The sequence below is a fragment of the Parus major genome, chromosome 3 (assembly GCF_001522545.3).
Source record: "Parus major isolate Abel chromosome 3, Parus_major1.1, whole genome shotgun sequence".
Taxonomy (NCBI): Eukaryota; Metazoa; Chordata; class Aves; order Passeriformes; family Paridae; genus Parus; species Parus major.
Genome location: NC_031770.1, coordinates 57689696 through 57760952, shown reverse-complemented (window position 1 = coordinate 57760952; position 71257 = coordinate 57689696). Strand labels below are relative to the sequence as shown.

Genomic DNA, 71257 nt, shown 5'->3' with positions numbered 1-71257 from the left:
CTCGGCTTTCTCTCTCCCTCTCTCTCTCCCTCTCTCACACAATCTCACTCCCTCCCTCAGACACAGGCAAAGCGGGGTTGGGGGGCGGGAGGGCGGGGATCCTCTCTGGACTGGTATTGTGCCTTAGGTCCTGGGCGGGGAGGGAAGGGGAGGAAAATACTGGCACCCCTTCTCTCCTACGTCGCCTTGAAATAGATTTGAGGAGCTGCCCTTCTTCCCCCCTCCCCCCTTTCCTGCTGATCGTTTGGCATCATCCAGACCATGTCCACTGGGTCCCTCAGTGATGTGGAAGATCTGCAGGAGGTGGAGATGCTGGAGTGCGATGGCCTGAAAATGGATACTAACAAAGAGTTTGGGGCGTCCACCGAGAGCAACGAGGAGGGATCCAATGGCGAGAATGGCTCCCCTCAGAAGGGGAGAGGGGCCTCGGGCAAGAGGAAAAAAGCTCCCCCCAAGAAGAGCCCTTTAAATGGAGTGAGCCAGGAGGGAAAGCAGGTACAGAGAAATGCTGCCAACGCCAGGGAGAGGGCAAGGATGAGGGTCCTTAGCAAAGCCTTCTCCAGGCTTAAGACCACCCTACCCTGGGTGCCCCCAGACACCAAACTTTCCAAACTGGACACCTTGAGGTTGGCCTCCAGCTACATTGCTCACCTGAGGCAGATCCTGGCCAATGACAAGTACGAGAACGGCTACATCCACCCAGTCAACTTGGTAAGTCGCAGTCTGCTGGGGACAGGCGCTCCGTGCCTGTGCATGGGGAGAGGGGGGTGAGGAGCTGGAGTGGGGCATGTGCGGGGACAAAACTTTGCTATGCTTCTCACAGAGAACCTGGTGCCAGTGGGGTGGAAAGCGGTACAGTACAAGGGGATAGGCTCCCAGCTACCCTGCTGCCCTGTGCCCTGAGCACCAAGCCTTCTAGGCCCCCTCTGCTGTTCCTGGCAATCCCTTCCAGGAGACAGGCAGCCACGCTGGCCACAAATAAGCAGGGGCAGGCTTTACACTTTACTGCCCCAGAAACCACATCGGGTTGGTGGCAGCTTTCTGGGCAGGTATAGGAATTTGGGTAGAAGAGGGTGTGTTTGAGGAAGGACCCAGGATTTATTCTTATCCTGTGTCTCTACCCTAATGTTTCCTGACACAATACTGTCCCCAGCTACTAGCTTTTCAAAGACAGGACTTGTGCTCAGCAGCTCAGGTTTGCTGAGTCCAGGACGTTTCTCCTATCCCTGTAAACTGGCACAGGAGAAATAAATACCAGTGCAGACTCCCCATAGGTGTCTGCCCCAGGCACACTCCACAATGCCTCTCCCTGGGCTGTGTGATGTCCCTCCTGCTGCTCCCACCACATAAAATTTTACTGAGCAGCCCTGAATCTCCCGACCGTACCCGGCCGCCAGAAATATCCAGTTTCCAACTCTAAAAATATGTACAAATGATGTAAACCGGGGATAAGAAAGATCTGCCTGGCTCTTTTTAGACATACAGCCTTTACACTGCCCACACGTGCAGACCCTGACTCATAAATGGATCACAGAGGGGAGCTGGGGATGTTTCATTGAGGTCAGGCTCTGCCTTTTGAGCTCTGGACTCTGGGGGCAAGTACTCTACCCACTGTGTCAGCTGCTAAGGGCCTGGGAGCTAATTTTTGATTAAAAACAAAATCCTCAGAGCACCAACATAGGAAAAAAATAAGTAAACCAAACCAGCACCCAAAATAGATATAACCTCCCTCCTCTTCTGCACAGAGGCACACCAAAACATTCTCCCCGAGCTGCGGGAGGCCAGGGAGAGCGGCCGGGGGCTGCGGGGGCTCCGAGCAGCTCCTGCGCCCGGGGTAGCGCGGCGAGGCGTAAGGCGGCTCCCGCTGGCCGGAGTCCCCACGCCGGCCACAACCAGACGCGGGGGGAGGCGCGGCTACGGCGGGGTGACCGCGGCGATTATGCCGGGGGGATGCGAATTGTGCCGGAGCCAGGCGGCTCCTTTCTCGCTCCCTTCTGCCGCGGATCAGACGGGCTTCGCCGCCCCGAGGACGCCCGATGGGGACCGCCGGGGCTGTGAGGCGAAGCGGCATCAGCCGCCGGCGAAAGGCAAAAGGGTCCTTGCCGAAACCAGCGGCAAATGCCCAGGCCTGAGCCCCTCTGGGAGCTGCCCGAAGTAGACTCAGGTGGGGAATGCCGGGCTCGGTCCCCCCAGACGCTCCCGAGCCGGAGCCGCTGGCGATATGAGCGTTGCAAATGTGCATTTCTCCGTGTGTAACCCCCTTCCCACTCGTGTCTTTTCCTGGCTACAGACTTGGCCTTTTATGGTAGCCGGCAAACCCGAGAGTGACCTGAAAGAAGTGGTGAACACAAACCGCTTGTGCGGCCCGACGGCATCCTGAGCCCCGCGGCCGGGCCAGCAGCGTCCTTCCCGGCGCGGCCGTGGAGCGGGCGGCGGGGCGGGCAGGGACCCGCCGCGGCCCCGCCGCTGCCCCGGGCCCCGGGCAGAGCCACGGGGAGAGCCGCTCTGCCGGCGCAGAGGAGAACAAATGTGCCCTAGTAAAGACTCCATCCACCCCGAGAGATCCTGACTCTATTTAACTTTATTAAATGCGTGTACAGTCGAGTGTCCTGCAACCACAGCCTTGCTGGTTCAAGAGCTACTAGAGAAAAGACAGAGATCAAACCAAACCTACCCCGCGTGTATCTTTTGTCTGAGACCTGTGAAATATGTAGATGCCTAGAAAAACTGACTTTGACAGTCATCTCTATGAAGTAATTCACCATAAAGATATATAGATATATTTTCTTCAAGCAGATTCTGCTCTATTTCTGTGAATAAACCTTCCTTTCTACTGAGCACGGAGCCGTGTTAAGTGTTCGTTTGAGACTCTCGGGCTCGGCGGGGGAAGGACTGAGCCTCCGCCGGCTCCGCCGCCCCACGAAGCGGCCGTGCTGCGGGGATCCCGCCTCTCCGCCCCGGGCCACAGGAGGTCTGCTTTCCCGGAGCTAAAGACCTGGAGCAAACCCCTGGGGGAGGGGGTGGCTGGGTCCGCAGCTCGCCGCGGGAGCCCGGCCCGGCTCCGCAGCCCGGCGCCCGGGCGCTGCGGGAGCCGCCCCCGCCGCTCCGCTCCGCGGGGACAGGAGCAGTGATCTATTGATGAAGTACAGTCGGTCCTCAGCGCCGGGAATTTTTAACTTAAACATCTCCTCTCTATCGATCAGCGAGCCCGTGGGAGATGAGGCTGAGATAAACAGGAGTGCGGGGCGCTCCCCCTGCACCGGCAGCGGCCGCCGGCAGCTGATGCGCCAGATCCCACCGCGCTGTTTAATGTTTCAGGGTTATGACCGCACTGTTTACAAGATGTCTTCGGTTATTTATACTGTTATTATTAGCAGAGGGGCTTTAAATTTCCGCCTCACTTGCTCTTTCAATACCGTCCCTCGGTTCCGTTTGATACCTGGGTACTTTCTTGCCGAAAGCAGGAGAGGGGCAGCAGGGGCTGCAGGGCCGTCCTCCGGACCAAGCCCTCCGTCCCCGTTAGTTACTGGGACCGGCGGCAGGGCCCGGGGCGCGGTCAGAGGCAGCGCGGGGGCTACCGACCCTCCCGGGGGCTCCCTCCCCCGGGTATCCCCCACAGGCCGGTGTTGAACTGCTCCGGGCATCCGTGCAGCCTGGATTGTGTTAATTCTCATCCCTCACTTTCCCCCGAGATAACTGGACGAGGTGGCGCGTCCTCCAGGTGACCCAAATTCACCGGTCGGGTTCATGCGTGGGCTAGGTTAGGTTTAATTAAAGCAGCTCGCTGTGAACTGAGAGCTGTGCAAACATCTCGGCCCTCATTATGAAAAGGGCCAGGACCTGCTGTATCATCCTAATGGTTGTGGAGGGGAGAGCTGTTTAATTTCACTTTTGCTCAGCTTTATCTCCATGCCACACAATTAAGAGCAGACCTCTGTGTCTGGCCTAACCATGTGCAATTTCACTGTTGTGGACAGGACTGCACCAGGTGAGACACGCACTTACACACAGGGGCTTGACTGACTTTGCAGCCACACACAGACCCTGAGCAGCCACAGCTTTTGCTGAAGAGACGAGCGGCTCTGGTAACCACAGCTGAACAGGCTGATTTGCTCATTTCTTTGGCACGGGAAATTCAGTGGGAATTGCTGGTCCGTAAAGGGAGACAGAATAGAGGCCCCCGGCCATAAGCTGAGTGCAGGTGACTGATACAGCAAACGCACATTTTAATCTCTAAATTTACTCACTGAATTGAAGCTAGCCATTGGATTTAACCACTCAAAATCTCAACTTAAATCCATACTAAATAACATCTGGTCAAGACAGCAAGATGCTGATTTCCTTCTAGAAAGCAGAAATTGATACACATCTGAGATATGCATAAATTTGAGTTAAATTCTGTTAGAATACTCTAACACATGCTTCTTTGCCACCCGGTCTTGCAATTCTTGCTAACTGCACTCAGCATCTTCCCACCTAATTAACTATATGCAGTGTTCATTCACCACCTGAAATACAACACTGAAGAAAGGGAAGGGAGGAATACAATGGTACCTTGTGAAATGTGAGGAACACAACTATAACCATGTGCTAAAAGCTGCTGGAACAGTTGAAGATGCTTGCTGTGTACACACGGGCAGTAGACACCATTGCTTCTTGTACTGCTGTTTGCTTTATCTAGCAGTCTATGTTGCAAGTCTCTTGGGGACTAAACTGTTCCTCAAGCATCCTGCACCTTCCTCAGTCCTTGCCTCTGAGCAACAGTTCAGCAACAAAGAAACAAAGAGCAACAAGAAATAAACAAAAGCAACCAGCAGTACACAGAAAGGTAAATAATGACTTCACGCTGATTGTAAAACTATTAGTGGTTTTATCTCAATTTTGAAGACAATGAACATATTTTCCAGAGGCATTTATGTGGCTGGGAACTCCTGGTCCACTGACCTCTTGTGTTAAGGGCACAGACCAGACAGTAATGGCACAGTGCTGGCAGCTGGCTTCAACAGCCCAAGTTTCTTAGATGAATTAAGAGTTCTATTACGCACTTCAGGAGAACAATGAATGAAATTATTCTACCCTGCTGCTGAGTGCAATTTTACCGCAAAATATTTGCAAATAGAAAATGTATGTTTAGTCTGACTGAAGCAATTTATACTTTTGAAAGGAACTCGCATATGTGCTAAGGAAAAGAGCGAACAGGTTTAAATATTGATGTCAATGACTAAAGAAAATATTTTGTTTGCTTTTTTGCTTTTCTGTACAAAGTGATGCATTTTAATATTTACCAAAATATACTTATACCCCCTTTTCATGTGGAAAAAAAGTTGACTTGGTTTATCTTTCTGTATCTACATGGATGTAGATGCAGCTGTGTGAGTGTCTGTATACATTCCCTCCTAGTAATGTTTGAACTCATTGCCTGATTTCAGCTAGATTTGACAGAGGTCTCAAAGATAAGTAAGTTACTATAATTTTTAATATTTTTGTGTGCGTGTGTGAAAACAGGCAGCTGAGTAAAGAAAAAGTCTATAAATTTTGCAACTGAAGGGTTTCAACATCAGTTCAGCCTTTATTGGATACGAGAGCATATAGAGCAGTGTGTCAGCTGTAGATGAAGCTCCAAATGCTGCTTCAGTCACAGGATACAAGTTCATAGAAAACTTGCTTATGGACCTACATGTTTTAAGATAAGAACTCTATAAAAGTAGTTTAGTTCCATTTGATTTTCATACTAGTATTTTTGTTTGTTTGTTTGTTTCTTTGTAAAGAAACTAGTTTCAACCCAGCTACTTCATGACAACTTTCCAATTCAGCTAGAGACTAGCAAATCCTTTATTTGCAGCGCTGACTCAGTGCTCAGGCTCCTGGGTTTGCTGCTGACATTGTGCTCCTTCACAGAAGTTTTCACAGTCTGTAAGGTCTTACACAAAATACCTTTTAGGCTTATCTTATCCTCTCACTGGGATGGAAATCTGCCAGCCTGGAGCATCGGCATAGCAAGAAACCCACTTTGCAGACACCTGCAAAATGCTGTGCTGTTCCGGGCACTGACTGGGGCAGCGAGGCAACAGTGTTGGTCGTGCCCTCAAACTTCAAGGTGCATAAGGAGAACATGTGCAAGATAGCTTATTCTTTCAAGTGCCTCTGAGGTCAAAATTCCCAGCTCACCTCAGAAAATAAAAGACACAGAAAATCTGTGGGGTTTATTCTGTAGGGAAGCTGTTTTGAATCCTGGACATAATGATAAGATCACAAGCACAGTTTTGCTTGATGTATTTGTATTTGTAACTCCTCAGTTGTGTCTGCCTGAAAAAAAAACTTGCTTCCTTTAAACAAATCACATATATTTTTCAGTTTCAGTGAAACTGAAATTTTTATCAGCAAACAACCAAGCATCCTGTAATTGCCATGTATATACACACCTGGAAAATCCTCCATACAGAATTTTTCCCAACAGTCAGATTCAAATTACTTGTGTTCATTGCTGGCCCATGTAGCATTGACTATTCCCATATTAAGGCTGTGCTATCAAATGCAGGCCCACAGATTCCTTCATGCTCTTCACCCCAGAATAGTTCATGGCTGGGAAGTGGCACAACCAGTAGTAATGGCACTTTTTTGTCACTAGTGCTGCAAAACTAGTGACGTGTCTTGGCTTGAGGAATTTCTGCAATTCTGAGATGACACAGGTCTGACCTAAAAGTTATGCCCCAGGAAGGATGGGGTAAAGGCATGTGTTACCTTTGAGAGGACTGTTGCCAGCAGACTGCAAAACCAGCAAAGTTCTGCAAGTAACTGGTTTCACTTCAGACACTGGTGTCTCTGAGTATAAAACTGACTTCGAGTAGGCCCAGGCATGCAAGTCATCCCATTTCCCAAATTCGGCAGGGACATACCCTAGGGTCACAACAGTCCAGAGATGACGCATTTTCTTGCCTTAGGGTTTTGCCCTTAAACTGAAACTTGTAAACAGATGAAACACGTTTTCAAGCCAATGCGCATGCGTGCACTCAGTTACGCCATCCTGAAAACCTCCTTGCAAGGAAAAAAAGATCATAACAAAAGCAAGAAAATAAAAAACAGTATAAATCCTTCCTTCACTTCAAATTTTAAGAGGTCCTTCTCCATGAGCAAATTAAAAACCCCAATCTTTATTTAGACCTCAGGCTGTTGTGTAAACTATTAGACCATATCCAACTGTAAATATGGATTATCTACAGTCTTGAGTTTTCTCTTGGTTGTTTACAAGTTGTTTCAGAAACAAGGCTCAGAAACACTAGGGAAAGAAAGCAAGGGTTTAGCTACACAACCAGGAGACAAGAAGAAAGGGAGAAAAAGTTATAGAATAATTCCTCTTCCTCTGATTACCACAGCTCAGTCCTTGTGGCAGGATGGGTTCAGGAAGGGAGGAACTATCAGCAGCTCCATCACAGACGGGTGGAGCCAGACCACCGAGGAGATGGAAACCACGAGGTTGAGAGCTGCAGCTGCCTTTTCCTGGGAGGAACATCTGTGAAAGCCTGCACGGCAGCAGCAGGGGAGGAGGAGTGGGCACAAGCAAAGACCGTTCCCAGGGATGTGCTCACACATATATATAACTGTCCCTGGATGGTTTCCCAGGCTGCTGCAGCAGCACTTCCCTCCCCTGTCAGGGAAGAGGCAAAGACCATCATGAGGGACATGCAGTCGAAGTGTCAGCACACTGACTCTCAGTGCTCTTGCTGCAGCATCCTGTTTCCTGTGATGCTTTTTGATGGCTGAGGTGACCAGAATGGGAACAGCTCTTCCTCGTTGATAACATGTTTTCTTCTTTTCTTTTACACTCTTGGCATCTAAGATTCAATACAGAAAGTACACAGAAGACAGGAGTCATCTTGCAGCATTTGGCTGTCCCCTCATGACCAAATGTTTTTCTACGGGAGGCCGCTATCATTATACAGATGGGAAGAAAAAGAGATGACAAATGACTGGCTGAAGGTTCACACGTAAGTTTGGAATAGGCACCAGCTTTTCTGGTGCACAACCATGTGGGTTGCTCTCCTAGGCATGCTGAAATCACCAGGGATGTTTACTCTTTGAACTCAGTACAAAGACAGGAATCAGGAATCAGTAAGGTCTGGGGAGTGATCCTCTCAGCTACACTTACTAGAACAGACAAACCAGGCTATGGACCATGCTCTGCCTCCAACAGTCAGTGCTGTGGCTGGGGACACATCCACACAGATATGAATTTCAGTCTATTCACCAAAGGTTAAGAGCAGCCCCCTATACTACTCCAAAACCATGCTTAGATACTTTCTGGGAAAAAGTCAGACAGGCCAAAGGCATAGCAAGGATCCTGCTAAAACCAAAGCACAAAGAAAGATAAGCCTCAGCCCTGTTTTATCTATCAGTGTCACTGCAGCCTTAGCAGCTACAGCAGTTGAGATACTTGATGCCATTTTCTCACTTCAGTCTCATGCTCTTCTCACTTTTTTCTAGAACAAACTGCTTTCTTCTTTTATGGGCCAAAAATTCTTAGTTCCTCTTTGCTATTTGTATCTCATAACTAATATATATGAAGACTAAAGGTCACTAGGAGCAAGAGGCTAAGCTCAAGAGCAAACATAACATGAAATATAAGCAATATTATACCCCAAATTATGACCTGAATGAAAACCTCTGTTCATTTGTTACCTAATTCTGCAATACCTTTTCTACCCGAGTTGTGAGTTGCCTGACACCAACATTTGACGTATGCCCTCACAGTAGCCCTTTCTCACCATTGCCAATTAGCACCAAGTTAACCTCATCTCAAGATCTGGAATTGAGATATTCCTTAAATCCATGGGAAGAATTCAAACATCAATATCGTTCAACATCATTCTGCTGGCATAGGAAGCAAGCTGGACGGGGGGAGCAGAGGCCAGCACCCTCAGTTTGGCTACAGGTTCAGCACTGCAGGGAAGCTGCTGAGGAATCAATGTTACTATCTTCCCACAAATTTTTCTTCCTCATTTCCCTCACACTCAGTCTTCTAATTCTACTTTCACCATGCTTCTCTTACTGCCAAAAGAAGTAAGCATGCATAATCTGTAAATGCTTTCAGTCATAGAGGCTGAAACTACAGATATGTATAGAATTATTGTGAAGTTTACTGAACAGAAGTCTCATTCTGATAGTTTGACTTTTTATGTTGAGATACTTCACTGCCATTTTCTTAATATGCTTATTTTATATTAAATAGTATACCTAGCAATATATATTATGCAATATACAGATATACACACTATGCAATATATATATACTATATAAAAATGTGACATAAATATTTACATACTATGTAGTAACTGTATTTATCTTTTCTATAAACAAACATATAAAATAATACATATTATAAAATTAAACAAGGTTTAAATATTGTGGAGATGGTATAAGTGCCACTTACAGCAGGGAGGAAATTGTTCAACAGCGGCGGCATGAGTTATCATATCGTACATCATCAGAGAGGTGTGAGAAAGCACAGCTGAGTTTACTGTTTCACCTGATAAACTAAGCCCTGGAGCAAAGGATTCCCTCCCTGACTGACTTCTTGCTCATTCCCTCATGGCTGCCAGCCTGGGAGATGTTTCATAATTAACCTGCAGTATCATGTTTGCAGCTGATGACCATTTCACACTTGGTCATTTCCATGGAACATCCATGACACTGGTTGCTACTGCATACTTCTTCAAACATGAATACTTTAATGCAATCTTCCACTCAGACACCACAGTATTTACAACACAGCTGCGTAAAACTCTCCAGCTAGCCTTCACTGTGGGCTGCCTCAGGAGGCCATCAAGATTTATTCTTTCCCTGCTACACTTTCCCATAGTCTACCTTGCACAGGATCTTATCTGATTGAAATTTAATCCTGTAAAAATAGAAATATCCTGATAACCAAGCATTTGCTTCAGTCTGATGAGTGATTTCCTTTTACAGAAACCTGCAGCTACAACTCAATAACATAATGAAATTGCATCTTCATTCAGTCTCACTGCTGTAATTACTGAACAAAAAAACATGTGCAGTGTCCTAAAGTTCAGTTACCTTGTTTTTACTGCACACTTACCGGTAGTCCCAAGCAGCCCACAGTTCCATGCTACAGAATGTCCAAGCACAGAAAACACCCTCCCCACATCTCCATCTCCTTTTTACTTCCCAAACAAGAGATTGCAAAATAAAGACATAGGAGAATGAAATAATGTAGTAAGGAAGTGACAGTGTCAGAAACGGCCTCTGTGCCTTCTCTGTCTGATGTCATACAGCATCTGGTAATTTAGAACCTCACGAAGATCCAGATCCCTGGCATCTCAGTCATACTAGTGGAGGAAGCCATGGAGACAAGTTAGAGTTGCATGGAAGAATGGAGACTGAGAAGTGGAGAAGGGAAAGAAAGGACAACCAGTTTTGTAAAATATATAGGTATGGAATAAAATTGCAGCACAACTGAAAAACTTACAAGTCAAATCAGGTAGGTGCCAAATCACCTTATTTGCATTCCACATTAATGTGATCATAGCTACTTGCTTACATTTGCACATTTTCCAAATATATATCTAAAGAGGAGATCTTCAGAACACGTCGTAGTCTAAACAGGAAGAGCTTAGGCTGACAAAGCAGTCAAAACTTTTAAATGATAAGGGTTCATCTCTTCATCAGCAAGAATAATTTTCTTAACATCCAGGAACGACTGCACTATTCTGAGGAGTACATGCTAGAAAAAGTTATACCCTGAAAACAGCAAGCAAGTGGAGACAGTGAGTGTGTGCCTGCAGACATTTTGTCTTGAATTTCTGTAGACCTTTAGTGTTACGCTGAAATAAGTATCAGCTTAGTCAAAATTGAAGAAAAATCAGGGTTTATAAAGATTTTCTTCATAACTCGCCGATGTGATCAGCTATTCAAAAAAAAAATAAATCAGCATCTGTTGTGACCTGAAAAAGCTCTCAGAGCGAAGACATCACAGCACTCTACCCCACTTTGGCTGTGTAATTGTAATGCCTCAGAGCCTGAAACCCATAAACAACAAAACCAGCCTCAAGGCACTCTGTAAAAATGCTGGAGACACCGTGCAGAGTTACTGAACTATGGTAAATTCAGAATCCTGCTATCCAAAACCTTGTCTTGCTTGCCTCTGCTCACCCGAAGGCGGTGGCTCGCCGTGGGTCCGTGTCTGCAGGAAGCCACAGGGTGGCAGCGCTGCCCCATGCCGCTGTGCAGCCAGCCTGGGAACAGGAACGAGAAACCACGTACTCGCAGCTGATTTGAAGTGAGAACTTGAAATACTTATTTTTGACAAGCGAACCTAGCCATGCATTTCAAGGATTGAAGTGAATCTGGCAGAAGAAAACACGCCAACTCTGAAGAATTTAAAATTTAAATTTCATACTGTTTCTTCTATCCTAATTAAAGCTATTTTGCTACCCCGTCACAAAAGCAAAGTACATAATTACAGAACCTCGGTTTCAGAAAATTGTCGATTCAATGAATATTCTGCAGTACACCCATATAAATATACATTTATATAATTTTCTTATAAAGACCAATATTCTTTATAAATCTGAAGTCGACATCTGTTTCATTCGTCAGTCTGGGTGGTGAGTCTTTATAATGGATCACATTGCAGGCACATTCCTGGGCTCCAATGTGAAGCACAATAGCTTTTCCAAGAGAAAATATAAGTGTAGATGAAAAGTAGTTCATCACAGGCTCTACTCCCTACAGACAGCACAGGTAGGACAGTGTCAGATTTAGAGGATCGTCCTGGACAGTGACAACCAGCGCTACCCAGGCACCTCCACTGTATCCACGTCCCATTCTGTCTGCCCACTAAGTGTGCACCGTGTGCTCACTTTGCAAGGATGGAACAACCTGCACATTGAAAGAGTGCAAAGCAACAGTCTTACTTTAGTCGTTTTAACTTTAGAATCACAAAAAAATGTACCAAGAGCCTCGCAGAACTCATGGGACTTGGGCGTATTTGAGGCTTCTCAGTCACCTGCTCGTATCTTTGTTTCACTTGGGGTAAGCAGTCTGCTCATATACCAAATTCCCACAGATTATTGGTGCGGAATATCTCTTCAGTACCAAATAAAGTCACTTCAAATTAATATCTATATATATTATTATTATTATTAAGACAAGAGGCAGTGACCAGAGCCCTGCTGCAGTGCAGCATGCATGTGTGGAGCGGCAATACTGGTGGAGGGCTGTTGCGAGTCCTAATGCCTGCTGTCTCCGGGCAGACCACCGCTGACCACTCGCTTCAGTCAGAGAGTGCGTGTGGAGCGGGCAGGCCACAGAGCAAGGGGTGCAGCAAGCTGAAGAGGTGCCAAGGCCGGCGCCCCACAGAAAGGCCTGGTGGTTGCCACCGGCGTCGCGTCTGAGCTGAAAACTGCAGCAGCTCCCCGGCGGCTTCGCAGGCAAAGGCGCTGCCTTGGACGTGGCAGCCTGAAGCCTGTTACTAGTTTTACAAGCTTTAGATCACAAGACAGACATGGCAGAAACTGATGCACAGAAGTTCCAGCTGAACATGATGAAGAACTTCTTCACTGTGTGGGTGACAGAGCACTGGAACAGGTTGTCCAGAGAGGATGTGGAGTGTCCTTCACTAGAGACACTCGGGAATGATCAGGACACAATCCTGTGCCATGTGCTGTGGGACGACCCTGCCTGAGCAGGAAGGTCGGACCAGATCAGCCACTGCGGGAATCACTTGTCCTGCTTTGTGATTCCGTGCGGAGCCGCGTTCCGCGGGCCCGTCCCGGGCTGTTCCGCAGGGCCGGGGCGGGCGGACGACAGCGGAAGCGCTGCAAGCGCGGCCCCCTCCCTCTCTCCTCCCTCCCTCCTCGCTCCCTCCCTCCGCCGCCGTGACTTCCGGCGGCCGCTCTAGCCGCGCCGCGTCTATGCCCGCGGCGCTGGGGGATGTTTATTGTCGCTGGGAATCGGCCCAGCACCCGGAACGCCGCCGGGCGACCGGCACCCACCGACCGGCACCGCGCTGCGCCCTGTCCCGCCCTGTCTCGACCGCCGCCCGGCCGCCCGCCCGCACGGTAACGGCCGCCGCCCGCCTACGGGCCGCGCTCCTCCTCCTCCTCCTCCCTCCCCCCCTCGCCGCCGTCTCGGGTCCGCGGGCCCGGCCCGGCAGGAGCCGCCGCCGCCGTTGAACCCCCGCCTCCCGCCCCCCTCCTCCGCCACCCCTGCCCGGCCGAGGTGAGAGAGGCGGCGCGGGGCCTACCCCGCCTCGCCGCGGCCCTGCCGGTGCCTCCCGCCGATCGCGCCCGGGGCGGGAGGGTGTGCGTGGCCGGGGCCGCCGGGGCAGGGAGGGGGAGGAAGAGGCAGGGCATCCTGCGGGGGAACGGCCCGTTCCCCGACAAGCCCGGCCGGCCCGCGCCCGGCCCCGAGGGCTTTGTGGCTGCCCCGTGCCCTGCGGCGGCCGATGTCCGCACAAGCCGGCGCTGCCGAGCGGCGGAGCTCGGCGTGGCCAGGCCGCCTCGCTGCCTGCGCTTTGTTTGTGCCGTGCTGGCCGCAGAAGTTTCGGGCTGGGGTTGAGGGGGGAGAAGAAATAGTTGTTGACCGGAGCGTTGTGGCACTGTTGCGTGTAGGGCTTTGAGTGAGATTCCCAGCAGCGGGAATAGGAAGGGTACTCGTGTTTCCTCACCTGGGGCGCGCAAATGGTAAAAATGTTTGACTGAGAGGGGGTGAGAGGCTTATCCGTTGCCTTAAAATACTTCGTTTCAGCTAAACATTTTTACTTTTCCTATGACGTTTCATCATTTTGGAATGGCCACTGAATTTGTTGGCCTTTTGTTTGCTTATGATGATTTTCCATGTATTATAGCGATCAAAAGGATTCTTCTTAATGCCTGGCATTCAGGTATTCCTAGATGTTCTAAGAGAAAGATGGCACAAACTTGAGTTCAAGTGCATCTTGCTTTGAATATGAATGGGCCTTTTGATGAGAGAAAGATTTGAGGAAAATGGCGTGTTATGAATTATTTAAAATATGCCTTCTTGTCTTGCTCTATACACTGTTTGGTTTTATTCCTGCAAATGGATTTGTGTTGGACGACCCCAAGGAGATGCAGTAGGCTTATCCAAGAGCAGGACTGAAGTCCTACTTGCTTATGATATAGCTGATAGTATCACTCTGTGGATGGATCCAATTGAACAAATCCGTGCTTTGATACTGGCTTTGCACATATTTAAAAATTTTCTCCTCCAAAATATAAATAGTCATGACTCTGCAGATCCTGAAAGGTGAGAATAGTAGCTTCAAGATGGCCTTTTGCTTTAGGCACAATTTAACTTGCCATTGCAACAGAAAGTAAAAGCATGCCCCACTAGCTCAGTGGCTGGAACTAAGGAAGTTGTTTGGAGCAGAGGATGTTTAGCACCAATGGTAGTAGCTATGTTGCTCTTGGTTTTTGGGGAGTCATTCACCAGCCACTGTGACCATACTTTGTCTAGGGATTCAAGCAGATTTCAGAGGTCTCTCACCTCCAGGGTTTCATATGGACCCCTTTCCTGAGGGGCTAAACACAAGTACATCTAGAATGGAAGGATGTAATCATCTCTCCCCGTTCCTGACAGGCTTTATTTGTTCTCCATTCTTGTATGGAAACGTCCTGTAGAGTTTCATGTTAATTTCTTCAAAGATTCCTTTCAGGCATTAGTTTGACAAATGTCTACTGACACAATAGTGACCAATATCCCTTCAGCTGGGCTGTTGGAATTGTTTGTGGAGTTGGTCAGTTTGTGAACTGCTTTGGAGAAAGGTTAAAAATAACCAGTAGAAGTTGCTTATACTTAGACTGCTGGTGAAAAAGGTGTTTATTAAACTGTTCTGACATTAACATAACCATTGTTAGATATCCCCCATCTACCTTTATAGCTCCGAGTTTATTGAATCAGAGGTAGTCAAGAGCTTAAAATAATACTTTGTTTATATATCCCGTCCCAAGTGCCTTTCTTTTTCTTTGATGATGGTGCTGTGGTTGGTTTGGAACTTTCTGAAGACAGAGTGCTGGCTTTTTTAAGGTTGTAAGATTTCCGTGCAGGGTGTTTTGTCTTAATGTGTGTTTATAGAGTATCTAAAATAGCATGTCTATGATTCTAACAGTGGATGTAGAAGTAATCCTTTAAGAACTCTGGTGTTCATTCCTCCCTCCAAAATATTTCTTATTCTGTGGAGTTTCTCTAGTTTCAGTAAGATACATTACAGTCTCAAATATCCTTGCATTAGCTTTTGTTGTTTTTATTTTTGTGTTAATTATCATGCTTAATCTAGCTACTTTTTTTTTTTTCTTCTTTTTTTTTTCCTTCTTAGGGTAATATTCCAGATGTATCCCTGAAATCTATGTTGAAAAGAAAAAACAATCTTCTAAAATTTCCCTTTTAAAACAAAATAATGCAAACTTCTGCAGAGATGTATTTAAACTTGTTTCCTCTGTCGGGATAAATTGTGTTATCAATGGTGCAAAACAACTTGAAATCAAAGTTAGCTAGTTTCTTCTGTCGGATAAAGTCAAATGAAGTACATAATTTAAAATAAATGCTGTACATGTAGACAAATTATTTTCAGTTTTAACCTATTATTAATTAACATTAACTGGCAAAATATCATTTTAGAAATGAGATTTAGACTGCCAAAATTCTACAGTTCAGATGAGAGAAACTTCAAAAGGCAAAATTAATCAACAAAACCTAAGCTGAGCTCAATAAAATCAACTTAAGCATTTGCAAATCTAGAACTGGAAAAAAACAGATGTTCAGTTTCTACTCAGGCTCTCTGTTCTGCAAGTGTAACTGCATAAGTATGGAATATAAATAAGCTTATATGTAAGGAACGGTATTTTCCCCATTTTGCAGAAAAGATACGGAAATGCAGAAATTCAGGTTTTGGGAAATAACAATCAGTGCTATGGTAGCGCGTATGAATAGAAGAGAATACAAGAGACAGCTGGGAAAGAGGAGGATCAGAATGTTCCAGCTGGTCATGCTTGCTGGAGATATGTGTAAATAAGAGCAACATCTTTCTTTCTTGGACATTGTTAGACCTTTTTTTGTAAACATGTTCCTTTTTTTATGTAGCCCATGTATTTTTATTCTTTAAGAAAGTTTAAGTTGGTTTTGTTCTCATGGTTCCTCTGAATCTGAAGTTATTTAAGGCTTCTGAAAAAAAGGTAACAGGACATCTTCTCTTGTAAGTAAGGTGTGACACATTAAAATGAATGCTTAAATCAAAGGCTGTGATGTGCTAACACTTGCTTACTGCTTGGATCACAAGTATCCAAGCTTAGAAACATTTTGATTTACTCATTCTTTCCAAACCATGCCTTGGAAGAGTTTTACGTTGTATTTGTGTGCTTCATAGGAATGTGTGTCTTCAAAATTGTTGTGGTAATATATACAATTTCAAATTAAAAAGCCCCTCCATTAGTATCTGTTGTCTTGAGCTTTCAGAACATGGCTAATTAAAATGGGGGCACACCACTGTAATAGGTGTAATTTTTCTCCTCTTAATATCTATGCAAGTAGATTGTACTTCTAACCAAGATACATTGTAATTGCTGAAAACATTGTTACTGACAGCTCCACAGCCGCCTTTTTGCCTTAATAATAGATCTTTTCTTTTTAAATTGTAATTTTCCTCTCTTTTCAACCACTGTTTCCTTTGTTCTGAATGAGCACATGACTTTTCTCCTTGGATCTTTTTAAGATAAGCCATGTTTTATGGGGACATTATCATACAATACTATGGTTTGCCTAGATGTTAGCAACCTTTCAATGGTGTTATGCACGACACTGATGTTCTTTCAGAATGTAGAGGCTGAGTGTGCCAGCAGATGCTTGCTGATAATTAGGAGACCTGGGTTCCAGTAAATGAACTCAGCAAGAGCCAGGAGTTGAGGCCAGGGTGGAAAACAAATGCCTCTCTGAAGATGCCATGGGTTCCAGCTCCATGCTGGCCCTGCCTGCATGCCATTCAAAATCTGCACATGTGCTATCTTTGGATCTGGTGCCATAAATTACTTGCCCAATCTGTAGTAGTCCATCAAAACCAGATGGAATAAGTAATTTCTAACTTTGAGGATTCATGTAATTCTTGGTTCAATAAAAAAGATTAAAAGAGGGATCTGGGAGTACTAATTAGTTACTGTTTGTTCTCTTCTTTGCCTGCATTCCCTCCACCCCCACATGTAACCTTTGGTTTTTCTGTTTTCCTCTTGCTGTTTCTTCATCTCTTTTCTGTATTATCATTCATCTTGCCTTTTCTTGTATTGGACAAGCCAACAATTACAGAATAATTCTTTCAGCAGGGAACAAGCTGCAGAGTGTAAGCAGTAACCACCACAGCAGCTGACCCAGTATGCTGTGCACATCTGCCATGTAGTTTGTTACTTCTGTGTTGTCAGAGAGTGATAGTTAAAGGTACCTTGAGTTCTTGATTACAGATTATAACACGATGTTTAGGAAGGCACAGTCAGATGAAAGTACTGACAATAACATTAATGTTGTATATTGAAGATTTCTAATATAGAATTTAAGGCAAAAACATTTAAAGTTATATAAATACATCATAGTCTGTTAGGTTTGTTATTGTTCTTAATGCACAGTGTCCTGCTTCTCCCATGGCAATGACCATGTGGAGCATTTCACATATGTGACAATTTTTCTTTGATTAGGTTCTTTGCTTTTCTTTTTGTTTATTTTGGATGAAACACTGCTAAAATGCTTATATAAGTCCGTTTCACTGTATACCAATGATTTTGCTCTTGTCCCTTCACATTTCTTCACCTGAGATCTGTTTGAGATGCCTGCTGTCTTGGCTTTGTATGGTTACAGAAGGGATGTTGGGCTGAGATGAGTGGTAGCCCAGCTGCCAATGTTAGGATTCTCTTTCCTAGCTGAGGTGTGTGTGAGGAATGTCATCTTTGGTGTGCGTGGGCAGCCTGGGTGCTTCCTGGTGCCCTAGGTTTGCAGTGCGTGCACTGGGCAGCCATGCAGTGCCTTCACAGTTACCTGTGCTTTTCCTCAGAAACATTCTGTCTCACTCTGCCCCTACAGTGCCTTCCTGTGGGCCAGCCCAGGCTGGTGCTGCCACCAGGACACCTTGCATAGTTTGCTGTAAGCTGTTGTTGGGAGAGATAGGCCAAGAGTGCTGGACGAAGATGGGAAAGTTGTGGTAACAGGCTGTCTACAGACTGCAGTTTGTGTAACCAGTGTTAGTTCAAAGTTATTCATAGGCTCATCCATTCCAATGCAAATTTCAAACTATTCAGAATTATCAACTTCAGCAGCCACAAAAGTATATTTTCCTGAGGTGTCTAATGACATCCTCAAACGACCTGAGGAAAGATTATCCACTGGAGCTATGGAAGAAGTTTCAGTAATCTTTACAGTGTCTTAATATACTTAGTAAGAATTGTAACATATTTAACTGGCAATTTAAAATACTCTTATATATGTGTATATGTACTTCATTTCTGTTAAGTCTGGCAACATAGCTTAGAACAAATTACCTATTTTCTAGCACAAAGGATGCAGACCTCCCACTCCATGCACATTGTTAAACGAGTCAGAGTGTAGGGACTTCTGCTTCCTGTCTCTTTTAAGGGGCAAATATATACAATGGCATTGATAGGCAATTTTCTATTGGTATGTTTAATTTTATCATTTTTGCTTCTCAGGATGTGATCTTCGTGGTGAGCTGGTGGGAAAACTGAGTTGTAAATCACCCCAATGGATGCGGACAGTGATGTTGCACTGGACATTTTAATCACAAATGTAGTGTGTGTTTTTAGAACAAGATGCCATTTAAACTTGAGGAAGATTGCATTAGAGGGAGCAAATGTGATATACAAGCGTGATGTTGGGGTAAGAGATTCAGCATATCTCAATTATCTGTTCTTAGAAATGTTCCTTAAGTTAAACATTCTTCTGCCTAATACTTGTGTATGGTGGATAGAGAAAAGCAGAATTTTCTTTCTCTATTTCTCTTGCTGTAGTTATTTAGTCACTAATACACTACTTGTACAGTAATGGGTGTGATGAAATGCTGTCTCAGGAGACAGCTCTTGGTGAGGTGAATATTGTGTACAAGGTATGAGGCATTTTACACCTCAGGGTCTGTTTTGCCTCCCAAAATTTGATGGCTGTGTCAAGAAAATATATCTTGATAAGGAGTCAGCAATATCAAAACACTGTAATAAGAAAATAATCTGCATGATGCTTATAGTTTCCAGCTTTTTATTCACTGAAAAATGTCTTCATTTAATCTATTTAGTGTACATTGAAACAGTGGCTATTTCATGCTTATTCTGCTCTTCTCAGGAGCTAGGGTTTTTTAATTACTGAAAGAGATGAAGGAGCAGTTCAAGCCTACCAAAACTAAAGGGAGTTTTAGTGTAACCTTAGTTGATTTGGGTAACTGTTTTTGGGTTTTTTTCTAGTATGAAATTGAATTACTGCTAATTTCCAATTTTTCTACTTTTCTTTTTTAGAAGGTTTTAATGAAGCTTAGGAAACCTAGGATTACGGCCACAATTTGGTCCTCAGGAAAAGTTATTTGCACAGGAGCCACAAGGTGAGTTCCTGAAGATTCTTTCTCTAGCTCTAAATCCTTTTGTATTTTTAAACACAACATTGTAAATGACGAAGAGGTGGTACTTGCTGCTGCTTAGATTGGCTCACACTGGATCACATGTAGACCCTTGTCAAGCTACGTATTTGGGCAGTTTTCCATGTGAAGTGCTGGCCTTAGACAGTGTTGAAATCTTAAACATCAGTTTAGCCTTCTTGGGAGAGCAGCAGGGAAAGCTGCCTTATTAAGAAAATCCTAAAGAGATTTGAGGAGCCTTTAAGAATTCTATGTGTTTAGCTAGAAGCTGAGACTTGGGAAGGGATGACCTTTCCTGAGGATATCTCTTTATTTTTTTCACAAAACCCCACCTGAATTTAATCAAGTTTTACAGTGTTGAGGGACTGGAAAGAAGCAAAAGCAGACTCAGTTCAGATACTGACACTCACTAAATTCTTAAGAGCTAAATTCCTTTAAGATATGTTTGCATTTCAAAGTAAGGTAAAATAGTAAATTTGCATACTTTCTGTGTATGATCTCTGTTCCAAAATTAAAGAGGATTGTTCAGGATGTTAACTCCAGACTACCCATAACCTTATTTATCTGTTAAGGGTACTTAAAATCATGTATTATTATAACATGCCTCTCACTTCAGCTGGGACCAAGTGCCAAGATAGTCTTTAAACAGGGTATGAAACATTGGAATGTCTATCTAGTTAAAATACTTACAGTAGGATGAAGTGAAGGCTGTCCATGAGATCATGGTTGATGTGCTACATTATATAATGGTTCATTTTGTCGTCTGAGTAGCTGTTGTGGTGTGTGTGCATAACTATACACTCTATTTCTGTTAATGTTAGATCTTTTTCTTTCTCCTTTATAGTGAAGAAGAAGCTAAATTTGGTGCCAGACGACTAGCTCGTAGTCTACAGAAACTAGGTTTTCAGGTAATTCTGATGAAAAAGGACTTGCATGACTCAAGCAATGCTGGTAGTTAATTTTTTAGAAAGAAACAAAGAAGAGGGAGCATAATGACTTAGCAGTTAATGTGTTTTCACTCAGATGCCCTTTTTGTGTCAGAATACATTTTCCAGATGCTGGTTAAAGAGAAGCTGTTTTGTTTTGTGGATTTGAGTTTTGTTTGGCAGCTCAGAGCAGTGCTTCTTCACTGGATAATGAACAACAAAATTTGTTTAATATGTGAACCACCCACAGATGTGTCTTAGATAGAATTTACAATATCTCAAAAGATTTATTTGGAAAATTCTGAAACTTTACTGTAATTTGAACGTAATTTTCACTCAGCACTGATGGAATAGCAGATATATTTCCATCTTAATAAGGGCAAGTTTGAGCCTTTTAAATTAAAGAGGAAGGAAAAAAAGTGCTCCTGCACTGTCATGTTGCACAGCTGGAAATAAGCCAAATAAAATACTTGGGACAGGAAACATCCTCTTTTATCTGGGTTTGGGTTAACATTACCAGTCAGGAACACCACTTGCATTTCACAGTAAGGGTTGAAAAACAGCAACATGAACCACTTAAGTGCTCTAAAACTTCCTGATAGTCTGTTCTGCTGTTTTCACACAGGTTCAGTTTAGGGACGGACAATTAAATAGACACAGTAGCTGTCATTTTCAGGGAGAAACTACTTTTGATTATAGCACATAAAGGCAGTGCTTGCAGTCTGGTAATGCTGCATCAGACCCCAGCAAAATGTGACACTCATACTGTCACAAATGTGTACTTTGGACCCAGCTCTCTAAAGCTGGAATGGACTATTAAGTCAGTGAGTTTCACAGTACTTCCAGGGTGGACACACCAAGTTTTGTCATAAAGTGAGCAGTTTATATTTGAAGATTAAGTTGATTTAAGGCTAAGTTGCTTCTTTCTAATATCTTTCTAAAAAGTACAGATTGAAGAAGAATGACCATTTAAAGTTTAGGCAATCTCAGAAAATGAGCAAAAGTTTCCCAGTGACACTGCCAACACTGACCTCTCAGCAGTGCAGTTTCATTATATAGCAGTTGTCTTTTGGCTATTTTGTTGTCATCTAAAGTGTCTGTAGTAAAGAATAACTGAAAGTTATTCAAGTCATTTGAGTTGGGTTTTAGAAAATTGCAGGGTAGAAAACCAGTTTGCTCTACTGGCCACTGGACACTTAAAGCAAAACAGTTGTCAGCTTTTTTCTTATTCTTAGCTTTAATGGAGATGGTGTATAGCAACAAGGCATTAAAGAAGTTCACAACAATATTTAAGCTTTGTCTCTGCTTACTTTGATGCTCCATGAGCTGTTAGTTTCTTTTGAGCGGGGAGGTGTTTAGTACAGCAGTTTGAGTTGTTTCTGTGTCTCATCCTTAAACAGTACTGTAACCATACTGCTGTAGTGACCATGATACAGCTGTGAGGTATCTAGTTCAGCAGTTACTCTACCACAGAAGGATATAAATGTAAATGTAAATGATCTGAGTCCATTAACTGCTCTTTAGATGCCTATTAGAAAGGCATCAATCTCAAGGTTCTAATTTTGACTCATCAAAATATTCTAAGTAGTATCCTTGTCTTTTTATTTTTTTGCAACCCATGCATCTGACTTGCTGTAAAGTAAATTTCTAATGTCTTTTTTTCCCTTTCTTTTGAAAAGGTAATTTTCACAGATTTTAAAGTTGTGAATGTTTTAGCAGTGTGCAACATGCCCTTTGAGATCAGATTGCCAGAATTTACAAAGAATAACAGACCTCATGCGAGGTACGTAAGATTTTTAAGAATTTTCATCCTTTCTTAAGCTTTTATTTTTCAGTTCTAGATCTCTCTTTTTTACTTTTCATTTTGTTTTCTAGTTATGAACCAGAACTTCATCCTGCCGTGTGTTACAGAATAAAATCTCTCAGAGCTACCTTACAGATTTTTTCCACAGGCAGTATCACAGTTACAGGTATTTTAATGTCAAAAAATAAATATTTAACTTGTTGGGAATATTTAACTTTAGAGCCAGTAGGTTTGGGAAAGCAAGATGTTTAAGAGTCAAAAGATAATGTTGAAAATATTTTGTTTCCCCTGCTAGCACCTAGTTTGTTTTTGAGTGAAAGTGCCAGAAGAGTTGTAGGGCAAGTGTTATTATTGATAGGTTCAAAAAATTAGTTAGACTGAATGTACACAGTCTGTTTTTTTAATGAAACCAAAAGTAAGATAGCACTTAAGAGTGTGAGTAATTATTGTTTCTTTAAATACTTGAATTTTCTTCTTTCTTCGGTTTGTAGAGGTGTTAATTACACTGCATTTAGCATTAACATCCCTTTCATAAATACATATTTCCAAACTGCAGATTTATGGAAACTCAAAGGTATAGCATAGCATTTTGTCATAAGCTGACAAAATATGTCCAGTTCTTCGGACTTGTGCTCTCTTCTGTTGAAGCTCAGCTAGGAGAACCACCACCGAATTATTGGCATCAGTGATTTTTCCCATGTAATCAGAGACACGATTGTCCTGGGTCTTAGAGAGGCCATGCCATTTTTATCTCTCTTCATCATTTTCATTTTTCATTCTCTTTTTTGTTTGCTTGTGAGATGTCCACCACTGGTGTCCAGGTACAAGAAGTCAGGTTTTTGCTACAGAGCCAAAAAAATCATTGTTTATCACTTTAGCAAGAATTATTCTTGCAGTTGTTAGGGTTCAGCTACTGGTTCAGAGGCTGGGTAAGGATTTATTTTTTTTTCAACATCTTAATTCCTTAACAAATTACTGTGTTTATGCAGAACATTTCCCACAAGATATTGGAAGCAGTGTTTTCTAGAGAACCAAACTTCCACCAGATTCAGTAATCTAAAAATGAAGGGCTAAAAAGTACTTCAAGGTTACAGTGTATGTTCAGAAGAGTGCAACTGGTCTAAGCAAAACTAGAAACTAAATTTGAAATAAAGAAGCCTTAGTATCACTGCAGTAATAAAAAGCCCTCAGCATGTCTTGTCAGCCTCCTAATGAGATTTAGCTTCTCTGTAAGATTCTTATTAAATCGTTGCTTACAAAATCACTTTCATATTTTCAGAATTTTCCTTTCAAATAGGAAGGAAAATATGTTAAACATAGAAGTTTTGCATCCTTCTAGTTTAGTTGTTGCAGTGAGTTTGAAAAATTAACTCAGGCCTCTATTGATCTTGTAGGCTTCTGCTTTGCCTTTCTTTTAGAGGAAAAAAATTGTCCAGAGTTTCACACTTCTTATTCTAAAAATGTTTTAAATTGCTTTTCAGCCTTGGTGCACTTCTTCTCAAGTGGGTTCAGATGAGGTTTCTTTTAAAGATTCCTGTTTTCTGTAGTACTAGTACTTGTAATACCTCTGACTCAGAGAATTTTATTTGAGATACATAATTAGAAATGTTACAAAAAAGCCAGGAAGGTGGGTTCTTTTCATGGGACAAGCATAAAAAGATTTTGTTAACTTTTGTAAAAGATAATAAAAATCACTAGTATGTAATAGAAAGAAGTATTGTTTCTTTGACTCCAAAATGAGAAATGAGGGGGTTGTTTAGGGGGGTTGTGTTATTTTGTTTCATTTTTTCCTTCTCTTATATGCCATAGAATGATAATCCAGTTTTTACATCTCTTCAGCCTTAGAGAGAGTAGATTTTTTTTTCTGGAACTATTTGCCTACTGTATTCTCATTTTTGAAGGCTTCTCCTTTCCTGAGAACTTTCTTTTCTAATAGCAGCCAAATTTAAAGAGGGTGCAGTATCTACCCAGAAGACAAGTATCTTTCACCAGGCTTGTTTTGGCTGAGTGCTTCACTCGACCAGTTTGAAAATACAGGAAGAATCCTATTCTTGTCCTTTTGCATTCTTACTGAGCACATAAAACAGTAATTACTTAAGTAACTTATGATTGAGTTTTGTTTTTGGGAGTCATTTCGAACATTTCTCTATACTTGGAAGAAACTTTTGAAGTCTAAAGTGGGGTTACAAAAACCCTGAGCTCCTACTCATTAAAGTATGCGAAAAATTTCTGTTATCCTTTTTCTGCATCACCAAGCTTCAATCCAGAATTAAGACCTTCTGGCATGTTACTGCTCACTTCTTTGCAATCTTAATTTTTCATTGCATAAAGTGGTCTGGTACCACCAGAAAGCATTGCTAGGACACTTATCCTTTTCTTTGCCTGGGTACTCGTAGATCATGTTAGATAACCTTCATATGCATCATCCTGAGATGATAAAACCATTCCCTGGCTTGCCAGTTTTGTCCTAAGATCAATGATGAAGCTATTTGCAAAACCAGGGATAGAGAGTAATAGTCTATAATTTTCAAACCTAAAATAACCTTGCTTGAAATGTTAACTTCAGTTAAATCCAGCATTATTTAACAGTAGCTTTCGTTGGTAGGTTTTTAAAATGAGCTAAAAGTGGCTAGGCTTGAAGAAATACAAATTCCTAGAAGATGGACATAAGTAAAGTAACTTATTTTACCTCTGCCACTCAGCCTCTTCCTTGGACTGTTTAAGCCAGTAAATTGAAAAACAGCCATGTTGTTATGAAATTAAATGACACTATTATTTAATTGTAATCTATCCATTGACAAATGTAGGACATCTTGAAGATTTACTCACAAGAAAATACTTTCACGTGAAGGGAAAAACTTTGTTAAGTTAGGAGAAATGGGGGAGAACTTGTCTGTGGTATGAAGTTGTGATTGCTAATAATATTAGGGTTTTTTTTAAAGATTCTGCTGTTTTAATTTCTGATTCCCTGATTTTTCTCTTCCTACTGCCTTTTTTTTTTTTTTTAATTGTGTCTCAGGGCCAAACGTAAAGGCTGTTGCCAGTGCTGTTGAACAGATTTATCCATTCGTGTTTGAAAGCAGGAAATAAATTTTGTAATTCACCACTTGATGGTTAGGTTCCCTAACCGAGCACCTTCAAAGACTGCTGCACATTGGACTAAAAGCAAAAAGGAAAACTGGACCAACCATAGCAGAGGAATACAGACTCTTTTACTTGCTCGTGGCTACAGTATAGACTCCAGTTCTTTTGGATTTTACTCTTAACAGTGCTGTATTGTAAAAACGGAAGTTTACAAGATATGAAATTGCTGCTTTTAAAAAGACATTCTATTTATTTTTGCAGTAATTTCTGTGTATTCATAAGCAAAGCTGTCACGATGTGCACTACTTTTAAGACCTTTTTTTTTTTTTTTTTAGCTTGAGCTTGTGTTTTATTTGTGAATAGTCTTTTACATTTTTGTATGCTGAATATTGGGCACCAAAGAAGCTGTAAAAGTTACCTTTTTCACCTGATGAATGTGCACAAATAAAAGTTTGGAAAATATTTCTCTTCATACCTGTTCTGTTATATTCCTTCCCTTTTTATATTACAATTTAAATTGTATAGTTGCAAATTAATTTGAAACAATGTAAGAATAGTCTTTTGCTGATACCTTCTGTTTCTGTTTGTAGTATGTGTAAAACTTTGTGCGTGGGTTAGATTGAAATCTATAGTAGTTACGTATGTTTATCTGAGGATGAAATTTGGTTTGTTCCCAGTTCTCTTAACTACATGCCAGACTTCAAGTATTTTCTTGTTGTTACATGAAGAGAAGACATTTCTAAATATAAATGTCTACAGCAAGTGTTTTCCTGTAGATGAATTGTAGAATACGCTGAGTTGGAAGGGACCCATCAGGATCACCGAGTCCAACTCCTGGCCCTGCACAGGACACCCCAGGAGTCACACCATGTGCCTGAGAGCATTGCCCAAACACTTCTTGAACTCTGTCAGGCTTGGTGCTGTCACCACTGCCCTGGGGAGCCTGTTCCAGTGCCCAGCCACCCTCTGAGTGAGAAGCTTCTTCCTGATACCTGTACTAAACCTCCTCTGGCTCAGCTTCATGCTGTTTCCTCAAGTCCTCTCACTGGTCACAAGAGTGAAGAGATCGGTACCTGCCCTTCTGCTTCCCCTCCTGAGGATGTTGAAGACCACAATGGGGTCTGTCCTCAGTCTCCTCCAAGCTGAACAAACCAAGTGACCTCAGCCCCTCCTCATAAGGCTTCCCCTCCAGACCCTTCACCATCCTTGTGGCTCTCCCTTGGACGCTTTCTGATAGCTCAATTACATTATCAATTTATGAAGCTACTGTAGAAAAAACAACTGCCTTGTCCACCTACTCAATGCAAACGAAAAAAAATTAAATGTGAACTTCAGGAAAATTGTGCTTCAACTGGAGAAGATGATGTGGTCACTCTAATCCAGCCCCAGCCTATTTCTGAATGATTAACACAGACCTTTTCTACACTCTTCTTACTGTATACTGTTTTGATGACAGGAGCTGCCAACAAGCAATGAAGCTTGATTCTGGCATGTATTATTATTGGTATTAATCTTGGACTTGGAAGCCAGTAGATGTTTCTCTCAATAAGTGCACATTTGAAGCAGAAGAGAGGTGAATGCTTAAAAGTAACTGCAAATGCTACTTTTAAAAAGATACAATAAATATGTATAAATGTATGTATGTCTTTTTTCCCTATCTCACTGAAGAGAAATGTAACACTGCTTTTGCATGCTGCAGGTAATATTCAGTCCTAGGGGATGCTAAAAATAGTAAACTGAGCTGTTACTGTACCAGAAGTCACGGAAATCTTTGAAAGTAGGGTGGAAGAACACCTGGAGGAAGCAAATGCCTGGCATGACAGATTTCATCTGCGGGGTGGGGTGGTATAGAACTTGGGGCTGTCCATAGTGACTTCATGCAGGAAGTACGTAAAGGAAGGAGTAGTATGGGAAATGCTTCACCAAATCCCTCAGAACAAAAGAAAAAAAAAATCTTTTCCGTAAGTCCTAAGTGATATATTCGTAAAAGCCTCTTGGAACTCTGTAGGTGTCAGAGAATGGTTTGGGATCATCTAGTTTCACCCCCACCCCCGGCATGGGCAAAGACACCTTCCACTAGACCAGGTTTCTCAGAGCCCCATCCAGCCTGGCCTTGAACACATCCAAGGATGGGGCATCCACAACTCCGGGCAACCTGTTCCAGTGCCTCATCATCCTCACAGTAAAGTATTTCTTCCTTATACCTAATCTAAACTTACCCTCTTTTAGTTTAAAGCTGCTCTTCCTTGTCCTGTCTACATGCCCTTGTAAAAAGTCCCTCTCCACCTTATAGCTTACCGTCAGGTAGTGGCAACTCACAATTACATCTTCTCTTCTCCAGATGAGCAATTCCAATTCTCTCAGCCTTTCCTTGTAGGACAAGTGTTCCATTCCTCTAATCATCTTGGTGGCCTCCTCTGGACTCACTCCAGCAGGTCCATGTCCTTTCTGTGCTGGGACCCCAGAGCTGGAGGCAGTACTCCAGTGGGGTCTCTGTCCTGTCTCTGCACCAGGACAAAGCAGAGGTGCAGAATCCCCTCCCTCACCCTGCTGCCCACACTGCTTTGGATGCAGCCCAGGATAAAATTGGCTCTCTGGGATCCAAGTGCACATTGCTGGGCCATGTCCATCTCTCATCCACCAGAACCTCCAAGTCCTTCTGGGCACGGCTGGTCTTGGTGTGTGCATTCCCAGCCTGTGTTGATACCAGGGGTTCCCTGGATCCAGGTGCAGGACCCTGCACTTGGCCTTGTTAAATCACATGAGATTTGCATGGGCCCACTTCTTGAGCTTATGAAAGGGGGCTTATAACCATGAAATTATGAAGCTGAGTTCAACAGTCAGGGAGATATAAATATATATATATATAGCATGTTATATGTAGAAAAGCTTGCCATACCTAAGTTTTAGAGTTTGTACCAAATAATGTGGACCTTGGCACTCCAGACATAAATAAGGAGGATCTTGTGCATAGTCAAAGAGGAATGAACAAACCACCATTAGGGAACACTAGTTATTTTTATTACCATTTAGAGAAAGCAGAAGGTATTTGAACAATGAACAAAATTGTAATGGGTTTTGAGGGACAAAGTGTAGTCCCAAACTGATGAATGAGGATTTGGCCATTACAACTACAATAGCTGTCATAGATTAGGTTCGCCTCTTCAAATCAAATTACAAAACTCTTGAGTGCTACCAGTGAATATCTGGAGCTTTTATGAAGCATAAGTATCTCCTAAATTTATCTGTGGAGAAAGAGGAACATTATGCTTTGTTAGCACTGTCATGTAGTGTGAAATCTGTCTCTTAGAACAGAAATGAAAGCTAATAATGAGCTGCAATGTATTAAAATGGGCACTGGTTCTTTTGAAGTGCTGCCTAGATCCATGCTAGCAGTTTGAAGCCTTTATAACAATCCATAACAGAGCCAAAAAGCACACTACCCAATTTGAAGGGTAGTATTGAAAAGAATAATAGCAAATAAAAGATCCCTTGAAATGTGTGCCCACCTGTCCTTCTAGCTCTAAGGGAGCCTCAAACTGTGAAAAGTACATTTTAAAACCTCTTCATGATGAAGGGCATCTGGTGGTGTATGCTTATTCTCAGGGATATCACTCCTTTTCCTACTGCTCTAAATAGGTAGGCCCCCACCTCAGTTTGGAATAGGCCTTGCTGCTGATGCTTTCTCCTGTGTGCACACAGCTCCCCTTTTCCATTGTCACCAGTCACACTTTGTTCCTTTGCTGTGTTGTGCTGCTGCCACCCAGGCTCTCACTACCAGCTCCTGCATCCTCAATAGGCGATCCAGGCCAGACAGTGTGTCCCTGCGTGGTGGCTCTCACCGCCAGCATGGGGAGCATTGCTTTGGATAAACTTACCTGTCAATCAAGCATCTCTTCCTCAGTGACCATGTTCCCTAGAGCACTGTTCATCATGTCCCTGCTTCTCCATGTGGATCCCATGGAAAACTCCCCAGAGTGCTCAGCTGTAGCACTGGCAGTGCCATAAAAAGTTCATTTCACATTCTTTAGAGAGAAGGGTTGGTTCTATTTATACACCCTACTAAGGGCAGTAGATTGATAACTCTGACTCATTGCTGGCTTGTGGGTTGTCACAGCTACTGGAACTTTTCCTGCAGTTTCTATCACCATTTTATCATTCTCTGACTTGAAGTTAGTGTTACCAGAGAGATTTGTGCTTACATTTTCAGAATTGTATCCTGCTTTTTTCAGGATATGGAACGGATTTGCCAAGTTATGAATTCCAACCCAGTCTTTCCCAGCTTAGTGTTGCCTGCATGTTTAATAAGCATATTCTGTTCTTTAATCCAGTCCATTGATGAAGATACTGAATAATTTTAGATCAGGGACAAATTTCTTTGTGGAGTGCTTCAGAGATCCAGGGATGTGATTTGTAAAATGTATCCCTTTTTTCCCTTGTATTTTCATAGCTGATGAGCTGGTGAGTGCCAGCTCGGTGTCATCAAGATGTGCAGGCTTTGTTATAAGAGACTGTACAATTATTGCTACATTTATAAGCTATATAAGGCTAAGTCTGTAGGACTACAGTTGAGACTGTAGATATAATGATTTTAAAAATCCTTGACCACAGCATCATCACTTTTAGGAGTTATCTGAAGGTCTGTCAGTGTCTCATCAGTAAACATTTATTGAAACTATCCCTTCTTCAGGAATATGGCATTTTTATTTATTTGTTTCCACACTAAATAGGTGTGCATAGGAAAAGTTTAGAAGAGTTTGCAATGATCCCAAAACCTGTAAACTGGGGAGACAATTTCTTTGGTATGTTCTAACTTATTTTTGTAAGAACATTCAGAAAATTTATTGCAGCAGAGGTTTGTTTGGGAAGCTGCAATGCTGAGGAAGATTTTGCAGAAGCCCCTTACACTGAATGCAATGTAATAGAAATTAAAAGCCAATACGACCTTGGATTGTATATGCAAACACCTGCTATCTAGGGGCAGCTATCAGAAAACAGTACCAGCCAGAGCAAATGGGGACACAAGAGGAAATGCAAATAGTCCACTACCTGGTAAAGTCCAGGATCAAGAAATGGGTTAATTTCCTGCAATATAGTCTTAAAATACAGTAATACTAAACATTACTGGATCTAATCCCAGGTACTTGTTAGTATAAGAATGATGCTGACAGCATATTTGTAAGGCTAGCCAGAGCCACCTTAATATCTCTCATTTTGAAGCTGACCCAGTAGAATGCATGATACTGATAGCTGTCCTCCAGCATAAACATGAAGCAGGTGAAGAGATTTTCATAGAAAATATGTGCTATAAAATTAAGGCTCTCATCCTGAGGTAGCTAAATTTTCAGTGACTTCAGGCGAATAATGGCCTTAGCTTCAATGGTTTGTTTTCAGATTTTCAGCATGAGCTCCCTGTCTTGGGTAGATGTGCTTATATAAATTTGTGGTGTCAGTATCTAGAAGCGTGACCATGTGAAAATCTGTTTAGAACTGATCTGCTTTGCTCAGAACTGAAACTTCATCTGTGTCAGTAAGTCACTTTTCCTTCAGTGCAGAGCACAGTCAGGTGGTTTTAATGCTATGAGACAGCAAATAAAGTGGGATCATGTGCTTAGTTCAAACTAGTATCTGCACTCCAGCTGACTCTGTCAGTCTTGCTGCCACAATGAAATGCTGGAAGAAATGCCACTTTGTGGCTACAGAGACAGTCAACATGCTTTTAAAGCATGCTTTGGGTTTTTCTCTTTAAACAAAGAACCATTTATCTATCTGCTAATAAATATTTATCTACTGATCACTCTAACAACGTCTGTTAACCCGCTAAGAAAAAGAAGGCCAATGTTCTTTTATGGGAGCCATATGGATAACCCTTTGTAGAGGCTTGTTCAGTATTTCAGGATACACTTGCTAAGCAAAAACCAAGAATTGGACAGAATTTGTGATCTGCAGTGATTACAGTTCTTGAACTCCCTGTGTGCTGCCATGTACCACGCAATTCTCACTTTCTGAGTCCAAAAGTCAAAGTCTAGTGTGCCCTGTGTTGAGAAATAAAATTATTTTGGCATCAACTCTTGTGCCTTCAGTTTCCAACTTTCCTGGAAATGAGAGGCCAAAGAAATCCTCTCTCCTGTTCGGTAAGGCTGTCATCAGTTTAGAATAATTGATTATGCAAATCATAGAATCAATAAGGTTGGAAATGCGCTCCAATATCATCGAGTCCAGTCTTTGACTAAACATCACCATGCCAACTAAACCATAGCACTAAGTGCCAGTGTCCAGTTGTTTCTTGAACATCCCAGAGACAATGACTCCGCCACCTCCCCGGGCAGCCCATTCCGATGCTTGACTGCCCTTTCAGTGAAAAACTTCTTCCAGACCAGCCTGAACCTCCCCTGGTGCAACTTGAGGCCATTTCTTCTCATCCTGTCACTGACTGCATGGGAGAAGAGGTCTACCCCCACCTGGCTACAATATCTTTTCAGGTGGTTGTAAAGAGTGATGCATTTAATGTCCCACATTAAACAATTTGACAGTGATTTCTGAGCAATATTTCCTAGGTCACTGAATCCTGGCCCTACTGAGAAAATGTATGTAAAATTCCTCTTACAAGTTGATTGTGCTCTGTGTTATAAATAATTAAGTTCAGCTGAAGATCCTTTTTCAAATCCAGTTAAGTGGAATCCTAAATTAATTTATAAAAATTTTACATCCAGTAGTTCTGCACTGTCATCCTTTGCATTCCACAGTTGTCCATTTGTTGTTCCATAGCATTGTTTTCCCTAACTTACTGACAGGGAGTTGTTGACCCTTTTCATCCCCATTTTTGCTAGCCTAAACAAACCTGTCTTTGGTAGCCTCCTCCTGTGAGACTTTCTTCTTCCTGGCACCCTCATTCTTCTTTGCACTTCTTCCAGACTGAACTCTCGCTGAATACAAATAGGAGAATTGTGTGCAATATTCCAATTTCCATTCACCTCCTGTATGCAAGAGGTGAGTAACCTCAGGGGATCAGAGTGAGGGATGCTGGTTTGAAACAGACAGAGCCCGGATTTCCAGTTAGTTATAAACTATAACGACCTTTAATGTTGGCTGTAAACTGCCACTGAAAGAAGTTCTACCAAGAAACATAAGAATATCTTGTGTATAATGACAATACCGCGTGTCCCGTAAGAGTGTGAGCATCGCAGAGCATTTAATTTTTCTTCTTTTAATCAGTCTTTTGGTGAAGGTTGCTTTGCTTGCCCCGCGTCTAGTAGAGCTGCTCTTTCTCTCTCTTGGCAAGTTCCACCGGCACCAGTTTCTCTCTTCGCTGGCTCACCCCGCACAAAGGCGTCCTCACGTATTTCCTGCAGAAGCACAAAACCCCCGCACACGCTGGGCACTCCGCTCTCCCTGCGGCACACCCCTGCCACAGCGGGGTCCGGCACCACGGCACAGCGCACCCCGGAGAGCCGCCCCGGGATGCCCTGGGATAGCCCGGGATGCCCTGGGATAGCCCGGGGTGGCCCGGGATGCCCTGGGATAGCCCGGGATGCCCTGGGATAGCCCGGGATGCCCTGGGATAGCCCGGGATGGCCCGGGATGCTCCGGCGGCTGCCGGCGCTTCCCCGCCTGCCCGCTCGGGGGCGGCCCCGCCGCACGCTCTGCCCGGAGCGTCCGCGCACCGCCGGCCCCGGCTCTGGCAGGGATGGATGCTTTCCTCTAAGCCAGAGGGCCAGCGGCAGCACAGTGGCTAGTCTGTAAACTAATTAGTCCATAAACGAGCTCCTTCAAGCCCGGCTGAGTTGCAAATATTCTCCTGTAATCTAAAAAGTACAAATACAGGATGGTGCTAAGATGTTCACACATGAATTATTTTTACTGCCAAAATAATATATCTAGACTGGTAGGTTAATTCAGGCTGAAAAAGGCCTCTAAAATCGTCAAGCCCAGCTGTTAACCTAACACTGTTATTTTCACCATTAAACCATGTCCCAAAATACCAAATCTAGATAATTTTTTAACATCTCCAGGGGTAATGATTCCACCACTTCCCAGGGAAGCCTCTTCCAACACCTTATCACCCTTTGAGTAAAGAAATTTCTCCTATTATCCAATCTAAACCTCCCCTGATGCAATTTGAGACCATTTCTTCTTGTTCTGTCACTTGTTGCTTGGGGGAAGAGACTGACTCTCACCTTTCTACAGCACTCAGTAAAGATACAAGAAAAGCCAATCTACAACAGCTATCAAAATTCACATGGAGCCTTGAAGTGACACGCAGGGCAGGCCAATTTGAAATACAGGATCTCTCCTTTCCACCTTCTGTATGCAACCCAAAACACACAAACCTAAATGCAAGATCTGAGTCATCCTCTCATCCAGGAATGCCAGACAGCAAAAGTGCTGGGGAGCCAGGCTTGGCTGCACGTTCCTCAAAGGGGTGCTCAAAAACCACCTCACCTTTAGGGCCAGTCCTTCAGCACCAACAAAATGTTTGGTTGGCTACTGAGGTCAACATGTGCAAGCTCAAGCCTTGAGAGAATTGGAGTTTTCCCACATAGTTTCCTTTTTTTTTTTTTTTTCCCAATATGTGGTGTTGAAAGGCTTTGTCTCTCTGACGCTTGGGGGATGCAGTCACACACTTGGTACTTACTGTTTAGCTAGTTCCATGGATATTTGCTCCAAAGAGCATCCTTTTGTCTCTGGTATAAACATGATAACAAAAGCCAGTGATGCCAGGCTCATTATTGTGTAGATGAAGCACACCCAGGACAAGCCAATGAGCTCTACAAAGGAAGAAAATATGACTTTAATTTTCAAATATACCAATTTTTCTTCCTGTTGCTGCATTTTATAGGATGCAGCCCCTAATGCACATGAGAAGTTAGAAAGAAGCTAGGCTGTTATTCTTAGCTCACATCAAAAAAGAAGAGTGGCTTTGCTTTTTCTATTACTTCTTATGAAATAAAATGAAGGAGTTCATATTGGCCTACTTAGCTTGAACCTATTGGTTGATTTGCAATCACTCTGAATGAAAACAGTGAGTAGCCATTGTTACTGGTTTGTGGGAAGGCAGTGGGGATCACAAGTGCCTTGAATTTTTGCCTGTGTCTGGTTTTGGTGCACATTCTTTCTTGGAGCAAATCCAAGCATTTTTCACACTATTACAGTTGTCTCCAGCTAATCCTCCCCACCTGTCAGTGCCCAGCATTTCCACTGAGAGTCATGGGTGCTGTGCCAGAAAATGGTCCAAGAGTGAGCTCCGAATGGGGCTATCCAAGAACTAATGGTTTTGTGAGCCTACAGCCCAGAGGCAGGTAGATCCAAGGGATGCATCTGCAGCCCCTGGAAAGTAAAGCGTGTACAAACCCAACAGTCTGCTGCAGCCCCCTTAGCCCTTTTCCCTGCTAAGATAAACCTGGACAGCTGAGACATTTGTCATTTGTGTCATGAGCTGAAAATTGCAGCTGAAGCTGCTAATCCAGCTCTGAATCAGCACCTGAGTAGAGATGCTGCTGGCCACCGTGTCCTCCACGTGTATTCATTTGACAATAGAATCCCAATCCTGCCTTTCTGCCATAGACAAGGAATGCATATTTTCTTGTACTTACATTTTCATAAATCCGGATTAGACCCAGCTAAGCCAAGGGAGTTACTGTGGCTTCACAGTCTTTGAAACTGAGACCGGGATAACAGCGAGACGTACATTAACAAGTAACACTGCACGACAAGAGGGGACCTCCCAGTGAAACAGCTGACACCGAGCACTTGAGGTCTGCCCTAGGTGGTTTTGGGGACATTTCTTTAAGAATAGCTCAAGTCCGGTCCAAGGACTGAGCAAGTGTTGGCAGCCAGACTGCCTACAATATGCATTTTCTGTTTTGGTCTTGTCCAAAAGCTTGTGCAGCTCTGTGATGGGCAGTGAGACCAAGGGTCTTCTTTAAAAGGAAAGTTTCCTTTTAAAGAAGACCCTTGATCCAATTAAAGTGAGAGTGTGAACACACTGAACTTCATATTCATGTCACATATTACATATATATGTCATATGTTTCCTAGTTTTAATCAAGATAGTACTCAGGATGGTTTTTTCTTTCTCTCGTTTTTCTTTTTATTTTTCTTTTTTTTTGAAAGAAAACACAAATATGAGGCCCATTTTAGTAACAGATCAACAGATCACACTCATTTTTGTACGAGATCACACGCATTTTCAAATCTGTCTTTAACAACATCTATTGGGGTCAAAACTATCTTGACTTTTTGTGAGTTGATTGTCTGCCTCTGGTGGAGAGTAAGTGGACTTAAGGGAAACCTGGAATTTCTGCTCTCTTATATATTTTGATTGTCAGCACATATTTTCCTCACAATAAGACCAAAAACTAAAATTTGCAAAGCCTCATGTAATATAAAATTAGAAAAATAAATTTGCTAATCAATAAATTTCAGCATCAGCATTTAACCTTCCCCTTTGATTATCATCATATTAGAAGTCACATACAGTAGTCTACTTTCTCACATTCAAACGTGAAAGACTTTTACCTCACAAAGACACTTTTTTCTAAAGAAAATTTTCTGAAAGCCAAGACATTCCTGTGAAAAAGAATTAATTAAATGGGATTGTGCTTAAAAATGTCTGATCAGAAAAGCTGTGGTGTGATCTAGAACAGAACTTGCATTGATTTCAGAAGATGCAGGATTTAATCCTAAACATTATGTATTTTCAGCCTACCAATGGTGTTTTTAAGACCTGAGTCTCACAGCCTGTGGAGTTGATGTGCAAGGTGGTCTGACAGCCAGCACTGTGAGGCTGAACTTACTGGCACCAACAAACATGTGGTGGGTGAAGTTACACCAACACCTAAACAGAGATCTTTTCTCCTGGGCTTTCACAGCTGCAATTGTAGCAATGCTTTTGTATAAGAGAGACTTGTTTTGCCCACTATGAGAATATCAGCTTGGAAGGACATGGAGAAATCTTACCAGTTACAGTCAAAAATGTCAAGGAGATGAGGAGATTTATACCCCAGTTCATGCTAGACGTCAAAGCCATGGCCCGTCCTCTGATCCCACCGGGGAAAATTTCACTCAGGACCAACCAGGACACTGAAATACAAAGAAAAAAAAAATATTTCTTTGGAAGGAAGGCTCTCCTTGATGTAAATCTAGGCACTCCATGGATTCAGGTGACGCCACCTGAAAGAATAAGTTGATTTTCAGGGGGTTAGGTTTGTGAGGGCCCACACTCTGCAGGCAGCATGTGCAGCAATCAGCATCACCTCAGGTCACCATCCCGTCATCCCTGCCCAGTGGGTGCCTGAGCCAGTGACAGGTGGCACTGGACTGGGGAGGTGAGCTCTGACTGGACATCTGGGTATGAAAGGCAGTTCTGACTAAATAACTCTCCGGTGACATAACACTAATGGAAGTGGGGCAGCAAACCAAAGCAATCTTCAGCCTCAGAAGGGCACTGTGTGTTTATGCCACCTTATAAATCAACCTGCCACACTGAAGTATGCTTGCTATTCCAGCTCTCTGCTCCACATAAATGAGATTGGTGAGGTATAAATGAAGAGAGAGGGGCTGATTTTTGACTCCTTCATATCACGCCACACCACACCACACGTGATCTAAATGCTGGTGCTGCTAGCTCACAAAAACAAATTCAGACATGAAGAGCTGGCCGTGTAATCACCTTGATAGCAAAAGCAAAAAAAAAAAGAAAAAGACAAATTTTTGTACTGTTTCTGATTACCAGAAAACAAATGAACAAAAACCCATACACAAACAAACCCAAAGCCCAGCCAAAAACCTGCTCCACCCTCTCCTTTTGCTGACAAGCAAGATGCATTAGCAAGAGGTTGCTGTCTGGAGAGGTTGTGGGTTAGCAGATAACCACAAGAGCACAAGAGCAGCGAGGTACTCATGGATAAGCTGTGTCTTCAGACCCTTGGACATGGCCATTATAAATTGCTCATCTGTGCTGAGCATTCTGCAGAATGACAAATGGGAGTTTACCCAGAACACATGCACTGGGCAGTTTAAAAGATACATTTTCAAAATAGGCTCCTGTATGTCCAAGTGCGTTTCACACTATACTATTCCTTTGGATGCTTGTGGAATTCCTGTGACAGCACTGGTAAAACTAGGAAGAAAAAGGTTCTTCAGGAGAAAATTATAAAGGACTATCTGAAATGGAAAAAAAACCCCTGAATTTAGAGTCAACAGATCCAATCTTAGCAAATTCTAGATTTCTTTGTACCATAGATTTATATTAAATTTTTTTCAGGGGACTTGGCCCAGATTTTTATATTTTTTAAAGAAAAAAAAAACAAAACAAAAGCTTCACTCCTACCATGGGAGTCACCCAGAAGAGTGATAATTTTATTACACAAGATCAAGACCACACTTCCTAATGGCCTAAGCCTGTTGGGTTTAGTCAAGTGGCCATAACACAGCCACCACATCAAACAGCATCCATGAGAGACTTTTGTTCCTTTTTTTTTTCTTTTTGTAAAGACTTGGATCACATCAAGCTTTAACACACTTGCTGCTGACAAGACAAATGTTGCTGTGAAGAAGCACCACTGGCGTGTTCTGTGGTGTGCCCACAGACGAGGAGGGAGCGAAGAAGAAGCGAACTGACTTCTCAAGCAGGTGTTTGTCCCTGCCAAGCCAGCTAGCCCTGCACCTGAGCAAATTCATGGGCATGTCATGATTGCATTTTGCACCCCCTCAGCACCAACTAATTGAAAGTTAGTCACAAAACTTCAGGAGCTGAAAAGCAAAGCAGCAAGGAAGCAAGAGGTGTGAGGTGTACATTCACAGCACCATGGCCTGCCAGCCAGCACAAAAGCTCGGCTGAAAAAATTGTTACACATCAAAAACTGGCAAAAGAGATATTTACCGTCACATAAGAATTAAAATAAAGGTAGAAAGAATCCAAACCCACTTTCTGCTGGGCATAAACCAACCTCCAGGAACAAAGCAGTGTTCTGGGCACTGGAGGATGGATGGCTCATGTTGCAGCTAAAATGTGTGGCACTGTGGCAACTTCAATACCATGCAATTTTCCTAGGACAATCTGGCCCTTTCAGCCTAACTGATAATTTGTCTGGAGGTTTGAATTGTGTTGTTTCTGCATCACCTGTAATAGTGGTTAGCTGCTTTTATTGCAACCACTTATTTAGTTTAGACAGATGCCACCAAAACACCAGGACTGTTCTTCGTGTCTGCTAATGATAGCTACACCCGCTGGCATGGCCCTGACCTCTGCTTAGCTGGCAAGGAGTGGATAGGCTCATTCCCCCAGGGGGAAAGAGCAGTTGTAGAAATCTGACACTACAGTCTGTTTACTCCTTTCCCCAAGCTGAAGCAGCAATAACCATCGATTCTTTGCTTTTAGCACCTCTCTGGGATTGTGTTTTCTATTTGTGCCTTTGCCAAAAAGCAGCAGCTGCTGTAGGTATGGCAGGGATGTGACTTGCTCTGGGGAAGCCAGCAGCTAGGTTCAGGCTCCCATTCATAATGACTGCCACTACCTTCTGTGCTGTGCACACAGCACTGCAGAAATTTAACCTTCACGCTCCCAAAGTCACTGCCAAGCCACCCGTGTGCTCTGCCTTCACCAGCCTAAGCAGTGGCATTCTACAGGGGAAATCAGCCTGTCCTTGAAAAGAGGATCCAAGTACCACCCTTCACCCCGCCACTGCTCCATCTGCTGTGTAACACAGCAGTATTTCCAAAGGATGCTGCCATACTGACCACACTGCACACACTCTGTAGGTTTCGGTGTCTGCTCCAGCCACCCCTGGCTGGTGTTAGTGGAATGGGTGGGAAAAGAGCTGGTGATCCCCAGGTCAGATGTAGGCAAGAGATGAGACTAAGGGCTGGAGAGCATGGTTCTCTGTACTGGATTCAACAGCTGCGGGATTTGTTGCTGCAGGCAGTAACTCACCTTTGCTGACCCGCACTGTGTTGTGTGTTGACAGCAGTTAAGAAAAATTGTGCAGTTTAATGGTTCTTTATAATGGTACAATATAGAGAAAAGAGCACACTCTGCAAATGCAGACAGAAATACTGCATTGGATCAGAAAGCTTAACTGTTTCATTACATATCACAGAAACTAGATGGCCTGATATTCCTTGCCCAAGTGGAAAGGGCAGAGGATTCAGATATAATAAACAGCCCCATGACCGGATGGTGACATCCACCTCTAAACAAAGTCACAGGGGCTGTACAAGCAGGAAAGAGAATAGTAATTGAAGACTTCAGCTAGTCCCATTAAGACTGAATAAATCTCATAATTGAGCACAGCACTGGGAGTACATTTTACAAACCAGATATGATGGTTCCTTTTAGCACTTTGTTGGATATTTAATGAGAGAAAAAAAGGCAAATTGTGTTTCAGTGCTGAGCCTGGGTATTTCAAGATGCAACCATGATCAAGATGCTCTGTTACACTGGTTCTAACATTCAAAATTCAATATTCTTGTAGAAAGGGAAAAGTCAAGAGCCTAGCAGATTTTGTTTTGAAAAGAGAACAATATTAACACACACATACTTTCTATAAAGACCAGGGTAAGGGCTTCAGTGGTGCTCCGGAGAATGTTTAAACTACATGGCTGAAGGCTTAAAATATACATAAAACCAAATAAATGAGAAATAGCTCAGCACAGATAAACTACTGAATGAAGAAAACTGTTAGAAATAGGAAAGTGCCTTTAGAAAAGGTGTAAATTGTGCCCAGGCAAAGAAAATACAGTATGATTGCTGAAATACTACTTGCAATATGATCATCAGGCAGCCAAGTGTTTTGAGTGTGCTGGCCAAGAGGATGAGAGGCCAGGGACAGAGACAGCGACATCCCAGAATTAAAGGAATTCCACTGGGATGCAGGAAGGGATCATCCCACCAGAGTGTACCAAGCTCCCAGCTGGAGCTAAGATAAAGCTGACTAATATCATCTGAAAAGAGGGATATGTACAGTGTCTTGAAGAAGAGTCCTAAGGAAAACCCTGCATTTTGAAAGAGTTAAGGAACACAGGGTTAGAAATGAATGAGCCACTGTGCTTTTCAGCTTCAAAAAGCTTTGGTGAGGTGCTGTGGGATAGAAGAGCAAAGGATTTAGTCACATTCTAAAAGATACAAACCAAGAGAATCCAAGTGACATTACCAGGTACAGCAGTTAGGTGAGGCAGAAGGATACGCTTTTTCACACAATGTGTATTTATTTCAGCCATGGAACTCACTTTCACAAGATAGTTCCAACATGAAAAATATTAGTCCATTAAATCATTAAATGCTGGGTGTCAAAGCATTATTTATCCAGATGTGTGGAAAAAGATCCATCCAGAACTATTGTTCACAATAGTAAAAATAATTGGTCAATATTTTTCTCAAAGTTTTCTAAACTACAGATAGGCAGAAGGACAACTGTGCATGCTGCATGGACCTCCTCTTCTTCTCTCTTCTCTCTTCTGTCCTGTCTCTCAGCACTTGTTATGTAACCTGGAGGTTATATAGTTGGAGGCAGAGTAGCACACTGATTAAGTGGACTTTTTGTCTGAGCCAACATGGCTAAACGAATATAAATGAACTTTATACCTGGGCTGTAAGCAAAGAGATGTCTCAAACTTCATGTGACATCTTCCTTACTTCCTTACTTTACTGCTACCCAGTAAATAAATTTTAAAAAGTGAAATTAACATACATCAGAAAAGCAGAAAAATCTGAGAATAACTGAAAAATACTGTGAGATTAAGGGTGCTCAACATTCAAGTGAGGTACATGAATGAAAAACATCCTTGTTTTGACCTTTTCCTGCCAGGAGGTAGAAGCAAATTGGAAGCTGCTCAGCAGCTCTTATTAATGAAATATTAGATTCCCTTGGTATTCATTTGTTGCTTAGCATTTTTTTCCATGTACCTGTATTGTGTGAGATCAAATTATTTATGGTGAGATTCAGAAAATTGCCATTGCAATACTTGAAAGAATTCAAGTTTCTGAGGTATAAACTCTGGAAAGTGATTAATTTGGCTTACAGCTTAGGAGGGAAGTAGGCAGAAGTATTTTAGATTTTGAAAAAGAGGACTGGGTTGTTAACAAAACAAGGTCCAAGGGAAGTTAAGGGAGGGATTGAAGTAACACAGACAGACCATCTAAGAGTGTGCAACAAACAATGAGTGCCGGGGAAGGATGCAAACAAGTCCCTGCAAAGCTGCCATGAGCAGCAGGACTTGGCTAAGGACTGGCTTTGCCAAGACCAAATTGTTATTCCAGGCTTATGAAACTCAACAGGTTTTTAAGTTTCCTGGCTTCTGGCTTTGCTGGGTATTACCAGAAATATCCAAGTGGCCAACCACTTCCCACTAAAGGCCAGGTTCAGCAGTGTCTGGTCCTGATTTCAAAGGGCACATTGTGCCATCAAAGGGGATGGAACAAGCCTTCCGAGTGTGCATGGTGGTGAGGTGTGTGCCTGTCACAGAACTGGCACAGAGCTGGGCTTGGGGGACACATGTGCTGCTGTCACACACCAGCACCATCCCAGCACGGCTCCCAGCACCCACACAATGTAACTCCGGCAAAGGCTTTCACAGTAGATCCAGTGAAAGTCATCTGTGGGGCTGGCAAAAGTGAGGGATGCTTAATCTGGAACAAGGAGAAGGTAAGAGAGAGCTGGTCCTTTTCCAAAGCAGATTAAGAAGATAGGACACAGGAAAAGTTAACTTAAACTCTGTCCACAGTTTTGTGCGAGAGGACAAAGTAGACAATTGTGACTGGCATTAAAAATCTATGACTTTGCTTAATAAGAGACATCTTTCTCTCTGGCTCTCCCTCTTAATATGAAACTGAAGTGGCTGCTCAAAATTAATAACTGGCAAATATAAAGCAAATGAGCAGCTTTATTGCTTTGGAGAGCATGTAAGCTGCCAGCAGAGAGCCAGTCTGACAGGGTCAAGTCTTACACTGTGTGTGCACATTAAAATGAATGGAATTGCTGTATTGCTGAGAGATGGGGGAGTCAGGAGAAGCCTCAGCTAATCTCATGTCTCTGCCTGCATCCTGATCTCTGCAGATGAAGGCAATAAATATGCACTTTAATTCTATGGCTGTTGAGGTGCTTCTCTCCAAGCAGCAGACTACTGGCTTCATGATGCCTGATGCCGCTGATGATCCAAGGAGCTGTGACATGGTGTGCCAAATCTGAATTCTTTTTCTTTTCTTCTGAAAATTCTGTTTCTAATGGTTAACCCTTTAGGCTGACTCCTTGCAGTAATATTATTAGGATAAGTGGGATTTAATCCTTTTTCTCTGAGGCTGTATCACAGCACATAAAAAGTGTTGTCCACTGTTTGCACTATTTGCATCACTATCTAATAGACAGGCTGAGCACTCCCATGTGGCTTTTTAAGGAATCTTGAAGTGGACCATTGAAATCACTCATGTCTCCTCCAGTTTATGACAGAGCAACAGGAGGGGTCTGGGGAAAGATACTGGTTCCAAAACATTACCTCCATCATCTGTGCTCTGGGCCACTTGAGAAGGAGGGCAGTGAGATGCAATTCACATCAATTTTCCTAGTGATCCTTTCTCCCTTAGCCTTCTCACCACTGTAGGCCTGCACTTTAATGCTTTTTTTTTGCTACTATTCAAATTTTCATCTCCATGAACTCAAAAGAAATGCTATGGCTCATATGGGCTTTCTTTTTAAATGAAAGCCGTTCAATATATTCTTAAATTTGTTGTCAGTGGTCCTCAATTACTGTTCATTTTCATCTGGAAAGAATAGTCACAAATGAGTGTTCTTACAGGAGGTGATTCCCATCTGAAGGATTACTGGGCAAGTAGTGGTACATACATAAGGATATAGAAATGGTAGAATTATCTCAGTTAATGTGATTTGTAGACCATCTTGCCCAATAAAAGTGCTCAGCAGAAAATCTATCAGTAGAATCCTCCTGTTTCAGCTGGCAGAGAGTCCATTTTCTTCTGAGTAGCTGGTACAGTGCTGTGTTTTGGAATTAGAATGAGAACAATATTGATAACACATTGATGTTTTAGTTGCTGGTAAGTAGTGCTTACCCTAAATCAAGGACTTTTCAGTTTCCCATGCCCAGTTTTCCATTCCCAGTGAGCAGGTGCACAAGAAAGTGGGAGGGAGCATGGCCAGGACCATTGAAAGGATCTGGCCAAAGGGATATTCCATACTATAGAGCATCATGCCCAGATTATATACTGGGAAGAGCTGGCTGGGAACCAGCTCTGCTCAGGAAAAGTCTGGCCATCAGTCAGTGGGAGGAGAGCAATTGAGTTGCACATCACTTGTTTCTCTTGGTTTTTATTCCTCTCTCTCTCTCTTCCCTTTTCATCACGGTTATTGGTATTGTAATCATTATTATAATTAGAATTATTATTTTTGTTTATATCAATTATTAAACTGCTCTTATTTCAACCCATGAGGTTTAACTTTTTTTTTTCCAATTCTCCTCCTTAGTGGGCAAGGGGCAGGGTAATGAGTGAGCAAGCAGCTGTGAGGTACTTAGTTGCCAGCTGGGGTTAAAAAAGAATGTATCACAGCCCTACTGTTGGCAGATATGTAATAGTCTGTACCTCCCTTCAGGTACCCTAAGAAAAGTTGTTTTGAACCAATGTGTGAGATGACAATTCTGTTTGCAACTGGATATTACAGCCACCATTTCTCTCGTCCTTTGTTATGTAGACACTCAAATTCTCCCATCAAGGCAGAACAACGTGCAGAGCAGCAGAAAAGAAAAAAAAAAAAAAAAAAAGAGAGAGAAAAAGGAAAAAATTAAACAAACTTTCAAGGGAGAATGTGCTTATTATAATAAAACACATACTTCCATCCAAAAAAGGGCCCTTTAATCAAAACCTGCAATATGTATTCATGTTTGTAGGTGTTTATTTGTTCAGAATATTGAATCCAGGATAATCCTCTGAGGCATTTGCAGAGGAATGACTGCAGAAGCCAGAAGCCCTAATTCATGAGGAAGTTCTATGTGAATTAGTTCAGCTTATCACATATTTCACTTCCAGAAAGTATGCAGAGGAGAAATTACCCAGTTGGGTGGGATAAGTGAACCTGTTTTTCCAGTACCCAAGGCTACTGGTAGTCCTTGAGGGGTTGCACAGCAGGAAAAAAACCTGTTGTGAACAGCAATTGGGGGCAACTTAGGCCTTTGAATTGGGGGCAACTTAGGCCTTTGCTCTTGAAGAACAGAGATTTATTTGTGTGCATGCCTTACTAAACTCCCAGTGGAAAGGATAAGCAACATTTTACAACAGTGACTTATTTAGTGAGAGGCCTGTGGTGATCCAGGTTTTTTTAAGTTCCTCACTGGAAACTGCTGCTCATGCTTTGCTTTGGCTGCTGCTGCAGGAAGGCAGTGAGGAGGAATGTGTGAAGGCTCTGGGTTTAACCACCAGAAAGTGTCTTTTAGTTCTGTATCTTCCATAAGAGTTTTCTGCACTTAGGGTTGATTTCCAAAGAAGCTGGGTTCCCTCCTGCATGCCCTTTCCCTTTGTGGAAATCTTCCTGGCTTTCTTCACAGAGCTCAGAGTGGCACAGGAATTTGGATGCCATGGGAGAAACAGTCTCCTGGCTGCATGCACTGACTTACCTCGCTCCCTGTGCTTTGGCTGACAGTCTCACCTTCCTCAGCAGTGCCAGTAAATTATGTGATTGATTACACATTTCTAGCTTTTCAGCACAACTATTTTCTCACACTGTATAATGCATGTTTTAGTTTCATGAACTTTACAAGGGAAATAAAATCCTGACTTTGCACTTGAAGTCCTACTGACAGTTTTAGTTTCTGCACAAAGCTGGCCCAAGATCAGCTTGCCTCTAAAAAATTCTTCTCTGTCCCTCTTTCCTGAAGGAAACTGGATTTTATGAAGCTTGATAGATGACCTGCAAAGTTTTTCACATATTTCAGTATCACAATGGTCTTGTCTCCTAGAACATGGCTAAGGAAACTAATATGAGTTAAACTTTTAAACTGTGCATAATTTTAAGCACAGGCTCAATTTCTCTTAAGCAGCACCTTTGTGTCAATAGGTTTACTAACACAGAGCTATTGGTAAAGAGATATTTACAACAGGCAGAGCACCAAGCTCAGGACACTGACTCAGATTCCTCAAAGTGGAGCATATTTTGCCAAACCACAGGAAGTCACCTACCTTTTCAACAGGAGATTGAACCACTGACACTGCAGAGACATAGGAAGAGTGGCTGGGACATGGTGTGGTCTCTCCCTCTTTTCACAGCAGCCAGGGCTCTGTCTCTCAGAAGCCAAAGCCTTTGGCCTGATCCACCAAGACTTTCCCTCATTAACATATTAGAGTTACAAACAGGAACATAAATGTCAGTAAAGATCATGTCTCTGATTTCAGGTGCACTTCAATATAGAGATTAAATTCAGTCTTGGGGTTGAAATATAGTAACATAATAAAAAAATTAAGAAGCTCCCACTGATATTCCCATGCCTCATTATTTTGCAATTATTATTGCAAAAGCAATTTTTCCTTCTTATGACCTTTTTGACATTTACAAAAGCCCCCCAATTTTTGTAGGTTTCATCACGTGAGATAAGACAAACCTATTTATCTGGTATCTTAGAAAGTACCTTCTGCAATTTGAAATCCTATAATTAACATCCAGCTATCCAAAATTATCTTAAATTGGCTTGCACTTCACTACTACCAATCAGCCTTTTTGAAAAGGCAAACCTGTTCCTAGGACAGCTGATGTGCTAACAAGAGGCCTCAGATAAACTTTATCTGGGGCAAGGAAGTAGGGAGAAGTGGGCAATTTACAACCCTTGCTTTATTTCTCATTTTGGTATGCCTTGTCTTTCTACTGCAGCTTGGTAGTAGAGACACAGTGTGAAATAAAGGCCATGTGAGGCAGCATTTGAATAGCACAGGAATGATGAACTAGATAAGCACGTGGAGTGTCATATTCAAACCACATGGATGCATGCATTAAAAGATGATTCAGTACAAATAAACAGTGCTAGGAATCTGGTCATAAAACAAAGAACCTAAGATAATTTTTTTTTATTATGTGAAATAGGACTTTCTGTACCGTTTCTCAGTGAAACATGCGTATTCCCCTAAGTTTATTATCTTGATTAAATTCCAACACAGCATTTAAGCACTTGGTTGGGTTTTAAATACTTGATTTAGTCCCCACCACTATCCCATTTTCCAGAGTAAACTGCAAAAAAAATATAAAATTGATTCTTCTCATTTCTGAGAATTTTAAGGTCAGGCCACAGCTTCTGTGAAAAATGTAGAAACTCAAAAATAAAACATTGTAAACAAATGTCATGCAAGGCAATGTTGAGCTAGAATATCTGTTGACATCAGATTCCTGTGCACTATAAATTAATACAACAACCACATGCTTTTGAAAGCCTGAAATGCTGCTTTAATGTAGGAAATATTGAGGTGATTTCTAGGTATCTGACTTTTTTACCAGTGTTTTCCAAGACAGTGCAAAACCATTAAGCTGACAATATTTCAAAACACAGGAACAGCCAACTAAATCCGTGGAAAGTTCAGAATTTCTGCACTGACAGTTCTCATTCCCACAAGATTTTCCAGTTTCAGGTCAAGCATTTGGTGGCCAAGATTAAGCCCAAGAGCATTAAGGAGCAGAGAAAAAGCATCCTGTGCAATCTGTATTGTCAGGATGGCAAGAGATATGACCTCTGTGATCGAGTCCCTGGGCTGGGCAGTGTCATGTGTCAAACCAGCAGTTCTGGGTTTTGTTACAGATGCATTTTGTTAACTGTGCTAATGAATCAAGCTTTAACTAGGTAGCCAATTAATCTAACAAACACAGGACCAAAGTCAAAGGGACTAAATTTGCCTCCAGTATAGTTCTCTGGGATTTAGGGCAGTGGGTCTTGACTCGATTAATCCAATGAAACACATAGAGAGAGACCACCAGAAACCACACAAGATTGTATAAAAAAGACAGTGATGGACTGAGGATGGATTTACTTCCTTCCTCACCTCTATGGATTTCACTTTTCTTGTCAACCTTTGAGCTTTCTTCCAAACTCCTTTATCTTTCTTGCATGATCCTGCTTCCTTCTTCCCCACTTTCCCCATCACGGGTTTAAAGCTGCATTTAAATGACTCCAACAGCTCAGAATAAGATGTAGAGAAAAGAAGTGGGTTTTTTACATGGGAATAGACTAGACTAGACTAGACTAGAATAGTTCAGTACAAAGAGACATACAATGATCATCTAGTCCAACTGCATGACTACTTCAGGGCTTACCAAAAGTTAAAGCATACTATGTGTGGAATGCTGTCTACTTTAGTTTCCAGGTCATCCCAAAGTTCCTTTAATAGCCAGTAAGGGAGGGAGCATTGTGCCAATGGAAAGGTCACAGATTTCACTGGTTTCACACAATATTCTGAGTTGGAAGGGACCCACAAGGATCATCAAGTCCAGCTTTCAAGTGAGTGGCCTGTACAGGGGTTGAACCTGCAACCTTGGTTTTATTCATGCCCTGAGTTAGAGAGCAGTGGTCTGAAAGCCCCCCATTGGTGGAGAAAGTATTACCCTTTGTTGATAATCTGAGGAATCTGGCTCCTGGGAATCTGGATTCCCAAACACATTGAAACATCTGTTCCATTTTAGGTACAAATTATCTCAGTTTAAAAATATCCATTCAAGCAGATATAAATTTAACTCAGATATACTCAATATGGCAAATCTGCCTAGGTTTAAACTAGAAATGGACACCTATCATCCTAAACTATGCTTTCATCAGTAAAAATTTGCTCTTAAGGAATGCCCTAAAGACTAGGGGCTTGTCTTTACCAACTTCTCTGTGTGGATTTTGCTCCTCCCAGAGCTGATGACCCACACAGAGAGCTCCCACAGCAGCAAGATGTGCATCACAGGAGGGCTTGCTGGAGACCACAGTCCCTGCACATTCCTGGGGGAACCCAGCCTGGGGGGGTACAAATACACAATCCTGGGTTTTTCATGTGTGAGGAATTTAACCAGTGGGAAACTAATAAAACACAAAGGCAGGCTTGGTGGCCTGCCACCCTTCCCTGCATTAGGATAAAGATGGAGTGACTGTAGTGACCACAAGCCCCTGGTTTGTTCACCTGTGTCTATCCTCTCTTGTGCCTGCTCCAACAGCTTTGAGTCTGCCTGCTGTGCCTCTGCATCCACACAAAGAGAGGAGGGAGGTGTTAGGGACCCCCAAGCGCAGGAGGAGCTTTAGTCAGAGGTTGCTGTGAGAGAGTGGCTGAGAGTCCATCACAGAGCCTTCCTGGGGGGGAAGCACTGTCCCCAGAACTGCAGTGTCCCCATTTGTGGGTCCTGTGCTCACCTCCCCTCGTACTTGGTCTTCAGATCTGCTTTGCATCCACTGAGGGTCTGGACCTCACAGCCCTGGACACTGCTGTGCTGCTCCCAGCAGCCAGCTGGTCTCGTTTTGTGGGTATGGTGCTCACTTCAGGAGCTAAAACAAAAGAGTGAGGAGTACATAATTTTTTCCAGTTTTCCAACCAGAAATATTGACCCGATGGCTGAGGCTAGCAGATGGCCACAGAGGCCATATATCCCAGCCTGAGAGGGCTTCCCATGGATATTTCACTCTTTTACAGGTTTTTAGCAATACCAAAGTACTGCCAACCCTACAAGCCCCCACTCATGGGAGCTATGCCTCAATGGGACTGCAAGAGCAATGTGGAAAATAAGGGTTTGCAGTAAGCTCTAAGACAAGAGCTTCCTCCAAGAAGGTTCTTCCAAGACCTGGTTATACACTTAATATGTTGACCATAAGTACGTTAAAAATATATTTTGAGGTTTATATCTGCATGGATAGGTAAATGTGGTATTTCTTTGTGCCAAACCCTGAAACCCAGGAAACACTTCTCCAGCTGCAGACACTGACTTGCCTTGGTTGTGTTGTGGCCACAGCAATCTGTGTGCAAAGAAGGCTCTAAGTCCTTGGGCCTGAGGGATACAGCTCTGAGGTGTCACCTGAAAGAGGAGTTTCTCTCCAAGAAAAGAGCTCTAGAGTTTATCCCTTGGCTTTGAAGAGCCATACAAAGCTGGCAGCTGCTCTAGGACATGAAGTAATAGAACATCTTTGTCACAGGTTGGCAGAGACATAAGTACCTTTGGACTTCCTACAGCTAAGTTTTGAGGTTTTGAGGATGATTCATGTCATGAAATTGCTCCTCAGTCCCACTTGTAGGTGTTTTTGTGGATTTCCATCTGCATGCTCAGCATGAAATGCCATGAAGCCAGCAGAGCTGATGTGATTTGCTCCAGCAGATTATCCCAAAGTTCATTGGCCAACTGCCTAGATGCTTTTGCAGTTACACAGAAATGTGTTTAAAGGACAGAGGAAGAACTCTTGTGCAAGGTACCAAAGCCATACATGCAGTCCAAATGCATATATTTGACATCCCTCTATCATTAAAGGTGGTCCTCATTCCACACCAAAAAAATCCCTGAGACATGCACGGATTCCCTTGAACTTCACTCCCACAATATGTGTAAAGAGGTACTTCCCAAGTCCTGTTTTGCTCACTTGCCTTTAATTTGCAAGAACAAATTCAGACTGGGAAAACAGATGGTTTGGTCCAGACTCAGTCTGCATTGCTTGCTTCTCAGCCTAGGGCTTGTTGGAGCCACTCTGACTTCTTTTTGATAAAGAGCATTGCCTCTAGACCCATTGCATCTCTGCATACCTGTGTGTGGTGGTACTGTGTTCCTTCCAGCTACTTACTGATGAGATCATCTCACTCAGGGGATATACAGGAAATACAGGGGAAGTTGTCCCTATTCAGTATTTGATCATAAATGGTGCAAAAGGAGATGGTCAAGGCAGATCTTTACCAAAGCACATCTTTGGTAATGGGTGCAATCTGACATCTGAATTTTGCTGATTGTGTCTGTGAGGAGAGCAGCAGAGCTCTGGGCACCCACTCCATTTCAGAGAGGCTACTGCTGCCCTACAGTTGCTAAAAAAGAGAACTCTCTTGCACATGCTCCATCCAAACACAGGAATCCTGTACTTCCTGCCTTGTTTTGGAAAAGAAGTCTGATATCCCAGGAGCATAGCTTTCCTTGTTCTGGCATCCCAACATGTTGTATCACACACAGTGGTGAATGAAGGAAGTGACACCTCTTTATGAGAAAAGACCTCTAGTTTTTGCCCCTCAAGTGGTTTGAACAGAGCAATTGGCAAATTAGATGCTCTGAAACTATTTCACTCAATCCTGTGTCATTTAGTAAGTGGTCATGCATGGTCATAGCCCTGACAAGATTATTTCTGTGTGCTCTTTGTGTTAAATTAATTTCCAGGGTCACACTGAGTGAGCACATTTTAGCTTGGGTGATGAACTGGTGATCTTGCTCCACACCTCACTTGTCTCATCAGCCTGTGCTTGCTGATCCCTGTGAAAGGCAGCAGTGCTTCTGCCAGGCTCAGACTTCTCCTGTCCCTCCTGTCCACATACAGCAGGTTCCAATGCTTCTCTTCACAAACACGTGCTGCAAACAATGAGGAGCCCCTCTCACACTTCACATGGCAGCCAGGAGTGGTTTCTTTAGTGCTCTGCAGGCATCGTTCCCTCTTCAGAATGGCTGATTCTTGTTTGTCCTTCCTGACACACAGACAAAGGGTAACCCAAGACAAACATGGGTGTCAAGCAAGCCCCCTTAGCTAATGACTGAACACCTCTGCAAACACCCCAAGAGAAATGGCATGTGATGTTCTGTGGTGTGATGCAACACTGATTTGTTGCATCTACAAAACGTCCTCATAATTGTGTGAAATTGAGTGTGAACAAGCAGTTGAATTGCAGCTCATCAAACATAATTAGACTGAAACAAAGCAGCAGAAATACCCCTTTTATCTTGTGTAAGGGTTGATGATATAAATACAGAGCACCCTAGAATCAAAAAATTGACTAAGCAGATGCTTGCTAGTCTGTGAATTCTTTTGTAATGGAAAAATTACTTTTATCTCTCGCTGTCTATTTTTGAATGCTCATCAAAGTGCTGCCTGGGTGCTTTGATAAAAGACAATAAATATATTTAGCATATGCTTGGTTCATTAAAAATATCAATCTATTTTATGTAATTTGGCAACAAAAGATAAATCATGGAAAAATACGTTTATAAATGTCTGCTACACTAATCTGGATTGTAACTATCTTTTTGACCAGACTAAAAAGAAAAAAAAAATTAAAAAAAAATTAAAAAAAAATTAAAAAGTACAACGTAGTTCAAAAGAAGAAGATAGAGCTCAGATTGTGTGATCTGTCCTGTGAAGAGTGTCTCATCTCCTAATGGTCCTACATAAAGCCTCTTTTATCCCCATAGTGCAGAGCATGGACTCAAAATGAAGTGGGTGAATTTGTTCCAGAAATGGCCCTGTGGTATGGAAGGAAAAGAGCAAGATCTTCTCTGCTTTTTGTCCAAAAGATGTTGATTTGATCTACAAGCAGAGGTGTCCTCACCAGCACCTTCACCTTAGCCAGCCTTTGCATGGAGGCAGGCATTGCAGGTTCGTGAGAGCTTCCCACTGAAAATACAGTGAGTGGTGCAGGGGTTACAGTGCTTTTGTCCCCAGGCATTGCCTGGACAGTGCAGCCTCAATGCCTCCTTCCCACTGATGACTAGACAATGGAGAACAGTCTGGTCCACACCACAGACCAGATTTAGAGAAGAGTAACATAAACACGCTAAAACTATTTACTTTACATAAGCAGAGGGGCTATTTTTTTTCTTTACACTAAGGAAGGTTCACTGAGGGTAAGAAATCAAGGCTTTGAAAATACATTCAGGGATTAGGGCTCCAAACAGGAGATGTTGTAGGCTGTATATGAAACACAAATTATAACCTTGCATCCCAATCCAGACTATTTAAGCATGATACATCCTTTGCAGATTCCAAAAATCTCTTGACTCTTTAACTCCTGCATTTTCTATACGCTGTAAATTTTAACAGAACAGTGTACTTTCAAAGGCAGGAAAATGCCTTAGCTGCAATTTGAAACACCTGTATCTCTGCTAGGCCTGGCCTTCACTTGCCAGGCAAATGCATCTTTCAGTATAAATTGCCTCACAGTGGCTTTATACATGATTTCTCCATGATGGAGCTGAGAAGGTGCCTCTTCTTTCCCATTTTCTGTTTGAAATCACTTGAGCTCTCACGTCAGGAAAGAGGTCAGAAAACAAGCACTGGCCTCAGAGACTTCTCAGATCAGCCTGGAAAACACATCAGTTTTTGTAACCCCCAAGAAAATAGACATTGTTCTCATTAATTGTATATTAGGCCAACTCAAATGACTAAGAACCCATTTACAGCCAGGTCACCAGGAAAGCATATTTCAGCAGGAGGCCAAGACTGAACATGTGACCCCACTCTAAGGGTCATTAAATATATGTTTGAAACACCCAAATAAAAGTTCAAGTAACGTTTTCTTTTCACAGTTTCATCCCTGGTTTTGAACCTATGTCATAGGGAGCAGAATCCAGTCCCAAGACAATCTTCAAGGGAAGGAATAATGCTGTAATAACACAGTCAAGTTTGCAGCCCTGGCAATGAATGCTTATCTCACACTGCTCTCCCAGTGAGTAATGTTTAAAATAAATAAATACTGCAGGGGAGTCATTGTTAGTGCAATTGTTGGGTTGTATCCTTGTGGCAAGCTTTTTATCATAATAGTACAGGAGAGTACGGTTTGTTTGCAAGGCAAGTCTGAGCCAGAGTGCAAAAGCACATACAGCCTGTTAATAAATAATGGACTGGGCATGTGGGTTTTGCAGAGTGACTTAAAAAGTCTACCCCTTCAAAGTACAACATTATGCAAGTGCTATTGAAACAAAACAAAAGCGAATGGAGAGATTTAATTTCTAGTCCCTTGGAATGCCAGATCTGCTCTCCTCAGGAGAGAGTGGGACCCACACAAGTGTGATGGCAGATGCAGCAGTACAGCGTCAGCTGTACAGTGTCACACCTTTGTGTCCTCCCACTTGTGTGTTCAGCCCAAGCAGTGTCAATGGTACTACAGCTTGCTCATGAATTGTGATACCTTGAAGGTGTTTTCTGTATCTGAAGACTATTACAGTCAGTGGGACTCAGACAGGTTGGTATTTTGTGGATTTTATGATGTCACACCATACAGAGGTCTAGAGCTTATCACTATCTTGGGTTTAGGAGCTGGCAGCAGTGCCTAAGTAAGTGCCTACATCTTAACTTTCCCAGTGTAAGGACTAGAAAGAGGAAAGATAGGGGCTCCATAATTTTGCTGTGCAAAGCTAACAGCAGTTCTTGACTGAAGAGGGACCAGTTAATTACACTGAACAGAAGGGAGATCAAGTCATTGACCTTAAGGGGCAGGACCTCTTCCTAAAAAGCACATACATGCCAGGCCTACCAGGATGGTCTGTGACAATATCAGTGCATACTGGCAGACACTGCTCTGCCCAACTTAAGAACTGCCTAATACCAAGCCAGGCATGTCATCCCAGCACTTAACAATGTAGGTTACAAACAGTTAGAAAAATTAGACACTTACTTGGTCCAAGACCTATGGAAAATGCAGCAACATAGACAAGCAGGCTGGCCAGTGAGAGCCATTTCAGGACAACAGGAACCTCCCCACTTTCCATGTGAGACCCTGTTGTGCTTTTGCCTCCTGCCAGGGCAGTCCTGTTCAGTTCTTCTGTCCTGGCAACATCAAGGCTGTGTACATCAAATGACAGTCTTTCTATTGAAGTCATGCTTGAAAACAGGTCCTTGAGACTCCCATTGGTGACAGTGAAGTTTCCTGGTCTCTGGAGAGAGAAATCCTCTGGAGACTGGCTTCTACAGACCTTGGTGAAATTCACATGTATGTTACGGTTCACTAAACCCATAGTGACCAAGGATATTGCCATAACAGAAGAGCCAATACACAGAAAAGTTTTACTTCCAACTTGATCCACGAAAAACGTGGCTGGGATTGTGCTGACCACTTTAACCACTCCAACTCCAGTAGAAGCCAAGCTGGCAGCTTCATTGCTCTGGAACCCAACCGACTTCAAAACGGTCGATGCATAAAATAAAATGTTGGGTTGTCCAGTTGTTTGCACAAAGAACACCAGAGTGAGTCCTACCAGCATTCGGGCCCTCATGTTGTTTTTTGAGCGAAACAGGTCCAAGAAACTGTACTGATGTTCATCTTTCAGGGAAGACTTGATCACAGTAAGCTCTTTAGTAGCATCAGATGTTTCCCGTAGCCTCTCCAGTACTTTTCTCGCCGCTTCATCGTTGTTTGTCATCACGAGAAACCGAGGGCTCGGTGGAAGGAAATACATGGCAGTAGCTTGTAAAGCACCTAATGGAATCACGAGGCCAAACATGTACTTCCAGCCATGAGATATGCTGGCAAATGCATAATTTGAAATATAGGCAAAGAGAATGCCTATCACAATCATGAGTTCATTGAGTGATACAAGGAGGCCTCTCCTGTGCTGTGGGGCGATCTCAGCGATATACACACAGGTTGCAATTGATGATAATGATATGGAAATACCTATGGCAATCCGGCCCACGATGAGTACCTCGTATGATTCATAGGGCAGCAAAATCAGACTCCCCACCACAAGTAAAGAAGATGCAAAAATAATAGCAAGTCTCCTTCCAAATCTGTCTATAAGAAATCCACCAGTAAGGGATGCAAATAAGGCCCCAAAAAGCAGGGAACTTACAATGACTTCCTGCTCTTTGCAAGACAGTGTTAAAATGCTGCTCATCTGAAGAAGAGCTCCAGAGATAAGGCCCAACTCATAGCCCATCAGAAGTCCACTTATGGCAGCAATGGCAGAAGATAGAAAGGTGAATGTCCCACAGCCTGAAATAAGAGGATAAAAAAAAAAAAAAAAAAACTTGAAAGAGTGATTTCTGCAACATTCAGACAATTAGTAATAACTTTATTTGATATACCAGTTTAAAAAATCTCTCTGTAACTTTTAGACACAGCAGTTAGGTACAATACACATTCAGCAGCAGTGGTGACATAAAAGCCATGCACATAAAAAGCTATTTCTGAAAAGAAAAAAAAAAAGGTAATGAATATAAAATTGTTAGTTTAATGCTTCTGTGCCCCTGATCTTCTTGATCAGAAGTCAATAAGGTTTTGAACAGGTCCTAAATAATTAAATAATCAAATAATTAAATAATTAAATAATTAAATATTCTGCTTAAGAATATTATTGCAAAAAGAAATGGTGAGAAAGAAGTTTTTGCCTTGGGATTTTTCAGTGTACTTTCCTGAACTGAGGGAGCCTCATCCACCTGACTAGAGAACCATGAGCAAGGAAACCATAAATTTCTTAGCCAAATTGCTTCAACCTTGACTCAAATAAGTAACAAGTTTTCCCTCACCACTTATTATTTCCTTTATTTTGCCTAAGGATGACATAAAGGTTGCTGGTACCATTGTTTTTGTTTTGCCAAACTGGAGACTTATTCAGTGAGCACCAAGCTGATGCAGATATCTGGGATATCCTAGGGAAACTGATCTTAGAGGCAAACTCATGAACTTTGCTCAGATTCTTTGGACTATCTTGATCAAATATTTTGCATTGCTTTTGACAGCCATAATGCCAGGAATAAGAAACAGATGATGAAAACAATGCAGATTATATTCCTTTGAATATCTACTTTAAAACAAACTCATTTTATACAATTGTGATTCATTGTTTATTGTTACAAGATAGATTCGAGTGATCATATTCTACTAACTGTGAAGCCTTTTGCACCCTAAACCTTGAGGAACATATCAGTTTGTTATTGTTGGTCTTGTTCTTTCTCCCAGCATGATTTTCCTTGCATCATGATGTTGGCTGCCACACAACTAGGAAAAGAGTAAATCAAGTTCTGATTTTGCAGTTAGTTAGCGAGATGGGACATGTCAGAGGAGAGGTGGCCTTTTCAGCACAACAGACTCCATATTTAGTTAATTCTCCTGTAATGAGTGGTATACGGTCTAATTGGAAATGATAAACAGAGTTTGTTTATTTTTAGCTCATTTTTCTAAGGCGTTAAGGCCCTTTGATCACACTGACTGCTCAGAATTCGTTCCCAGTAATTTTGAGCACATTGGTGAGGATCAGTCCCATTTGACGGAGGATATTACATTTCAAAAGCAAATCTTGAATAGAGAGAAGGAGAGCAGCCCTAGCAGTACCTCTGCACTGCTAAAGTAAACAATGCCAGAGCCCAGGCCCAGACCCTGGCACGTGGCCACGTATCCTACTGAATTGCTGGCAGGATCCCTGGCACATTTGCACCCCAAGCCACCTTGTGTTCTCCTAACAACTCCCAGAAGCAAACAATTCCACCATCCCAGCCTGCAGCCACTGAATAGGCAGACGGGTTATTTTGGAGGGTGGCACAGTGTAACTGTGAATATAAGCAGTGCCCCAGGGGTCAGGGGAGATATGCAAGCCCATTAAATCTATTAAGATAGGTATCATTTATTAGCTCTCCTACCTTTGAGTCAAACAGCAGAAGCCAAGCAGCAGCAGCCCTAAGATACCAAGTGCACCAAATGCACCTCAACTCACTCAGCTGCTGAGCTGGTGTGGCTGAAAAACCAGAGATAGATAAGAGATAGGGGAGAAGCACATAGTTTTGTCTTGGTGGGCCATAAGGACACAGGGGGAATGGGATTATTGTGAAAAGTCTTTCAGTAGGTGGGGGTGGGGGGTAGATTTATTGGGATGGAGATGAGACATCTTGAAGAAAATACCAGGAACAAATTTGCAAAATTCTCCAATGATGGAACACTAGTTTTTATATAGTTGTTGTCCATATCTGTTAATGTTTCAAAAGCTTTTTCTTCTTTTGTATCTGCAGTATCTGAGACCATTTCACTTATTTAAAATAGAAGCATGGGTTAGGTTCTGCTGCACTTCCTTCACCCATTGAACAGTACTTCAGAGGAAGTACTGCTGACTACAGCTAAGCTGCTTTGTGCTGCATCCTGCAATGCATACATGCAATATTTGTTTTATCACTGCAAAACATAATTTCTCCTTCCCATTTATACTTTTGAGTTGCCTGCTTGCTGTATATTATTGTATCTGGAAATATAATCTTCCAGTGAATCCTGGCTGGAAATCTGGGCTGACGACAACACAGTGTTGTGCTGAAGGAATGAGCATATCAGAAACTAAACTGCTAATTTGATCACAGTACTCTGCCCAAACTACTGTTCAGTGCTGATGTTTGTGCTTTCTTCAATATCTCTGTATTTTATATCATTAAGCCACATATATTTAATGTAAGATTTTACCTCAATTTCCATATTATGGAGTAGAGAGCATTGTGTTCGTCCAGTCTGACACTCACAAACAGCACAACATAATCCTTCAGACATTCTTCAATTACATTATATGTGAACCAGGTGATTTAAAACATTAAGCTTTGATTTAAAAATGGCTAGTGAATGAAAGCAAATTACTTTAAGTCATAAGTAATCCAAATGGGATTAAATGATTTCACTTTAAGTTATCTGTAAATTATTTCTAGACTTAATTTCCTCAACTTTCAGCCATCATCCCATTCTCCATTCTCCATTTCCCCACTCTTAACTGTGTTCACTAAGTACAAACTCATAGCCTGTCACTGAGTCATCTCACAGACAACTCCTTTTTAGCTGCTTACCCTGTGAGGCTTTACAAGTTTACCAATCCCTTAAGTATTCAAGTCTCTTTTTCCAGACCATCAACTTCTTCAGTAAATTGTGATCTGGACCCAGTGTTCCTGCAGTGATCACACAGTGCCAAATAGAAACTTGACATAATTTTTCCGTTCTTGGTGCATGTTTCCCTCTCTGCTTGTCCAAGGACTCTCACAGACATGTATAGAAGCTTATCTTCTGATTATCATTCAGGAAAACCTACTTCTTTTCTGACTGGGTTCTTTCCAAGGCACTGCCTTGCCCTTAAATATGCCCTGCCTCATTGTTTCCTAATGAGGAATGCAAATCACTTTACATTTGTCTGTATTAAAATACATAGGATGGGTTCAACTCACCTAACTGTGAGACATCAACATCATCTCTAGATTTCTCTTGTAACCACTCAAGAAGAGTAAGCGCTTCTAGACATCGGAATTAGGTTGGATGCCTACTTCCCTCCATTGCCTATAAAAGGAAACTCTGAGGCTTGCTCAGATGCAGATGCCTAAAGTTAGCAGAGAGGAACCCCAGACAGCACATTCACTTGCAGTCAGCAGGCCAAGGCATCCAAATTGCGTTCAGCCAGTGACATATCCCATTTATTGATCACCCATCACCTTTACCATGCTGTTAAATAATCTGTTATCATTTTCTTCCAAGAAACCAAGAAAAAACGTTAAGTAACAGAGAGGCAAAACCTGAGCTTAAGGCTTTCCAGCAGCAACACAGCAGCATGGACAGTGTACCCTACTGATGCTTTGAAGTCTGTGTCCTGCATACTTCTTAATTCTTAAAATATTGGAGTGTCATTTTTGCATGGTTTCAGTTTCTGAATGAGAGTGTCAAGTCAAGTATCTTGATAGAGTCTACCACCAGCACTGTTCTTTACAATCCAGACTGTGCTCACACCAGCCTGTGGTCCTTGGATCAGAGAAACTGAGATGGTTATTTATTTTTAGTCTGACAGTCTGTACAAGCTGGATATAGAGCTTGGACACCTGGGAATTGATGGGGAAGCATTCAAGCCCATATATTCCTTGCTTCTCCAAGCAGAGAAACTTGATCAATGTCTTCATGTTTGTTTGTTTTTACTGGGTTAGCTGGCATCCTTCTTCATGTGTCCAGTGACACATGCCCACAGTTGTGCAGAAATAGTGGAGGGCTATTTGTCCTTCTGCATTAGCAGCAGCAAAGTCGGTAGTTAACCTGGTGTCTCTTGTCCCTCACAGGCACTATTCCACTGAAAAACATTGTTATATCACCATGAGGTTTTGTTTTAACTGGTGTACCCAAAACTTGCCTGCTCACAACTGCCTGCTGAGTTAAACCTTGAAATCTCTGCTCAGTTTCCCTTCATGGCCTTCCTCTAGGCAAAATTCCCTCTGACTTCAGCATATGTTTTGCTTTAACATTTCCAGATAAAGAATGTTGCAGTAGTTGTACTCACAGTCCTTTTAAGTGTCACTTTTAATGATGCTGCTGGCAGATCTTAGGCATTCTCTTTTTTTTTACAAAAAGCTTCTTTATATATATATATATATATATATATATATATTTCTCTTATTTTTATGAGATGCCAGCAAAACATATGGCAGTATACAGCTCAGGGGAATAAAATATTTTAATGATAGCTTCCAGAGAATTTTCTCCTTCTGTCTGCCACTAACACCATGGCTAATGAGTGTGTGGCTGGTATGTGACAAGTGATTGGAAAGTCTATTCTCTAGTTTCTCATGTAAACAAAGTGGTTTCTCACAACTGTTGTTCAAGTCAAAAGCAGCCCTACTTGGCAAGCAAACCTATCTTTAAGAACATTTGTTGGAAGTGTTTATGCTTGGTTCCTGAAAAGGAGACCAACTGCAGTTGTAGTACAGCAGCACAATGTACTGATGATGGAGCTGGATGGGGCCAAGTACTAAGGGTGTGCCCCTTTACTTATTTTCCAGCACATATTTGGGAAAATACAGTCCTTCCAAAGGCACATTATTTGGTCTGTGCATGTATTTTATGGGAATTATGGATAAATGATCAGTGCTAGGGAAGATCTGCAAGAACACCACTCTTCACCCACCTAATGGGAGGGAGAGATATGGGAGAGGAGCCCTTTCCAGCTCAGTTTGGCAGTACCACACTCCACGTAGGTCCAGACACCGAGATTTCTGTGATACAGTTTTTCTTTCCTTTCTCCCAAGGGATCATTCAGTGTGTATATAGAAAACTGTTGGGACGGGGGAGGAGGGAGGTTACTTTATGTAACCTGTGCAAATATATCTATTTTGATAGGAGGGGACTCGACAATCTCTTCCACCATGGTACTTTCTTATGTTTACTTTGATTTAATCTGAGATGATAAATGTCTCAGTTTAGAAGGGAAAGAAAGTATTTTCCTGTCAGGAAAGTTCTTTAAATCCTTGCAATTTCTTTGATCTATTTAGACATTTGGAAAGTGAAGTTCTGTCAACCATTGGTTAATAAGCACAGGTTAGAAAACCCCAACGAGTTGAATGCATTGCCTAGATATAAATCCACAGCATGAAATACCTTGTTTTTTTTCAATAGAATAAGATCTCTACTTTTATCTACAATGAATTTTAAAACTACAGCATCTGTATTTGAAAATTTTAAGGTATCCCTAATAACATTTCTTCTCCATCTGAGTGCTGTCTGACATACAAAAAAGTGTGTCTTTCAAGGGATATAATATTTAAATTTTCCAAACTGTCATTAAAGAAGATTTTGCTGAAATGTATAGCATGAGGATAAGTTTTCTTATTTTTTTTTTCTTTTTTTAGGATAAATGTTTGATGGCATGTATTGGGAATTGCTGCATAATTAAATCATGGTTTTTCTTTTTGCAAAAGGAAATTCCTATTTTCATGTTATCATGATATTTGCTGTGCTGCCACAGTCACTTTCTCTGTCATCCAGTTTTTTGGTATAAACATATGTAACCCTGTTACTCTATTCTAACACCTGAGGTTTCTTTAGATCCAGATGCTCAGTAGGTGCATTTCTCCTGTTAGCTACAATACATCATCTACCTGTCCCTCCAGGAGTCTGGCAAGGTATCTGAAACAGTTACCCAACAAGATCCTACACAATGAAACAAATGGCAGCTTTGGGACAAAGCTATATTGCATAAAAAACAGAGCTGGAAAATCTCAGGAAATATTAACTTAACCAAAATTAATGTCAGGGCCATGTGGGATCACAATTGCTTGACAAATGGGTCTCTTCCCACCCAAGTGTGAAAGGCACACCCAAATCAAATACTGTGTAAATTGAACTAAAAGACAAGGTGGAAGGAAACCAATCTACCACTCATTTAAACTCCTCCAGTGGTGGGAAACACTGAATACTTTGTACAGCATGAGCCACATTAATGTACTTTGTAAACAATATTCAAATCTCATGAATGAAAGCCCCCTGACAATGATGGAAAGACAGGGAATGCAGATCCTGTACAGATGCACCCTGGCCATGTCATCTCTTACTGCTCTACTATGTAATCTCATTACATCAACAGGTAGCCTATCCCCTGATTACATGAAACAGCATTTGGGCTTTGTTTTGTTCATTTCTAGGAAGAATCAACAAGTTCTTTTAGTTTTTAACTATGGAATTATATGTGCCTCAGGTTACTGCTTTCATTTTTGAGGACAGATGTGTAATTTGCACATACTCTTCTAACCTTAACCCATGTGCTGCAGAGACTTTGCTATCTGTTTATTGCTATTCTATAACCATCTGCACTGCTCTCCTCAGTCCCTAAGGCAATGTTAAATGTGTCTGCACACCTACTGACTTTCTGTTCTTGGCTAACCTCTGATTCCAGTCTCAGGAGACATTGCTTGACAGATCACTATTATGCTCCAACAAAGCATTTGTGCCTATGGTTTCTGAATACTCCTGCATTAATCGGTTCAATCAGCTCTAAGTGAACAAAATCTGCTTGGGACATTGTCATTTCTGGCTTATGACCATGCTGTCCTGTTTGGGCACAGCTGCCTTATGGCCATGAAATATCATGATTGTGGGGCATTGTTCCCTTTAATCATCTGGGAAAGAGTTTGAAAATGCAATGCCACACTGCAGCTGGGAAGAACTGGCTGGGTAGGACAGCAAAGATGAAGAGCTATGAAATCCAGTTTCTGCTCTTAAAAGCTTACTGCAGAATAAACGTTACAGCTGATTTTTGACGGTGTCAGCACAGAAACCCTGTTTCTCCCTGAAATGCTAGGGAAGTAAAACAGGAGGGAGACCCTGTCCCCCCAGCCTTTGTCGTTCCCCTGCATGGGCATGTGCAGTGCCTGCCTGGACTCCCTCCACTCACCCCAGTGAAAAGGGCTGAACTGCCCCCGAGTGTGCAAGGACCACATCACTGCTGTTAGAGCAGGTTCTCCTATCTTTCTGATCTTCATAAAGGAAAAGGATTTGCACAACAGACAGCACCTACGTGAGCAGTAGGACCAAGGCCTTTTAGGGGAAGTAGCACACAAACCTTCATTCAAAAGTCAAGCCGGCAGTCCCCTTCCTTACTCATACGTTCCCCTCTTGCACTTTTGGAAATGGAGAGGGCATGTCCCGAGAGTCCTTTGGCTTTGTGGGGCCGTTCTCCCCCAGCCCCGAGCATTAGCTATGCTGGCAGCTGCTGCTGGCCAACAGCTGGCACCCAGCTCCTGTCTCCTTTTCCAGCTCCTGCCTCCTTTCCCAGCTCCTGCCTCCTTACCTGCTGCAGCCGGGAGCCGGGAGCAGCTGCTGCCCCGGCCGCCCTCCTCATCCTCCCCTGCTGTCATCGCCCGGCTCTGCTGGCCGAGGTCCTCCGTGCTCTGCCCAGGGACCATCGCTGCCCCTTCGCACCTTGGGCGGGAGCACTTCACAGGGCTGCGCTCCTTCCCCGGCCGGCCAGCAAAGGGCAGGTTGTTTTCCTCATGGCAAACAAGTTCCTGAAGCTGGCTGAAACCAAGTGCAAACCACAAAGTGGTTTGTGAAGAACTTTGTTGCTATTTCAGAAGGCTTTGCCCTTTGCAGTGACACAGGCTGTTGCTATTCTGGGGAGCCTATTGCCGGCGAGGGGAGGGCCGTCTGTCGGAAGTATTGCTGCTGCTGCTTTTAACAAATAGTTGAGACATGTATGCACAGCTCCGTGCACATTCCTCACCCATTCACTTACAGGGTCTCTCTCTCGTTTCCCCCGTCTGTTTTCCTCCTCTCCCTGTTGTCCATACGCCCGGGGTTTTAGCGGAGAAGGCACACTGAAGGGGAGGGTTTGAAGTGTTTGCTCTGCCAGCTGAAGTTGGGGCACCGAGCACACACACGCGGCATCGCTTCGTTCTCGTAACTTAGGAGCAAATTATGGTGAGAAGTAGTGGAGAGGAAAACAAGCGTGGCAGCCCTTTGCAGCCTGGCAGTAGCAACTGGGACTTTACATGGCAAAGATGCACATGATATTTTACAAGCAAATGCAGGGCAAGCGACCCTCTTTTCCATGACAGTTGTTTGTAGAAAAACTGAGACTATCTCAGCTATATTGAGTCAAAGACCGGATTTTGATCGCTGCAGGGAGTCACTCTATCCTTACGTGCTTCTGTGGCAGCAGTGCCCGAGGCTGGAGGGAAAGCTTGCAGCAGGTGCAGGTGAGCTGCCCGCAGAGGCTGCCTGCCCTGCTCTGTCCCTCTCCTGGTGGGAGAGCCTCCAAGTGCTCTCAGCAGCACTGAGCACTGCTGCTCCATCAGGCAAGCTGTCCAAGTTTCCCCCAGTGGGAATCACTGCTGTATAATCTGGCAGTGCTGCAGGCTGCTTGTTTGCGCTTGTTTGTTTTTGCTGTAATACACTAACGCCTGCAGATAGCAGGGGAGGGAAAGGTAGATGTAGAAACTCGGTAGCTTTTGCAGTGTTTCCAGACAGGAGAATTCCTAAGCATTTTTTTCCTTACGTAGAGCAGGCACAATAAGCCCTTTATTGATGTTTGCTTAGCAAGAAAGATGTGACAAAAGACATTGTAACTGCTCCATCTGACAGCTGCCTCACCATCAGCTTCAGAAACTGGACAGCCAGAGATGCCACAGGGGCATGGCTTCCACTGGGGAGTCTGGGTTTTGGCAGTGCCTTTTACATGTAGTTAAATGAATCAGCCTAACTCTGCTCTCACATGTTACATACTTTCCTTGTGAAATGTCTACCTGTCAGTCGGCACAGGACGCTGTTGGCAATGTTAACAATTTCTTGACACATCCAGAGAGGTGGTGTTTCTTCATGGGATATGTGCAAAAGGTAATGTTAACTTTTTAAAGAAATTATTTGTGTACTTTGGAAAAAAAAATGAGAGGCTGTTTAGGCTGGGGAAGGAAAGGAAATGTTTGCATAGATCAAGCTCAGCTGTGATAAGATTCCTCTGTGATGATGTGGTCTGTAATCGACCTCCTCTAACAACCCACACCTCATATAACCCACAGCTCAGCACAAGCTCTCTGGAAACTCAGCTAACTCCACAGGTGCACAGCTGTTCCCACACCCCAAGTGCCTTTACATGTAATGGTCCTGGAGATGTCAGAGAGCTGCAGAGGTGTCTGTGGCAACTTGACAGGGAGGAAAGTTTTGCTCCAGACGCGAGGCCCTAGAGGATGCTTTGGGGTTCACTCCTCCTGCTGAATCACTCATCAGCCACAGTGTGTCATTGGTTTTGACAGAAGTTAAGAGATACAGCACAACTGTTCAAAAGCCCCCTAAACTAAATGCCATCCTCCAACTAAATATGCTGATTATAGACAGCTGCTGGCACATACAGACTTTAGGAGGATTTAAAAACTTGTCAGGAACTACACCTTTCCCTGAACGAGAAGCATACTACCCCCAGGAGTAAGTAATAGAAAGGCTTCTTTACATTGAGTTTTCAAATCTTAGGGTGAAAATATTTTATGAAATTAATGGTAAGTGAATACAGTAGTGAATTTCTTTCCTTTTTTAATAGAAAAAAGGTATTTTAGACAAACAGTAGGATTTCTTTTAACTGTGTTTACACCTAGAGTTCAGTCCCCTCAAAAGGCAGGGCCTAGAATTATTTTAAATGTTTACCTCTTTGTTTTCTAAGAAATCCATTATATATAAGTATATATATAATTATATATAATTTCTAAGAAATCCATTATATATAAGTATATATAAATATATAAAAATAATAATAAACAATCCATTTTTTCTTTCTTGTTCTGCCTTTATCTCATGGTATCTATGTCAGCTGCAACATTAACTTTGCCTCCTGGGGTAATCTCAGAAGGTATGTACCTATCTTGCATAGAGGGTAAAGCAGCCAGTAGGCACAGTACAAACCATAATGGCCAGAGAAAATATGAAGACATCCTGACTCTGAGGGCTTGTGTTTGGGCTACCCGAAGGGCAATGCACCTCACCCTGTACTAATCTGTGGGTGCTGCTGAGGCGCCAGGAAAGTTCCTGGGCATTGACTTGCTCCTTCTTTTGTACCCTATGCTTATAAAAACTGTATCAGTGTAATATGGTCTTTGGAAAAAAATGTTCCCAGTAACTGGAAATGTGAAATATTTTTGCCTGAGATCTTCTGTTTGCATGGTGCTGCTATGAGAGATGGGCTGCAGTGTCATCAGTTTCAGCTGATAGTGAAAAGCCACAGCTCAGCCGGTGTGATAACATCTTATCACAACTGTGGCAAAAATCTGAGGTATTAATGTTATTGGTGTTTAGTGGTGCTAACTGGGAACCTAGAAAAGGAAGGTACTGTAAAAAAGCTGATTGCAGCCAGTGAAAGCAAACAGAAAATGAACAGCCTCTGCTGGCTCTGCAGTCAAGCCAGTTGTAGAGGGGTAGTGTGAAATGCAGCAACTGGAGCCCTTGTTGGTGGCCACAGGGTCCTGGTCCCACAGCCCCCTCTGCTCCCCACCAGAAGCAAACAGTCAAGCAAACAAGAAAAGCTCCAGTACAAGAGACATGACTGGGATAAGGAGGAAGAAAAGGAAGTGTGCTTTGATGCTTTTCAGTTCTCTGTTGTTTTCCTGTTACTGCCTTGCCTGCGCACAATGCCCAAAACAATCGCTTGGCTGGGGCTCTGTGCCGGGAGCAAGGTGCCGGGATCAGGGGCAGGAGCCTGCCAAGGTGGTGGCAGACTAGGACAGCACTGCTCCTGCTCTGCCCCTCTCATGGCTACCCAGGGAGTCCTGCTGGAACCAAGGAGCAGGGAGAAATGTTGCCAGAAAGCAACAAATTCAAAATGCTGAAATGGGCAACAGAGTAATGATGCTCTGAAGAGTAAGAGCCCTGGCTTCGTAGCTGTGCTGTGGGAGGCTGGGCAGAAGATCACACCCTTCAGGAGTGGGAAACAAGTGTGGGAAAGATTTAAAAGCCCCAAAGCAGGAGAGGGTCAGGAGACAGGCAAGGGTATAAGTGCAACATTCTCATGACATTCCCCTGTTGGTTTTACCCACGTGCAGTTGGCAAGAAATCACCTTTTCTGCTATCTTCTCAGTTCCTTACTTTCAAAATCAGCCAAACACTTTAGTGCTAGAAACATGATTAGTCTAGAAAAAGAAGATAAGATAGTCACGTTAAATTGCTGAATAATCTGTCTGGAAAATCTGTGAGGCTGATGTGGGGATTTCTCCTAAAATCTCTGGTTGTGATTTGTATTTCTGGTGATCTAATAACTCAAATTTGGGGCTGTGGAGAGACAGGGAAGTTGGTGATAAGCCAATAGAAATTAATTAAGAGTTGAAGAGTTTTCTGAATCAGTTTTCACAGACCACTTTTATCAGAGTTGGGGTAAAGAAGGTCATCTTATTTCTCTGTAGTTTTTTATGATTCTTAAAAAGAAGATAGTGGAAGGCTCCCAATTAATTTATTCTAAAATGTTGAAACAAAGCTTTTCAGCAAACTGTGGAGAGCATTTCCTTGACATATCAGCTAACATTACTTTGCCTTCATCTTTGATTGTTGAGATTTGCTCTCAGAACAAATAATTTGCCATTTGTAGAATTTGTTTATGAGGTAGCTGGCTTGGAACAACAGGAGGAAGGCTGGGAAGAAGAAAGAATGAAAGTGACGTGGAGAGGAGAGACAAGAAGGAAATGGAGAAAAACCAAAATAAAACTATGCTATTTATTAAGAAACAAAAGCACTAATCTAGAAAAGCATGAGTAGCCTTTAGCATTAGTGTTGACACATTGATACCCAGACACAAAGAGGAAAATATGCCAAAATTTCAGTTACTGAGCAATGAGAGCTGGATGAAAAAAGGCAAGAGCTGCTTCAAGAAAGTAAAATGGTCCATCCTTCAGGAACTTTGAATATAAAGATAATTGTTATTACTGTTGTGCAGCAAAAGAACTATAATTCAGCACTCAGTTTTGCAAAGACACATTTTATAAATGTAAGATATATTTCATAAACACAACATTTAGGCTATGCCATTTGTGTCTTTGTGCAACTGAATAAACTACAGATACATCGATGAATGGATAATACTTAGTGAGTAAATAAATAATATAGTCTTATATCATACAGAAAATTCATGACAACTGAGAACACAAGTTTTTTCATTCTGAGTCCTGTGGTTTCTTACTAAGTCATACTCATTCTGCTATGTTCTTACTCATTGAGAGGCAATAATTTATACCAGTGTATTTTTATCTGCCTTTAAAAAACTCAAATCATAGACATAGTCCAGAGCTCATCACACTTCACAACTCCCTCCAGAGTCCTGCTGACTCACAGCACAAATATTTAATCTTTTGGTCTTCTGTTAGCGTCTTCTTTAAAAGTACTCTTCAGAAGTACAGTGTGGCCTTGGTCAGCAACTCTAAGAGTTATGTTTTGGCAGAAACTTGAAGTCAAACTGAAGGTAAGAACTGAAGACTGGAAAATACAGTACAAATAGAATTGAGATGAGAAAATAAAATATAAATTTTAGTTCAGGTTTCCACTTTCATGGCTGTGTAGCCTTTCCAGCAAATAAAAAGAAAGGTCTTTTAGCTTCTGGGTAATCCAAAGGGGCCACTTGTACTTTGCTGCTGAATAACATGTTCTCTGTTTGTCATCACACACTGTTCTTTCCTGTTTGCTTCAGATATTTCATATTTACCTTTTTTTTTTTAACAAATCATAGAAACAGCAGCCCTTACATTTGAAAGAAAATTGTCCATCTGAAATAAAATTAGGAGGCAATGCACATTTCCAGTGCAAGGACTGAGCCCAGAGGAGCCAGTTAGTAATGTCACCCAGTGCTTGAAATCAGGTGGTTTCTAGAAATTTCCAAATAAGGTGCCAAAAATGGAATCTTTTAAGACCATTGTACTGTGGAAAAGGGAGTTTGCTCTTTACTCTTGTGATGAATTGTTAAAAATGTGTACGCTGAAATTCCCTTTGCCTGTTCCAGTTAAGGAAAGAGATGTACATTGTTAAGAAAAGTTTGAGTTGCTGAAATGTATTTTTTTGTTGCTGGGAAACATTTTCTCCCACATGGAATATGTCAGTCACACAGGAAATGCAGTCATTTTCATGGTTTCAATTATTTCCACTGACAAAGTGTTTTGTTTTCTCCTGAAAATCTTGTTGTTGCAAAAATAAACAACTAAATGTCATTAATGCTCTGCTTCGCCCTCTTGGTGGTTTTTGACTACAGCTGGCAATCTGAAAGCAGTTTTACATGCATTCATTAAAACCAAATGTCTGGGTAAAGCTTTCCAAAGTCCATCAAAATTTTCAAGTCATTGCAGGCAAACAGGAAATTAAACCAGCCTCCAAAGCACAGGTTAATTTGTGTTCACCCAGCAGTCCTGAAGATATGAGCAGTGGACACTCCTGCAATGCGATAAATCCTTCAAGTCACCTGTTCCCCAGAACCTTTGTCACTTGAGTCTATTAACAGGTACCAAAGGAAGTCTTCAGTGGACACTGTGCACCTGGAGATGTCTCAAATTTATTTTGAGACTACCATTCCTCTTCAGAGCTGGAGATACTGAAAGCTCAGTAGGTGGAGTGATAGATATGTTGGAACCCAGGACAATACAGGACAGGCTCTTTGGAAAAAATGGAGGTTTTCTGCCCCAGAATCCTTTCCTCTGCACACACCAAAATCCCATCTTTTGAAATATAGGTAGGGGGAATACTGTGCTGGCAGCACTTTGACAGGGTAGGGACAGTTTCCTTTCTCTGCTGTATGTCCTGGAGGTGCAGGTAGGCACTTTGCTGGCAGAGAGAAACCAGGGAGAAAACAGCTTATTTGCTTCCCACTTAAATGACATTTTCTCCTGATTGCCATGAGAAGGGAGTGGATGTCCTTTAGGCACCAGGTCTGTGGCCCCTCTCACCATATGGTGTAGCTCCTGGAAGGCAGGCTGTGCCTGTGTGGGCAGTAGCTGCCTGGTTATCCAACATAGATCAGTTGGGTGGGCACCCATGGGAGCCCCAGGGAACCTCATCAGGGATGAAACCCTCAGTTGAGCTGTGGCCTCAGAGAGGATCCTCCAAAAGCACTTGATGGGGATTGCAGCCTGCTGCAATTCAGTGGCTGGCATAGCATTGCATTTGGCATTCAGGCATTTGAGTTTTAATTTCCGTTTTTTTTAAAGCCCAAGATACATATCACCTCTGGCAAAGCTAATTTTGCGAAGCGAACCCTCCCTTGTAACTTTCTGTTTAGTTTACCAGTATGATTTGTATGAAGGAGCTCCCTGAGCAGCTGGCAACTGCAGCCTGTGGGGCCTGCTGCTGCCTCCCTCCACACCCCTGGTAAAGGCAGGCAGCCTCATGAGAAGGCAGCTGCCACCTGTCACCAAGCTCTGTCATCCCAACGGGGCTGCTTGGCTGACTTACTTCTGTGCAACGAGAGACTTTAGCATCAGGACCTGGGCTTCTCTGAAGACTACAGAAGGTCTGGTGCACTCATTTGCCTCCTCCATGGTAGAGGCTGCCAGCCTATGAGTGACTCCACTCAGCAGACACCCTCCTCCTTCCCTTCTCATTCACATTCAGACTCTGTGCTGCTCAGCTTGGCTTAAACCTCTCTGCTGCAGACTAATCACTGAAGCACTAGTTGTTTAAATTCACACTGATGAAATAGGTGCTGGCAAAGCTCAAGGGACTGTCAGTGGTACAGCATGTGCTGTGCTGGGCACTCACAGTGTCCTGAAGAGCACTGCACTGCCTCTGAGCGGGAATGCCCCAAGGAAAGAATGCCTCAGATTGGCTTCACAGCAAACAGGGTGCACACAATGCTTTAGCCTTCCAATACAGCTTCTAACTTCAGCAGATCTTGTTAAACAAGAGAGAACAAAGAATAGTTTTGTAGTTAGCTCTGATAAAGTTTAGCTCTTGGAAAGGACTTTCCTACCATGGACATAGTGCGTGAGGAAGACTTTTGGGTATGTTGAGCTGATAAGCAGAAAGTTGCTGACTTGGCCGAAGGTTAATTTCACATCACAAAAAGGAATCAGAAACTCCAGAGCAGCAGCTAGAGTGGCTACTTAGTTGCAGCTACCCTTAGGAGAGCAAGGAATTTACAAGTCTCTTCCTGGCTCCTCTGGAAAAGAGAAAGACCCTTTTTCCTTCTCCATCCTCATCTCACTGACTTTTGGAAAAGCTGGTGATGAGTTTTGGCACTACCTTCAACTTCTCCCCCTTCCGACTGGGAGTTTTGAACCCATCTCTCACGCTTTACCTTCCTCTCCAAATCTTACCCTTTCCTAGGTAGTTACCAATATGCACTCCACCTCTCAAAGGAAGGTCTGTGACTCCTTGTCTGTGACTTTTCTGAACTGCACCTTGGCTTTTTGCAGTGGGTATCTGCTCCTTCCTGATAGCAGCTTTAAAATTCCAGTTGTACTTAGTGAATATGACCTCACATTGTCTACCACATACACACTTCTTGTTTCTTGCTCCAAACCCTTTGACCTCGTCCTCTCCTCTACCTGAGCCCACCCAAAGAGATAAAGCAGTTCCAGCAGTGAGAAAAGAAAATCAGACCTTCAGTACCCTTTTGAAAAAAGTCCCAGTTCACTGCCAGACATCTGACTTTGAAATGGCTTTCTGTGCGATTTAGAGAT

At 42.7% G+C, this 71257-nt stretch overlaps 3 protein-coding genes across 4 annotated transcripts; 2 read left to right on the top strand and 1 right to left on the bottom strand.

The window, feature by feature from the left end:
• The first annotated feature begins 71 nt into the window (after positions 1-71).
• TCF21 (transcription factor 21) lies at positions 72-2838 on the top strand. The gene is made up of 2 exons (XM_015623418.1): positions 72-711; positions 2291-2838. The coding sequence occupies exons 1-2, from the start codon at positions 262-264 to the stop codon at positions 2378-2380; spliced, it is 540 nt and encodes a 179-aa protein (XP_015478904.1). The 5' UTR covers positions 72-261; the 3' UTR covers positions 2381-2838.
• Positions 2839-12885: 10047 nt separating this feature from the next.
• Positions 12886-27097, top strand: TBPL1 (TATA-box binding protein like 1). 2 transcript variants are annotated; one of them, XM_015623141.3, is made up of 7 exons: positions 12886-13076; positions 18717-18903; positions 19530-19612; positions 20490-20553; positions 22251-22354; positions 22447-22541; positions 25395-27097. In XM_015623141.3, the coding sequence occupies exons 2-7, from the start codon at positions 18769-18771 to the stop codon at positions 25463-25465; spliced, it is 552 nt and encodes a 183-aa protein (XP_015478627.1). In that variant the 5' UTR covers positions 12886-13076; positions 18717-18768; the 3' UTR covers positions 25466-27097. The 2 variants fall into 2 exon arrangements, with proteins under 2 accessions (XP_015478627.1, XP_015478628.1); XM_015623142.2 differs by lacking the exon at positions 12886-13076 and adding an exon at positions 13219-13236.
• A 5411-nt stretch (positions 27098-32508) lies between these two features.
• On the bottom strand, positions 32509-63220 carry SLC2A12 (solute carrier family 2 member 12). Its single transcript, XM_015623354.3, has 5 exons — positions 62917-63220; positions 54036-55352; positions 36419-36541; positions 34095-34227; positions 32509-32805 (listed from the first exon to the last, which is right to left on the bottom strand). The coding sequence occupies exons 1-5, from the start codon at positions 63029-63031 to the stop codon at positions 32709-32711; spliced, it is 1785 nt and encodes a 594-aa protein (XP_015478840.1). The 5' UTR covers positions 63032-63220; the 3' UTR covers positions 32509-32708.
• Between the last annotated feature and the right edge of the window lie 8037 nt (positions 63221-71257).

Coding starts and splice junctions, on each gene's coding strand:
- TCF21 (XM_015623418.1), top strand. CDS start 262: ATGTCCACTGGGTCCCTCAGTGATGTGGAAGATCTGCAGGAGGTGGAG. Junction 712..2,290: donor ACATCCACCCAGTCAACTTG/GTAAGTCGCAGT, acceptor TCCTGGCTACAG/ACTTGGCCTTTTATGGTAGC.
- SLC2A12 (XM_015623354.3), bottom strand. CDS start 63,031: ATGGTCCCTGGGCAGAGCACGGAGGACCTCGGCCAGCAGAGCCGGGCG. Junction 36,542..54,035: donor TTCCATAGGTCTTGGACCAA/GTAAGTGTCTAA, acceptor TTTGTATTTCAG/TGTCCTGGTTGGTCCTGAGT. Junction 34,228..36,418: donor GACATTTTTGACTGTAACTG/GTAAGATTTCTC, acceptor CTTCCTTTGTAG/AGCTCATTGGCTTGTCCTGG.
- TBPL1 (XM_015623141.3), top strand. CDS start 18,769: ATGGATGCGGACAGTGATGTTGCACTGGACATTTTAATCACAAATGTA. Junction 22,355..22,446: donor AATAACAGACCTCATGCGAG/GTACGTAAGATT, acceptor TTTGTTTTCTAG/TTATGAACCAGAACTTCATC. Junction 22,542..25,394: donor AGGCAGTATCACAGTTACAG/GTATTTTAATGT, acceptor ATTGTGTCTCAG/GGCCAAACGTAAAGGCTGTT.